The 69,570-nt window shown below is 40.6% G+C and overlaps 2 protein-coding genes across 2 annotated transcripts in view; both read right to left on the minus strand.

Moving 5' to 3' along the window:
* The window catches only part of LOC137260840 (mucin-22-like), a 17,941-nt gene extending 12,764 nt beyond the window's left edge, over positions 1-5,177 (minus strand). The window contains exons 1-4 of the mRNA XM_067798399.1: positions 5,159-5,177; positions 4,004-4,124; positions 2,011-2,144; positions 739-847 (exon numbers count right to left, since the gene is read on the minus strand). Of these exons, the coding sequence (XP_067654500.1) occupies positions 739-847; positions 2,011-2,144; positions 4,004-4,124; positions 5,159-5,177 (383 nt within the window). The remainder of the gene's footprint in view (positions 1-738; positions 848-2,010; positions 2,145-4,003; positions 4,125-5,158) is intronic.
* An 11,225-nt stretch (positions 5,178-16,402) lies between these two features.
* LOC137260609 (mucin-22-like) lies at positions 16,403-47,092 on the minus strand. Its single transcript, XM_067798202.1, has 9 exons — positions 47,024-47,092; positions 25,226-25,361; positions 24,795-24,928; positions 23,039-23,147; positions 21,903-22,036; positions 21,334-21,378; positions 18,986-19,432; positions 17,383-17,514; positions 16,403-16,473 (listed from the first exon to the last, which is right to left on the minus strand). The coding sequence occupies exons 1-9, from the start codon at positions 47,049-47,051 to the stop codon at positions 16,403-16,405; spliced, it is 1,236 nt and encodes a 411-aa protein (XP_067654303.1). The 5' UTR covers positions 47,052-47,092.
* Positions 47,093-69,570: the final 22,478 nt, after the last annotated feature.

Genomic DNA, 69,570 nt, shown 5'->3' on the forward strand with positions numbered 1-69,570 from the left:
ACTGGGTTCGAATCCGAGATCATTTGTTTTATGATCCTTCATCGTCCAGATCCGTTCCCTTTGAGTTGAGTAAGTGCAACTTGAAGTGAGAGAGTTTAGTTTTACGCTGCTTTCAGCAATATTCAAACAATTATACGATCGGGGACACCAGAAATGAGCTTCACACATTGTACCCATGTGAGTGAGTGAGTGAGTTTAGTTTTACGCCGCACTCAGCAATATTACAGCTATATGGCGGCGGTCTGTAAATAATCGAGTCTGGACCAGACAATCCAGTGATCAACAACATGAGCATCGATCTGCGCAATTGGGAACCGATGACACGCGTCAACCAAGTCAGCGAGCCTGACCACCCGATCCCGTTAGTCGCCTCTTACGACAAGCTGAGTCGCCTTTTATGGCAAGCATGGGTTGCTGAAGGCCTATTCTACCCCGGGACCTTCACGGGTCTGTACCCATGTGGGGAATCGAACCTTAGTCTTCGGAGTGACAAGCGAACGCTTCAACCACTAGGCTACCCCACTCCTCATTACTTCAAGTAGCATAATAAGGTTCGGACACGTTAGTCCAGTGGGCAGTGTGTGCACTTGTTACGCCTTAGACTTCAGTTCGATTCTCATTCAAACTAATACTTTAAGATAATAGGATTCTCGCACGTTTTGTTTCCAACTTTCAGTGTAACCGTCGCTAACTTTATTTTATGTTGCAGTAGCTGCATGTTCTCTTGCATCAACTTACTGACAAGACCCCGTTGTTGTCGGCGTGAACTGCGCTTCATAGTAGATGTTGAGGCAGTAGGAGAGGGCGTCACCACAAGGGTCATTGAAGGCGGCGTTGTTAGAGTTGGCTGAAATTGTCACATCGATTTGTGTAAGCATATTTTTTTTTTGTTGAACACCATACTATACAATACTTGTGTTATGTGACGTCTGTCTGTAAATAATACAAAGTGGTCCAGACAATCAAGTGATTGATATCATGGTCATCGGTCTACGTAATTTGAATACGATGACGGGCATCAACATCGACCAACGTGATTTGGATATGATGACATGCATGAAAACGTATTTGGAGAGTCTGACCACCCGACTGTCAGCAGCGTCGTACAACAAGCTTGGATTACTATAGATCAGTTCTAACTCGGATTCTGCATCTGCGCGTGTGTTTACTTCTACTGTTTAATGCAGATAGGGCAAAATGAATTAAAATAATCTTTACATCGATGGGTGAGTGATTATGGGTTTACACTGCTTTAAGCAGTAATCCAGCAATCCAGATTTCGGACGTTGTACCCGTGATGGGAATCGAACCCGGGTCTTCAACGCGACGAGCTGACGATTTAACCATTAGGCCACCCCGCAATCTTTTGGAGCGATTTGGGGAAACTTGAAGAAACATTCGCAGATCGTAGTCACGAAAAGTAATATGTGTATACATTTATTGTTTCGAACCACGTCGAAGACCCATGGTTCGATTCCCCACATGGGCACAATGAGTGCGGCGTAAAACTAAACTCACTCAGTCACATGCAGGATACTCTGTAACACATTATGGTTCATTACCATCAGGGGCTATGGGATACCCTAGTGGTTAACGCGTTAGCTCGTCACGGCGAAGACCCATGGTTCGATTCCAAAAAGTCCATTTGTGGTGTCTCCAGCCATGATGTTTCTGGAATATTGCTTACGACGGCGAAAACCCACACACTCACTATCGTCTCCACCAAGTCTAGTAAGTCACATCGTGAAGGTCTGGGTTAGAAAACTGATCTTCAGTAATCCATGCTTATTCTAAGTGGCGACTAACGGGATCGAGTTGTCAGGCTCACTGACTTGATTGACACATGCCGGTTCCCAGTTTCGCCGATCGATGCGCATGCTGTTGATCACCGGATTGTCTGTTCCAGATTCGATTATTTACAGATCTTCGCCATATAGCTGGAATGTTGCTGAGTGCGGCGTAAAAATAAACTCACTCATTCACTCTAGTAAGCAGCAGAACGTGACTTACATAGTGTGCAGTTATACGGGTCAGCTTTGTAGACGCCGATGATGTCGTTCATGGCAGCGACGATGTCTGCCTTTTCCAGAAGGTCGCAGTTAGCTGTTTCCGTTGCCACACAACCAAGCGCCTTGTCCACTGCCCTATCGGTAGAGAAGCGTTACCTTATCGTATGTTCACTAGAATCTAGCACGCGTCCCGTCTAGTGGCTATATCGCTGAATACCTGCCCGACGTCCCTGACATTCTGCATTCATGGGGTAATTAGAAAATGCAAACCATTTGATGGTTCCCACTTTACATTATCATAAATAGATCCTAGTTCGGATACTACTATTGAAACACATTGTCACGCCAGGTGTGAATCCAGCATTATGGCTTCACACATTACGCATACTATACCAGTCTAGCTATTCTCCAAACGTTCTTAAGCCCATTCTTAACACACTGGTTACAACCAAAGTTAAGAATTCTTAGGGATACGAACGTTTCGACAATAAAGGTCCTACTGTACACCCTACTCCACGTATACCATCTAATCAACGTAAAATGACTACACTACGAATAGAACCTACCTTACGCATACAACCTACGCTACGTATACAACCTATATTACGTACACAGCCTACGCTACCTACATTGCCAACACTACGAATACAACTTAGGTTACGCATACAACGTAAGCCACGTATCTACCTCTCGCTACTGTTTCCAACAGGAATGGTTTAGGGAGGGCTAAATCTACGAAGTGCGACATGGGGATTACCTAAGCGATTATCTGGCACTTTTACTTGTCACTGTTTCTACATATATTATATCTACATGTCTTTTTAAATCACTTTAACATATTCTGTAATCACGCTATCAATAAACCGTACTAGTTCTAATACATCGAGCAGTTCTAACTGTACATAAACCGCCGTTTCCAGAACGTTCATTGACCGAACACAGTAGCCAAAACACGACACCTACCGCCCAAACCAAACCTCTGATACCCGTCTTGAATACACATTGCCATGGATTTAGCATTTCTTGGGTGTGGTTGGTTGGTTGGTTTGTTGCTCGATTTCCCTCTCAATATGTAGGTAAAAGTATCATTATCTATTATTTATATCATGCCATAAAACAATAATTATATGGTACCAAAATGAAGATATGATAACGTATTTTTTACGTTTGATTTGGTCTGGTTTGTTATTTAACACCGCCCTCAGAAATATTCCAGCCATATGGCGGCGGTCTGTAAATAATCGAGTTTGGACCAGACAATCCAGTGATTAACATCATGAGATGGGTCTACGTAATTTGGATACGATGACACGAGTCAACCATGTCAACGAGCTTGACCATCCGATTCCGTTAGTCGCCTTTTACAACAAGCTCCGGTAGCTGAAGATCAATTCTACCCGGATCTTCATCATTGTACCACTTTAGCTATAACCTTTCTTCTACGTTCGTTTGGCCAGACGTTCACATTGCAAAAAACAGAACTGCAGATCAGAAACAGCGTACACTTGAATGTTGCATTAACCAGTTATTAAAACAGGATTTAAAACGCTACTTGGCCAAACACAATTGCCGAAAGACAAGACAGTTTCTAAGTACAAATCACAACCTTATTAAATACACGGCCATTTTATAAATATTTTTGTCTGTGTACACAACGAAAATACATACACTGAAAGAAACAGTTGAAGGGTCAGAGGAAAATCCAAGCGTTTCTTAAATATTACAAAGTTTTTATCACCAGCATTAAATATCGTTGAGGTGATGAAAACTGGAAATTAATAAAGGAACTTATGGATTTTCCTGATCTCTCAATATATTTTTAAGTACGAAATTGATGTCCTCCCCTACCTCCCGAGAACAAATTGAGAAACCCTCCCTTCAAAAAGTCATCACTCCCCTAGCCATAAATTATGACTGTCCTTTAGGTGGGTCAAGGAAAACCTCAAGACACGGCAGAAGCCAGAGAGACCTCATTCATGATGTTAAATGCTTACGCGCAGATAGCTGTATTGTCACCGGAAGCGGCGTCGATCTCGGCAAACATCGTGTTTCCACATACATTCACGGTATCTTCACACGCTCCCGACACACCCTGAGCGAGGAGAAGGAACGAGGCTAGAAAACAAAACATCATCATTGTTATTCAAACATAAATGCCGCTGACATTCGTATTCAAAGTATTTCGAGTCAAATAGTTATGGCAGAGGTATTTTGAGAAATTTCCGGGTTAGTGTTTTGTGTTTCCAAGCAGATCTCGACCACATGTCTCAACTACTCGAAGACCAATAATTTTCTTGTAACCTGGGTAGAAATGTGTGAAGTCAGTTTCTGTTGTCCTCATTTTGCTGAAATGATGCTAAAAGCGGCGTAAAACCATACTCCATCATTCACTTTCTTCTACGTAGAGACCGTTTTAACACATTATGACCAAACCCATTTTCTGGTGTCCCCCGACGTGTTGTTGCTTAAATTGCTGAGAGCGGCGTAAAACTAGACTCACTTAGAGGAGCAATAAATTTAATAGCTGTCGGTATAGTCTTCGCATTTTACGACAAATTTATTGTTATATGTTCACAAGCCTTGGTTTGTAGTTTTAGATTATACGCCCCAAGGACAGATGGACGGGTGGTGAGTGAGTGAGTGAGTGAGCTTTACGTTTAGCAGCATTCTATCAATATCACGGCGCTGACGCCAGAAATGGGCTTCACACGATAGTGTCTTTTTTTTCTTTCAGAAATAATCTTGAAGAGCGTGAACATTTCAGTTAAATATCACCCCCAGGACTTCCATTGTAACCACCCGCTACCCTTTATTAAGAAGTATTGGTAAGGACTTCTAACTTAGTCCGGAGTCTCATGTTCGATCCCCACATAGTAAATCAAATGTCGAGATTAAATACATTTGCCCAAGTGCCTAAGGATTAACAGCGGACACAAAACGTAGCCGTTTTGAATATACGTACTTTTGGATTCTACGAGACTGGATCAGTTTATTAACTTTACGTTAGGTGCCGTAGCCTAGAGCTTAACGCGCCGCACGTCACGCCGAAGTCTCGGGTTCGATTCCCCACACGGGTATAATGTGTGAAGCCACTCCTGGTGTCCATGTCATGATATTGCAAAAAGCGGCGTAAAACGAAACTCACTCACCCACGTAACTATATTTCATGGTTATTACTTCCTGAAACGCCAACGGAACAATGACAAGCCGTTGCGCGGTATAATGCTTGAAAGAGTTTCAAAATGCATGGAAACGATCGGCAGCAGTACGACAGAATTCCTGAAATTCCGCAACCGTTTAGCGGCCCGACGCCCGGAGAACAATGTACTGCATATTCTGAAAACGGAACTTTCAGCACTTGGTTGAGTTGCAAGCGATGTCAGTTGAACTTTTGAATAAGAAACAACTGACGAAATGCTATCAGCGTTAATGTTTCTTTCTATTTAAGATTGTGTCAAGATCGACTGACTGATCATCACTTCAAGCATGCATTCGGTGCTGTCACCAGTGCCTATGTTCAAGGCTTGATGAGCACCGCATGAATAGATGATATCTGTTTATGGAACGACATAGAGAGGCATGCGAGCGATGTAACTTTTGAGGATAAGATGATTAATTATAATAGTAATATGTATCATGGAAAGTCAATAACAAGATCAATAGATCAATAATAGCAATGTTCTAATAGGAATTGTTTGTATTGATTCTTATTCGGTTGCTGCAGGTAAAAATTCAGTAGTAGTTATATAATATTATGTTTTTTGGGGAAAATACGTTTATTTCGATAGTTAGGGTATTCTTTCATTTTTCAAAATTCATGTTTGGATTCTTTGTTTAGAACTATGGTTTGCCTCATGACCAAGAGGCAATTTAACGAAAATGTCCAATAAGTTAACAAATGTGAATTAGGAGAACACCAAAGCTGTGTATTCAAACAATCAAACATATAGCAGTATATGGCTTATATATAACTCCGAAACTAGAGACTAACACGAAAATAGAATCCGAAATAGAATTCTATGTCTTTCAGCGATTTGATAACAGTGTGAAACATTAAAGTTCACAGAAATAGCCTAATAAATGCAACCGTACCAAAATATAATACAAAATATGTATTTTGTTAATCACACATGCATAAATATGAAAATGCTAAAAAGAATACACGTACAGATTATTTACTTACCTTGGAAAAGAAACAAACCAACTGCCAAATTTCTTGAGGTCGGAAACATAATGAGAGAAATCAACCAACATACAATCCAGCTTTTCGCTTAAACCGTACGAGGACTCTGACAAAACTCTCGCCCACTGTTAAATATAAGCCGGCATCTGCAGCGTATCTTAGTGCCCAGTCAATATGACAACAAACACTAGAGTTCCCGCGCGACAATCAGGATCGTTTCTTCCACTATAGAGAGTGAACAGTGATGCTCCCGGGCCATGCGCTGTCTCTTTGTAAGATCATGCCCCGGCCTCCCAGTTAGCGGGACTGGTGTCACGCATTCGACCCGCGGACGCTCATGCGTGTTAAATACACTGGGCCTTCAAGTTTCATTCGCCTTCTGATGACGCATTCTGGGATATATGTAACAGCTAATCATCTCGTAGTTAGGTTTTGAACTATGATGTATATTTCGACTGATGTTTACCGACTACATCGAGAAGTTTGGTCGATGGGATATTTACAGCTACTTTTTTCACGAGTCACGCGTTTCTGGGGGAGACTGACTTGTTTAGTCTTTAGAGATGAAAGTTTATCTGAGGTTTTAATGTGAAGATATTGAGCGATTTCGAAAATATCTAAAACACCTCGGGGAACCAAGTATTCATATGTCTAAATTATAGTGTATATCTAAATGTTGAGGTCATCGATTTCCATTTCTTGACAAGGACAAATGTGTTGTCTTTTTGCAGGAGAAAAATTACATTTTCCGAACGTGAAACAAGGTGTTGATTTTAAAAAGATAAAAATAACCCCGCGAAACGTAATCACTGAAATATGTCCTAAAGATGTTATGTTACACGCTCAAGAGCTGCTTATTTTCTTGTTCACAATCGATTGGGAATTATTGATTGTAGAAACAATAGGATTTAGAACACACACACACACACACACACGCGCACGCACGCGCACGCACGCGCACACAAAACCAAAACACAAAAATAAATAACAAACAAATAAAAAACAAAACAAAAAAAACAACAACAAAAAAACAACCAACAAACAAAAAACAAACAAAAACGATGGAGCAAATGAAAGAAGGGCTAAAAAAAATTCAGAAACATAAACAGCAACAGAAATCCCCTCCTCCCCTTACACACACACACACACACACACACACACACACACACACACACACACACACACACACACACACACACACACACACTCACAAAATGAATAAGTAACAATCCAAAATCAGCAACGCAATAACGACAACAGCAGAACACAATAGGGAAACGATGGCTAAGCCCTCTCTCAACATGTAACAATTATATAATTATATATGTATATATGTAGAGACTCACTGTAACCCCGCTCTAACTCCTTGCCCCTCACTCCAGACCCCGCTCCACCCCTACCCACATGACCCCAACACCGAACTGCCGTCAGCAAACAGCTACCACTGTGTCCACCTGGCGCTACCCTAGGTAGCACTACCTGTACCAGCTTATGCAGCAATAGTCCACCTAATCACAGCGACACCAAAGTGGAGACGTACATCGCTGGAGCGTCAACATCTACGTGATCAAGCAGCGATACAGACGCCGTGGCTTTGCGCCAGCGTGGGGTTGGTCATGGTCCTTCAACAACAGTGTCGTTACTGTAACGTTGTGTGCCTCAACGTCCACGTGTTGAAGCAATTACCACCTCTGTGTTATTTACGTGGCTGGGCTGGAATTATGCGTTTGTGGTTTTTGAAGAAGTGATGTTTGAAGTTTTCGTAAAGACAACCACATTTCGTTTCTGTTACGACTGATTTGATGTATACACACATGAAAATGAAATAGAAATAAATAAATAGATAAATAAAGCAATCATGCGTACATTAAAATTTTCGTATAGCGTGAAGGCAATTCATTATTACAAACAATCCATTACTAAGTAAGAAAAAAGAGGTTAATGAAATTGAAGGTTACGGAACTTTAAATTCTGAATGGACAGACAGGGTGGATGAGTGAGTGAGTATGTAGGTAGGTGAGTGAGTGAGTGAGCAAATAAAGTGAAGATATTAGTGTATTTTTACACCAATATTTTTGTTGTTGTTTGACGACCCACCAAGCAATATTCCAGCTACATGGAACTGATGGAGTTTGGACGATACAATTCATTGACCAGCAACATGACCCTCAATCTGTGTCGATAACATGTGTCAATCAGGTCTGCGAGCCTGACCACCTGATCCCGTTAGTCGCCTTTTACTACAAGCACGGGTTACTGAAGTACAATTCTCACACAGATGTTCATGAGTCTTCACCTAGGGGTAATTCATTACCACGTGGTATTTCATTTGGGCTAATTTCTTCACCAGATATTTAGAGGGATATTGTTATAAGTTATTATTCTTTAGGTAGCCCCGGTAGGTTAGTTTACAGAGCTGTTTAAAGATAAAACTTCATTTTTGAGATAAAACTATTCTCACGATTGTTTTAATGTCGCCTTTATTTTGTGAAATTTATAAGGAAATCGACATTTGGTGGCCGTTTCTGTGTGGTGAAAAACGAAAGGCAGAATGCATTGAGAAGACATAAAAACAGTACAGTACAGTAGTTTTATAAAAGCAGAAATAGCCGATGGAATTGTTTGCTGCTCGTGAAAGATAACATGGACAAAATTCTTGATCAAACGGGTGTATATTCAGCATATTTCGATGAGATATTTGACAAGATTAGGTTTGCGCTGACATACCGGAAGAAATCTATTTCAAGGAGGTCACGCTCAACTCGCAGGTGCAAATTAAGCGTAAACCAAACTTTCTACAAAACAGTATAGATACAAACGGGCAAAGAACGTCGCCCGGGCTCAGACCAATCACGAAATCCAAACACCACTGCCTCACGAACAGGCTGATATATTCCAATGGTCAGTAATTAATAGGGAGGGGCAGGTAAACACTTTGCCGAGCTTTCCTTTATAACGAGCGCCTCATCGATGTTTGTGAGTGCCGGTCTAATTCATTGCAGTTGACTGGTCTGGATACTGGCCATCAGAGCACACACAGGAGACAAACGGTGGGGTTTGTTTTGGGACATGTCATAGATTTAAGGATGTCACGGTGATACACAGAATTCAAAACTGCTAGGTGCTCTTCAGTGCATGTCAATACAAGTCATAACAGGATTAAAAACTAGTGTAGTGAGAGCGGAAAGTGGAGGAGTGCGAAAATCATAGACGAGCGTGATTCGATCTTTTTTTCAAAATGAAACAGGGCGATATAATCGATAATTGGTTCTATGAGAGATATTACTTACATTGGTGGAGACGATCAAGTTCATACACACGAAACTGTAAACAGGAGTTGAGTATTTTTTGTAATATTTAGTGGAAATTTTTGAGATATGAACTATATCATTATGTCCAGGTCAACTTAGTGGTTTATTCATTCGCTCGTCATGCCGGGTACAATGTGAAGACCATTTTTTGCGTGTCCTTTGCGGTGATATTGCTCACCTGTTGCTACAAGCGGCGCAAAACTAAACTCACTGACTCACTTTGTTTCGTTCCTACTGTTGTAGACATACATTTTCTTCACGACTCCATCTTTTGACAAGACAGTTTCTTATAAAAAGCTATTACACTATCTTCGTTTCTAATATTATTTACACATGATCGCATGTTTCTGAATAGAAGTTCACACATGCAAGGGAAATATTTATCAAATACAAATGCTCCATGCAAATAGAGTTTTCAACGAAGGATATCTGGTTATTTCTAGGTGTTGAGAGAAAGTATGAACGAACTGACCACCCCGCCACCCTCGGGGTCCCATGATGTTATCTGTCAGGATATCTGATTACCAAACGATCATCGTATTATCGTATGCTTCTTTATCGAACTTTCTCTGGGTGAGTGATTACCCCTCGGCGTTCCTCAGGGCATCTTTAAAAGAGACTGAGCCATGTTGTGGGTGTAGCTATTGAACAGCAGGGAAGCGGTGGGTAGCATACAGGTTAAAGCGTTCGCTCGTAGGAGGCCCGCGTTCGAATTTCTATATGGATATAATGCCTGAAACCCATTTTTGGTGTCCACCGGCATGATATTGATGGCATATTGCTCGAGGTTGGGTAAAGTAGTACTTCCACACTGACCTACCGAGAGCTATGTCTTAACATTTTTTATTACTCGCCAGTGGAAGATACTGCAGTGTAATATTGTACGGCAATATTACTATAAGGGAAACGCTATTTTTCAGGGCATTATCATTTGCAGAAGCCCGAGGTCTGTCATTAACTTCTACAAATGATAATGCCCTGAAAAATAGCGTTACCGTTATTATAGCTAAAATGAATAGAAATTTTAATAAAATAAGAATAAAAACAGCGGCATCGGTTTAGAAGCATTTACTGCCAACAACAAAACGACGGAGGTCACTGACACACATTTCACAAATATAGACACGTCATAGAACACAGATGACGTCACTATTGAGAGTGACGACATTCGAACTTGACCTTTGCTCATACTACCAGCCGCCATTGTTTTCAGTGATCAACAACGTTAGACTTCAAGTCGATATTTTCGTTACTGTATGTTGTCATTTATGGTACAATTGTAATGGTTGGCACAGGCAGGAAAGTGCATAATGGCACAGGCACGACTGTGAGCCAGATATATGGTCAATAATGAACCCAAGTTCAATAGAGCCGTAGGTGATTGAACTTCAACAGCTGAGTTACTTATGACGTCACCTAACAACGGGACTGATAATGGCCCGTCGTCAAGCATTTTGCGGGCATTATCAAGTTACAGTGGCCCGCTCATTTCTGATAACGTGCGGTCGTTTTAATGATAATTCTATCCATTTTAGCTATAAACTAGTGTAATACCGCTAGATGCATGACGTCATAGGGGTCCAGCGTTATGATGTCACAATGCTAGTGCCGCTGTCGCAGTGGTACTGGGCCCTCTTTGACTCGAGGAAAACTGGCAGTCCTTACACTGTAGTCGCAGTTTCTATCAATTTTTGCTGGAAGTAATAAACAGAATACTAAACTCGCTACCCTGAAATACCATTTTCATTAAACTCGTGAAAGATTTAGTATCAAACTCGCCTGATACCAAATCATTCATTCGTTTCATAAAAATGGTATTTCACGGAAGGTCGTTTTGTATCCTCTCTTAAAGTCATATTATCAACAATAAGGAAGTTTTTTTGGGACACAACTCTGAGATAAGACACGGTTTAAAGAGATACAAGGCGAGGGTGAGACACAAAGCTAACAATATGAGGCTAAGGTAAATTACGAGGGTTGGGTGAGATACGATGATTGTGTGTGATACAGAACTTGGGTGAGATACGGTGATTGTGTGAGATACAAAGTTGGTGTGGGTTACAAGGCTTGGATGAGACTCCAAGACTGTGTGAGATACAGAACTTGGGTGAGATACAGGACTTGGGTGCGATACAATTCTTGGGTGAGATACAAAAATTGGGCGAGAATTCCGGCTAAGGGAAAATACAATGGTTTGGGTGAAAATAGTTCACTAGTTCTCACTATTGTGAGATCAAGGGTAGAGTAAGATACAAGGTAAAGATGAAATACAAGGCTTAGGCGGGATAAAAGACTTGTTCCGGATACACAGCACCAAAACAACGTGATATATGAGATCATCGCAATACCGCAGTATGTGTTAACCAGTGACTTCAACGTCAGCGTTGACGTGACCTTGCACTCATATATTATTTGACCCTGTATTTGCTTCTGCTGTGATTCTAAAGACGTTTCAACTGAAATAATTGTAAAAGAATGGAACACCACGTTTAGCAAATACTGGCAAACACGACGTGGCATTGCGTTGATACAGGCTGAAAGCGACGACGTCGGCCTGTGTCAACATCACCGTATTTATTACCTCAAGCACAGCGTGAGAAATGGCCAAAGACTCTTCTCCCCAGGTCACACGTATACGTTAAAATATTCTTAACTTAATTACCATTAGGTGACAGTATTGCATTAATAGTATGTATAACGTCCATGAGTTTCTGAATATTATTCTTTCGGTTGCTCTTTTCTCATCTTGACGCTTTGCGACAAGCCGTAAATCAACATTCTCTCGAACATTACGCAGTGTGAGTAAATATGTACATACAGATGTAAAGAAATATGACTGGTTCTGAAATAATCGATATTAATATATATTATATTGATCGGTATGTTTATGACCTATGACATATGTAACCTGGTGCTTATATATATGACACGGTGATATTACTCTTTGTTCCTGTTCAGGTTCGTGTGACCCTGTCGATTTAATGAACTACGTTATAGAAATATGTTACTACTGGCACTTCCAATTATTCCTTTAAAAGTCACAGACATCAATTTTGAATAAACATCATACAGCCATCGATTGCGTTACAATAATATATAATCTATTTGGCACAATTTTAAATATTGGAAGAGAGTATGTTTGATTGTACCGGAGGAGTTGTAGAAGTTGTGAAATATTGTCAAAAACGGAAGAAGAATTTATGGAACCCTTTTGCAATCACAAGCACTAGTGCCGGGGCTGTTCTATTTTGACGTAGATTGACGCGGACACCGTCGTCGATGTCAACGCATATATCTGTGTGTGTTTGTGTGTTCGTGGGTTGAATGACTAGGACAAGCAACTATGCACGCACGCACCCACGTGTTGGTGTACTGTTGCTATAAAAGAGCAATAATCTGGAACGCTATTTTAAATTACACCTCCAAAATCTAAAGCGACGCATGTGGAACCCAGCACGACGCAACACTTTGCTCAAAAAAAACTTCGAAGCACCAAAACTCCAATTAATTAAAATACAAAATAAAAACAAAACAAAACAAAACAAACATCCCCCAACACCCACCTCCTAAAAAAAACCCAACCAACTAAAAGAACCCCCCCCCAAAAAAATAAAAACAACAACAAAGAACACACACACACACACAAGAAAACAACAACCAAAAAAATAAAACAAAACAAAAACAAAACTAACAAACAGACAAACAAAAAATAAGGAAATAAAAAACAAAACAAAACAAAACAAACACACACAAGAAAAAGCATCTAACAAACAAAACAAACAAAAAACAAGAGAAGTTTTATGTCCGTGATGAGTGTTAAAAACCTATCATTACAAAAATACATGGGGTGCTTACTGAGGCTCTTTGTGTATATACATGTAAAGCATACCCTTCTCAAAGTCCGACACTAAAGCAAATAATTAAGCTGGTATATATTTAAATACTAATGAATAAATAAATAAACACAAGCTCGTGATAACCCCAACTTTATTTTCTTCTTAAAAGCAAATGACTCCCACACCACAAAAATACAAAACAGGTATATATAGTTTCCGATTATTTACAGTGGTGAATGTATAAACACATATGTATAAATGTACATAGTTAAGTAACGGTGCAGGCTTTTGCTTGGGATGAAGATGCACAATACTTGTAAACATAAACAATACTAAACACACATAACAGATTTCCTTCAACCAAAGCTATACAAACGTTTTTATTCTTTTAAATGTAGGCTTCGGAGCATACTATAAAAGATGAAGTAAATATGGGAATTTCGATCGCTTTCCCACTCATGTCTCACGAGAAATCGAACCTGGATCTTGTACGTCACGAATAAACACGTTAACCGTAAGGCTACCCCAATCCTTATACAAAACCGAGCGTTCCATCGGATCAACCTTAAACGTTGTTGATCTTAGTGTCGGACAATGGAAATACATGTTAAGACTGAAAATATATTTAATTCGTAAGATTTGACATTTACATACTGGAAAGACGTATCTGTGATGATGTAATAACATTCTCAGTAGTTCATGATAAAAATATATTTTGACCGAATGAAATTCTTAGGAAATACTTGAATTCAACGTGACGAAACAAACATGTCAACCTGCACTCGTGTAGTGCTAAATGATTCACAGGTATCCCTGCTTATAAACGCCCCTGGCACCTGGGAGCTCGCATGGGGAACTTCAATATTTATTGATCAAGAAGCCACGTCTGACTGAGCTTGAAAAAAGTGACAAGGAGACGTAATTTACGTATATATCACATCCGTTTGTGGCATCGATATCACTGTGAGTTTTATGATAAAACACTTTTGACTGAGTTACAAACAAGGTTTATAACTGGATTAGGTATAGGGTTGCCCTTCAAGATAAAACATTTTATTCATGTTATATACGGATATTACGAACTCTTGGGGACCCTTGAAGATTCCATACTACCTCATTCATACGAACCATAAACAGGTAACCTTGTACGGGGGATAAGGCTGGATCCACTGCAGTCGACGTTTTTCGACATCACGTTATCCGTAGCTGTATTTTTTGTGATGTTCAGTATCCAGCTGGTTAATTTGTGTGATACCCCACACAAAGCAAAAATGTTGGTATTACGATACGTTATATATCTTTGGAAGCTGAGCGGTAGCGTGATAACCATTGAAACTATATATTTATATTTTAAGCCGAAGCCGAATATTGAAAATTGAGCGTCATATATTTAGTGCTCTATTCCGGTATGTCATCGAACAGCGGGCAGCAAACTCGAGTACGATAGAACTTGTCATTGCCCTGTCCATTGTTCGAGACAAACGGTGAACACGTACAGACCACTCTGGATATTACGAAGTGCTGCCAGATCAGTTCGTGACATGTGCTATTATTCGTTACTCATCCTAATACTGACCACAGAATGTTCCCAGGAATCTTTATTTCGTTCGTTACAAATATTAATTCTTAATTTCGTTCGTTATAAGTATTTTATCCTATATTTAGACTCGCCTGAAGTTACCGTTGTGCAGTAAGAGAATGCTGCCGATTAAAGATCGGATACAGGTGGATAACTGAATGTTGTTTTACGCCGCTTCAGTGGTGTTATAGGGTTAGTGAGTGAATAGCTTATTTTTACGCCGCCATTAGCAATATTACAGCAGTATCAAGGCAGGGCACACCAGAAATGGCATTCACACATTGAGTCCATGTGGGAGGCTGAACTCGAATCTTCGACGTGGCGAGCGAACACCTTAACCACTACCCCGCCACCCTCTTACAGGAATAATACAGCGGGGCTCACCCGGCCAGGAAAGGTCTGTATGTTTTGTTCGTGACGGGAATCGAGCCTCGCCATCCGGTGTAACATGCAGACTTTTTAACCTCTGGATTAACCCCAGTCTTTCTCATCTCTCGCAGTTGGTTCCTTATTACTTGCTAGTACCTTTGATACCTGCTGAACCTGAGAGTATTCTATGCTCCTGGTCAGCCTGGTGCAACTTGGGGCAGCCAGGGACAAAGGTTAAACCGTTTGCTCAGCTCGCCAAAGGTTTGGGTTCGTTTCCTATCAAGGGTATCATTTGTGGCGATTATTGATTAAATATTAATACAAATGGCCTTAAACAATATTGACTCCTTGTGCGCTGTGTTAGTTTCAAATAAAAATGTGTTGCACACAAAGTATACTATACAAATAGTACAAATTAAAGTTACCTCATATATCTAAATCATCTATTTGTAAAAAATCGACATAGACTGACTAAACATTTCTAAACATGTCTTCAATCTATTATATATAGTTTCAGCATTATATATATTACTACAATGACATGCAAAAGAATACCATCATTTGTACATATAGTTTGTGCCTTTGTTTATTCATTAACGAAAATAATTGATTAAATGTGTTATCTTTTTCTCTCGTTTTAACAAATCATTGATTAATTCATTTTCATGACTAAATGCCTCGACCCAAATGAGTACAGTTACTAAACTATTAAGTAACTTTGTTTCGATGAGATGAGTATGGCGATTACAAGAAGACTGAAAAGTGTCAGAATTCAAACAAATCCCTCCTTTGTGACGAGTTATTGTACTACGAAAAAGGTTTTTATATGCAGATCGTAATGACTTCGGGACATGCAATGTTTGTGATAACGGTTATACATATATAATGCTGTAACAGTTGTTCGACAGACGTCATGGTCAAATTCGAACATGATAAACTATTGTGTCATTAGATAATATGTATGACAAATATCACAGTTATACATTACAAATGTTCAAAACGTAAATTATAACATATTTTCGTCTCTTAAAAATACATGACGTCAAACAGTCATAGGAGAATACAACGGTGTGGCGTCACTTATGACGCTAGTGACTCCGGACAGCTCCTGCAGTTTATGACATCATTGCAAGGACCAGGGACGTCAGGACGGTGATGGCTGACATTTGCTGAACCACAGCTGCGTCTGGTGAAACAGTTAATAACAATAACAACATATATGTGTACATAGTATCATTTTATCTTATGGTAAAGATCGCCACAGACTACATGACATGCAAACAAAATGTCTTCTGTCTCTCGACTTGATGTTTAAATTCTGTGAAACGTATTCTGACAAACATATAAATGCTATAAGAAAATTTTATTTGTCTCGAAGCTGAGTGTGCAAACCACTCAGTGTAAAAAATAAACTAGGCAGTGAAAGTCCTTAAAATGAATCTGTTCAACGTGAACACAAATACAGTTGATCGAACGGTTGTCGAACTCCGGGCACGGCATGCGTCATATTATGACGTAATACTATTGTTAGTGCTTGAGCTTCTCTGTGGAGAGCTTGGCGATTACCGTGGCAGCGGGTAATGCTTTTTCCAGTTGTCACACTCCAAACGTGTAATGATACCTTATGCTCAATATATAATACTCTATGCTCTGTGCATGTACCGTGGAGGTTCGCAGAGGGATTGTTTTTAGTAATCTATCACTCAAGCTGTCTGTTAACTTATTACAGATGTCCCTGTCATATGAGAACAGAGGATTCGATATTCAAATATAAGACGCTGGTATGACAACTTACATCTGGTATGACAACTTACATCTGGTATGACAACATACATCTGGTATGACAACTTACATCTGGTATGACAACTTACATCTGATCGAACTTAGAACAACCTCTGTATGACTTATTATACCATGGGGAGCATGTTTCGTCCACTTTTCTGGATGGGAGGGTTCTGATGGTTAAATCGTGTCAACAAAGTCAATGAGCCTGACCACTCCGGGTAGTTGCCTCTTACGACAAGCATAGGTTACTGAAGATCAATTCTAACCCAGATCTTCACGGGTGATATACGGATGTAAAGTGGTGACTTACTGTCGTAGTTCGGTGGGGGGAAATCAGTCGTTGTTTTGGCAACAGTACCCTCCGTTGTCGACGTCTTTTGTTGCTCTGTTGTCTTCGATGTTGTCGGTTTAACAGTCGTTGTGGTAGATGATGTGGTCGTTGCTACAAGATGTGTTATCAGAGGGAATATAATACTCATTTATAATCTTCGTGTATCCAGGGTGTAATATCTCATGATAAAGACCAAGAATTCATTCGTCACCATGGGAACGTGACATCATCTCCAGCTCTTAAAGTAAGTTGGCAAAGAATTTCTTTCGCAAAGTAGTGTAATTTCATTGGATGCCTAATTTAAGATTTATGTCTTTCGAACCTTGTCTCACATCGGAATTTCACAGCAACTCGGTTGAAACTTAATGTAATATAGTTTTGAGATACCACACTGGATAAACGAGGGTGAGGCCATGGATTCTGAGAGCAGTTAGAAAGATTATAGATTATTATCAATTATTTTTCTTCTCAACTAAAAGGAAACATTTTCTTTCATTTAAACAAACTTCAGACAAAGAGTGCATGAAACCAAATACCATTATGTTAAATTGCACGCAACGCTAGTGGGCATTATTACACGTTACAAATGGCAACAGTACTGAATAGTGGAATTATACATATATCCTTACAGGATGATGATTATTATTATCATTATTTAAGTTTAAGGGCTATAGAAGGAAATATAAAATCATGCCAAAGATACAGAAATATCTACCCCATGCATATAGATATAGCATATATTTATATTCATGCTAAGCTTATACCCCTTGCACCGCTTGTGTGTATTGTGTAGAGAAATGCATCAAAACTAAGTCAATTAAACGCATATATATTACACATTTTACAGACTCTGGTACTGTGGTTAGTTTATCTCGGAACGTTCCTGACAAAAGACACAACAAAACCTGAGTGGATGAAGTGAGTGAGTGAGTGAGTATGGTTTTACGCCGCCTTTAGCAATATTCCAGCAACATCACGACGGGGTATACCACAAACTGGCATCACATGTTTACCGCATGGAGAATCGAACCCGGACCTTTGGAGTGACGAGCGAACGCTTTAGCCACCCTACCACCCCAGGTGAACAGTGTTTCAGTCATGGAAGATTGTTTCTGGTGTTCTCGGGAGGTAAGCATCAAAGCGACTTTGAAGTCGACCAGGGATCATGATCAGGATGAATCGGGATTCGAACCCAAGAAGGACCCAGGCACGGCTGACACACCTGTTCACTACATCTCGTAGCGGCAGTGAGCAACTCCAGCAATGTCACGCTGAGGAACACTCCATGTACAGAACTGAACCCCGCTTTTTAGCGTGACGAGCAAACACGTGAACCACTTAGCTCCCCATCCTCCCTCAGAGACTTACTGGACCACACACTGTACAAAGATTCGTACATATATAGAATACCGATCGCTGTTTCTGACAATTGAATACATAAACACGATTTCAATTTTCACCATACCATATTTCACCATATTAAGACCGGTAACCAGATAACGTATGAGATGAGTTATAGAACCTGACCCATCACAGCAACCTGACCTTGACCTCTGCAGGTACACAGGGTCTGGTCATTTACCTGAAGATGTTTTGTCCGAATTATTTGTCTTTGCGGTTGTTGGTTTGGCGGTCGTAGAAGACGTTGACGGTGACGGTGTGGTCGTTGTGCCCTCAGGACTGTTTGAAGTTGCCGGTGACGTTGTGCGAGTTGTTAACGTCGTTTGAGAAGATGTTGATGACTGGTCTGTTGACAGTTGCGATGACGTCATTGAATTCGTCATTGTTTCTGTAGCAACCACTGCCGGATCAGATTCGGATGGAAATTGGGATTCCAAGATGGCGTCAGAAGGGTCAAGGTTGTAGAACTCCGACAAATCAGCCGTGTACATTGAGAGGCCATCGGAAGGGTTGTAGAAGACTTCAGAAGGCGTGATGGTGTACTCGTAATACTCGGACAAGTCCATGTCCGAAAGAACCACACTAGACAAAACTGGAGTTGCCAGGATGCTTACGTCAAAAACAGCTGAAAAGTGAGTTAGTGAATAATTTACGCCGCTTTCAACGAATCAGCCTGGTGACCACTTGTTCCACACATTGATACCATATCAGGAATCAAATCCGGATGACCAGTGTGCCTGACCATCGCCTACACCTCCAGGCTACCAAATACAGTTGTTACGGTCATACAGTTTGACCAAAGGTATAGTTTTGTCTAAGTTGTTTTAGTTGAAATTGAACGGCGTGACAAAAACATTATCCTACAACTTATTTAGGTTAATAGTTTTATAAACCATGCTATAATATGCTGTACCGATGTTAGTATTGTATCTGACTGTTTCGTGTGTTAGTTCATGTTGAGTACCGAGTTAGATCAATAATTGTTATAAATGCAAACTTGACGGATCATACATATTATTGATATATTTTTTCATATGCTTTTTTACACACCTGTAATAGACATTTTACGAATATGCAGTACGGGGTTTATAATGGTTTAACATATGTCATACACACAGGTTAGATATAATATGTTCATATGTTTATACTCGAAGTATAAACCTTCAAACATAACAAAAGGGCCTTTTACAAAACATCTTGGCACCGAATCGACATTTCGATTCAAATATCGTGCCGTGTGATCGATTGTAGAATTTCTCAACCTCCACGTTGGCGACGACAGTATCAGCAATATTGCAGCTACATCACGACAACCGCCCCTGGGCTGAGCAAACGAATGGTAGATATTATGAGCACTTGCTATGACGTTCGGGCGAAAAATGTACCCAACCAAGTCGCCTCGCTACTGTAGAGGCAAAAAAGCGATTGTTTTTCATTGGCAAGCCACCCAATCCTCATTCACACGATTTCCCCCTAACTTTGTTGCATCAGATTTTCGAAATACGAAACATATTTTCTGTGAGCGCTATCTGTGTTTTGCGTCATACGAGTGTATACATGTAAACAGAAGTTGCACTAGTTGACAGAAATACAACGGTCATGCATGATAGTGGCTTCTGAAGCAGAGAGGCTATGCTAATTCAGACTCGGCGTCATTACTAACGCTAAAAGAGTACTACAGTCTAGATGCTACAGAACATATCTACATCATCAAGAGTGCATGCCACAATGCTAGTGTCCCGAGTGAACGCAATACCTGAGGTTGTCGCTGTAATAAAAACACGTTCTTAATATTTTATTTGATAACAATCCGCACGTGTTTACATTTAGATCGTATTCAAACCACTTCGAACAGCACAGTGCACATGCATGAAAGAAAACTATTAAATTTAAAAAAAATAATTGAATGGTTTTAATCGTGAGTTCTAGGTATATCAACTTAAATTATTCTATTTTAAAATATTCATTTAAATACAAATAGATTAAAAGATATTTTTTTCAAAACATAAAATATAAATTATCATTACTGATAGCATTTTTTGGTTGTTAAATTTTGTTATGGGAACACAAACTTTCGGAGTATATGCTTATTAAGTCAAAAGGTGAATGAAGTTGTAGAAAGCAAATGCATGTCCATATAAAATATGTACCTTCATTGCATCCTCGACTCAGTTCTCCTGATGACGAAATAAACATATACATGTACTCCTAAACGACGTGTCATAACGTCTGTTTTTAAGGCCACAATCAGCAATATTCCAGCTATATGATGGTGTGTAAATAATCGAGTCCGGTCCAGACAACCCAGTGATTAACAGCATGTTTATCGATCATCGAAACTGGAAACGATGACATGTGTCAACCGATGACATGAGTCTGACCACCCGATCCTGTTAGTCGCCGCTTACGACAAGCATGGGCTGCTACAGACCAGTTCTTTACGAATAAAGAAACGGACATGCTTACAATCAATGTCTAATGTGTATCAAATCTGTATGTCATAACGAGTAAACATTGTCTCGAAATTGAGCTTACTTGTGGTTGTGGCTGGTTCCGTGACGCACACTAAGTCAGCTGTAAAACGTAAAGAGGCAGTTTAATATGACGTCGTTCTCGAGATTTTACTAACCTCGTATACATTCTGCATGCTGCTATTCACAAGCTATATAACACGTACTGTAAGTTGGATTACAGAATTACTCGCGTCTGTTACGACACTACTCACGTCTATTACAACACTACTCTCTCCTGTTACAACACTACTCACATCTGTTACAACACTACTCTCCTGTTACAACACTACTCACGTCTGTTACAACACCACTCACGTCTACTCTCGTCTGTTTCAACGGTACTCACGTCTGTTACAACACTACTCTCTCCTGTTACAACACTACTCACGTCTGTACCAACACTACTCTCTCCTGTTACAACACGACTCTCCTGTTACAACACTACTCACGTCTGTTACAACACCACTCACGTCTACTCTCGCCTGTTTCAACAGTACTCACGTCTGTTACAACACTACTCTCTCCTGTTACAACACTACTCACGTCTGTTACAACACTACTCTCTCCTGTTACAACACTACTCACGTCTGTTACAGGCAAACGGGCACTGGCTAAAGGTGGTGGTAGTGTTCTGGATGGACTGAAGGATTTCGGTCTGTTCCGCTCCCTTACACGCTGTCGTGTTCTCCTGCATGCACGCCACGAAGCCGTCAAACTCTCTGGAAGTAGCAGTAAAATCACACACGTGAACTCGCAAACCAATTGCTTTGGTCGTAGTTCGTTGTCTCTTCCCAAGAAAGGGAGTTAACTGACCATATACGTCCAGTATTCATTGCCCGTTCCTTGTCTTTTCCCAAGCAAGAGAGTTAACTGACATGTTGGACCACTTGGAAAGGAAAAAGGTGATATTTTGGCAAGTGCTGCATTAGACTTTGATGAATCAGAACAGGATGAGACAATATTACCTTCTCCTGCAGAATTATGCTCCGCCTGTGAGATCCATGCTCAAATGGCAACAGAGACGTGCCTCATCCTTGAAAGGGCGCCATGTCTATTGTGTCGTACCTTTTGCTACTAAACAATATATCTCGAAACAATCGGAGACTGGAGGTTCTTCTAACCAGACTTCGTCTTGGGTATTGTGGTTTTGGTACGTGTCACAGTATCATAACTGCGGCGTTAGACAATAAGCCATATTGGCCTCTAATTGTCTGGGTTGTGGCGTTCAAGGTGTATCGTTCTCCATACAGGTCAGAATGTAATTTATGCTTATATTAAAGCGTTGCTACTATATAAAATTTTAAAAATTGGAAAACCTTATGATGGGCAAGGTGAAAGTGGGCCTACGTGCCCGAACACCCATATAACTTATAATATTCATTCATATCAGCCAGTCTCCATTTCTACGCAAAGCTTATTCGTGACTCACACGTGTTATTTTGGACACTTCCCAGACCTATTCTTAGAGGTAACAGAAAGGGTAAACTGTGATTTGGGATTGGGAACATACATTTGAAGTACTATCACGAGGTGACAGTCCATTCAGCGTCGTCTGTCTGCTTAGACAGAACCCAGTCATAAGAATGGCAGACGGTTTTCTTCGCCATTAGACTGGTGCCAGAGTTGGTCACGAATGTGTATGATGGTGCAAGGAGTATAAGTGCAAAATCAGAAGTAATCACAAGCACCCATTAAATATCCAAGTTTTACTATAAGCTCACTTGCAGGCCTCTGTTGCGTTGTTCCTCAGATCCTCAGCTGCATATTTGAAAAAGGCACATTGCGTGACCTGTTGACTGCAATTGCCGTACTCGAAATCCTGGGCGAAATCTGAAAATAAAAAAAGGAAAAAATAGAATAAATAAATAAGAAAAAATAGATAAAATAATTGAAAATGTTATTGACCCACCTTAAGCAATACAAGACACGATATCACAGCCAAGGCACGAACCTTTGAAAATGTCAAGACTGAATGTGAGGTAAATGAGTGTTGTTTGATAGGGTCTAATGCAATGTAAAGGATTTGTGTTTTAGTGAAAACTTTTGGTTTTTATATTGCATAATGTCGAGAATCACAGGGCTATGCAGATACAGAATGTCAATACGAAAGAACACCCAGTCTTGACTAGCCTAAGAAGCAAATTCATTCAGGCATAAACGGAGAAAAGAAAATGATATCAGTGGATTACTGAAAATCGGTGATGACATCGGTGCTCTCCAAAATGGTAAATGTATCCTGCCTATAGATAGCACCAGTATTTACAACATGTGCATAAAAGCGGATGTTTTTCCTTGCTTGGCGCCGCACAGTTTTAGTCCTGCCATGCGGCGCCACCCTGTGAACCAGTCCAAAGGTGGTTTAGTGAATTGGAAAAAAATCCTCACTAGCTACCATGCACTGTTTCTATTTGAACTTTGACCTTTGATGATGACAATAGCAGTAATCATGGTAATAAGACGTCTTTGGTGCATCTTTATCGGACTGAGATGTAGGACGTATACTAGCTACGTTAAAACGAAGAAGACAGGTACATCATCTTTAACTTGGAGGTTGCCCTAATCAAAAGGAGTGAGCGAGTTTAGTTTTACGTCGCACTCTGCATAATTCCAACTATATGGTTTCGGTCTGTAAATAATCGAGTCTGGACCAGACAATCCAGTGATTAACAGCATGGGCATCGATCTGCGCAACTGGGAAACGATGACATGTGTCAACCAAGTCAGCGAGCCTGACCACCCGTTCCCGTTAGTCGCCTCTTACGACAAGCATAGTGGCCTTTTAGTATAGTTAGTATATTCTCACTCTCGCTGTCACAATCACTGAACCATTTGAGTTTCTGGAGGCGAACCACAAGGCCATGGGAGCGTCCACAAAATCCCAAAGAAATCCTCAAATGCGTCTGCCTCAACACAAATCTCCAGGGATCGCGGGATGGTTTAATTTGTTGTCTAAAGCCGAACACCTCAATACTCCAGATACATGGGGCGGTTAGTAAGTAATCGAGTCTGGACAAACCAGTGATCAACAGCATGTTCATCGATAAAGTGGGATACGATGACACGTGTGAGCCAAATCAGCGAGTCTGACCACCCGATCTCGTTAGTCGCCTCTTACGACAAGCATACTTGCCTTTTGTGGCAAGCATGGGTTGCTGAAGGCCTATTCTACCCCGGGACCTTCACGGGTCAGTTCACGAAGAGAGGTGTTACTGAAGCGACAGAAGGCCAGTGTTCTTATTGTAACAGGGATCTTCACGGAACAAATCTTCAGTGAATCTTACAACTATAACTAATTTTTTTTCTCGATAAACCGAAAACGATAATATTGCATAAAGTATCTGACTATGTGACTATACATAATTATCTGGTACAGTATTCAGAGTAACTGTTGATCTAAAGCTGTTCTGATAGTTCTGGTATTCTGGTATTGGCAGTACCATGGTTGATCATTGTGAGACAAGCTATGGTTGTACCTACCTAGAACGCAGTTATAGGGGAAATCCGAATAGATTCCGATCAACTGGTCAATGGCGCTTCTCAACGTGTTCTTCGTTACGACGTCACATGGGGCTAGGGCAGTGTTGACGCATACCATAAAGTCGTCAACGATGCTGTTGAAAAGAAAATCATACATACATAACTTCTGTTACCTTTGTATTACAGTTTAAATCGAATACTTCGAGTTCTAAGTGATTGTACTCGACGTATTATTTAGAGACTGACATGCAGAGTGTCTAAACGCGATTGACTGAGTTTAGTTTTATACCCCTTTCAGCAATATTCAGTAATATCACCAGAAATGGGCTCCACAAATTGTTTCAATTTTTGAAATCGAACCCGGGTCTTCAGTGTGACGAGCGGATGCTTTAACCGTCAAGCTACTCCAGATGTCTAAGAATGGACTGTACCTGCATATAGCAGTGGCGTTGAAGCCGGAAGTAAGCTGTGCATCTTGTTCGACTGAAAACTGCACTGTGCAGACGTTGACATACTGTTCACATTCCTGCGCAGTCTGTTGGCCGGTTATCATAAAGGGGAATAATCCTGTAACGGAGATAATAAAAATTGTCTCCCTTCATTGAACATATCAATCGATCCTGTATATAAAACAGATTTAAGATTGTTGTGCTTAGTCAAATCACAAAATAAAGACTTATATATATAACCTTTATGAATTTACTTTGTGTATTTTAAACAAACGTAACATACACTTTGTGTATTTTAAACAAACGTAACATACACTTTGTGTATTTTAAACAAACGTAACATACACTTTGTGTATTTTAAACAAACGTAACATACACTTTGTGTATTTTAAACAAACGTAACATACACTTTGTGTATTTTAAACAAACGTAACATACACTTTGTGTATTTTAAACAAACGTAACATACACTTTGTGTATTTTAAACAAACGTAGCATACACTTTGTGTATTTTAATAGAAATTGATATACATTTTGTGCATTTTAATAAAAATAAATAGCTGAACTCTTTCTGTGTATTGGAATTCTAGCTTCATATCAATCAAGGAATCCCCATCGATCAATCTTTTGTTTTACTCATTAATCCCTGTTAATCCTATATATGCATGTTCTAATATTCATGTTCTGTAGATCTATATCTTCAATCATCTCTCTATTAATGTCTGTTAATGCTATGTATTCATGACTGTTTATCCTTCATGTGGATGTTCAGTTTATCGATTCTTGTCCTGTTAATCTTTACATTAATGCCTACTAATCTTTATAGTAGTGTATGTTTAACCTTTGTCTTCATGTTTGTTAATCCTATAAATTCACGCAGTGTTAATACTTTATATTCAAGTTTTATCAATCTTTGTGAGGCATGCCATGTTAATCTTTAAATCAATGCCCTATTAATCTTTTAAATTAATGCCTGTTAATCTTTATATGAATGCCTATAAAACCTCTGTATCTATGCATGTTAATCATTTATAGGCATGCCCTTTAATACTCTTTTTATGCTTGATCTTATAGACTATGATGCCACAAAAATCATCTAAGAAAACTCTATCCTTTCGGGGTTTTTTTAAAAAAAAATAGTTTAAGCAGAGTATAAGTTGTGTGCATTCTCAGTGTGGCGTCAGACGTCAGACGTTACCCTTGCCCTAAAGGTCGTCTTAAACATGCCCCGATCACCAGTTGTGTCCCCTCCCCCGATCCCCGCTCTGCCTTCCCCCAAGCGGACCAGCCTCTGCCCCGCGTGCCGCGAGGACCTCGCGTCCCACCGCCCGACACGTGTACTTGGAGATTAAGGTGCAGACGTCACAGCGACTGCGCATACAGTGTCGGCGTGTCAATATGCCCATGACGGCAGTTGGAACGCATGCGTTAAGAGGAGTCAGGAAGTTTGATGGAACTATAAATACATGGTTTGCTTTTCTTGTCTCTGTAAACGACGCCATTGCTTTCATAACTTTGTTTCGGCCTGTGGTATATAATTCTCAACGTGTGATAGGCATGATCGTACATGTCATTTTAATTAAATATACCCTTGACATATTTTGCTTCTGCTTAATATTTTTAAGTTTCTGCAATATGGAATAAAATATGTCCCTTTAAAAGAACGCATAGTGTGTACCATGTCATTACTTTGCCAGAAGAAAGAAAAAAAAATACATTAATCGAGACTCCCGTGTGTCCGGAGCACCTTCATAGCGGACACTTCCTTACCAGACCGTCTAAATATAGGCTATACATCTCTAGCCTGCTCAGAAGGAATGGAAGAAAGGCTCAGTTTTCACAATGTGTTTAGTAAGTACATGTGAATATGGTTTATCCCTTTTGGTTATATTTTTGCAAGATAACGTTGGGGACAGCAGAAGTGGGTGTCACACGATACATCCAAGTGGGAATCGAACCAGGGCAGTTCGGGACGAACGAACAGCACCACCTACAATGAACATGATGGAAACAACGAACTTATATACCAATGAACTAGGCTACAATACTCTCGTCTGAACAATTGGCATCTGGGTGGAGAGTGGTACGCGAGGGTCTTATACACATTTAACCCTAAACACGTTTAGCTGTGAAACACAACCTTAAACATGTTTATCACTTCAAAATTTGAGAAATGCAGTGAGCACAGGTTTGTGTTTATGATCTATAGTCTTTTTACGTGGTTCTGACGCTTTTATTTACAATGAGCCATGACATATTGTCTGTGGAAAAGTGTAGGTAAACCAAGAGCGGAAAAGCATGTTTTGTACAGGATGTAGATAAAGTCGGTGCAAATATGGTGAAAACTTCAGGTTGAGTCACAAGCCAGGTTATGTGCAGATTTTTCCGTGGCGTTTGAAAATCGATTGTTGGATGCTTTTCAGCGAGTGAGCATGGCTTTGCATGACTTTGAGAATTATTCAAGCAAAAAGCATGGATGAGACACCAGAAAGGCGTTAAATCTGTTCAGCCATGTTATTAAGGGAAGGGGTGCCGCATGACAAATAACCACTGGGCTACCCTATCGCCCTTAATTCATTATACACATCTTTAACGGTTTATCTGTTGACTGCAATAGTATAATTAAATACACTACCCATAAAATTAGACTCACTAGTGAAAATGTAACCACTTACTTCAGTCAACTGTTCTAAACTAGATTTTGCAAAATATTCATATTGTTTAAAGGTACTGTTTACACATGAACTCATATACTACCGACAGAAAATAAGGGAACCAAGAAATTGAATGTAGATGACTTTGACTGTGACAGGGTCCGTTATCGTGGCGTATCTCCCAAACGCAACTTCCAATGACAATGGAATTTCGCATAATGCATCCCCAGCACGTGCTACACGTGCATACAGTAGTTAACTGCTGTAAATATACTGGAGAAGTCGCAATCACTAATGCAATAGAGATTGAAACTTACTGACAGAAATGCCTCCGAGGCAGTATCTCGGTGAAGCAACAAAATGGTGAATTGTGGGGATGATAGGGGGGGGGGGGGGGGGGGGGGGGGGGTGAGGGGGGACATCATTATGTGAAGTTGCCTGGCAGATGGGTAAATCAAAAAGTGTAATTTCGCGCCTGTGGGATAAGTACCGTCAAACGGGGGTTGCAACGAGACCTGGGCGTGGTAGACCAAAATCAACGACACCACGACAGGATCGTATCATTACGTTAATTGCTCTACGCGATAGGTTTAAATCGGCCCCTGCCATCAATAGAGAATTCCGCACACTCACTGGAAGACGCATTTCAACCTCAACCGTTAAAAACCGACTCTATCAAGCTCGTCTGAAAGCAAGACGGCCTTTTAAGGGTGTCACCCTTTCAGCTCACCATAAGCGCCAAAGATTGGCATGGGCTAGGCAGCATCAGGGACGGGCTATGCGCCACTGGCGTTACACCATGTTCTCTGAGGAGTCAAGGTTTTGCCTACGATTCACAGATGGCAGAAAACATTGTTGGCGTCAGAGCGGGGAGCGATATGCCAGAGCAGCAATTCTTGACCATGATCGATATGGAGGTAGTAGTGTCATGGTGTGGGGTGGGATTACACATGACAGACGATCAGATTTGGTCATCATTAACGGAGCCATGACTGGTCAGCGATACGTTGACCAAATATTGCGTCCTGTTGTGGCTCCATTGGCTAGAGTTATCGGCTGAAATTTTGTATTCCAAGATGATAATGCCAGACCACATCGGGCCCGAATTGTCTCCTCTTATCTCCGACAAGAAGGTATCCAGACATTGGACTGGCCCTCTAAGTCCCCAGACCTGTCCCCAACTGAACATCTCTGGGACGTTCTTGGTCGAAGGGTGTACGCCAGGGACCCAGGACCCGCCAACCTGGCCCAGCTTGGTGCAGCTCTCCAATGGCGGGCGGGCAATACCACGGGCAACCATCCGGAAATTGATTAACAGCATGCCATCAAGGTGCCGTGAATGTGTTGCCAAACATGGTGGACACACCAGATATTGAACTTGACTTCATTAGTTCCCTTATTTCTTGTCGGTAGTATATAATGTTAAACAAAGTGGTAATGTTTAAAGGTTCATTGTTATGAGGTCAATAAATGATGAAACTCGGTAACAGTTGGCGTTTTCTTTAAATTGGCAAACGCAGCTGTTCATCAGGCATAGGCGCGTCTCTTTTCTTTGTCCGCGTAACATTTTTTTATTGCCGCACTCAGCAGTATTCCGGCTAAAAGGGGGAGCTCTGTAAATAATCGAGTCTGCTCCAGACAACCCAGTGATCACCTGGAACATCTGTCTGCTCAAATTGGATTACGATAACATATTTCAACCAGCCTGACCACATGACCCCGTTAGTCGTCTTTCATGACAAACATGGGTTACTAATGATCAGTTTTAATCCGTCCTATATCACAAGTATATGTTTGCGAACCAGTACCATCTAGTGTCGATAATCACCTTCAGTCGTGTAAGAAAAACAACAACACATGAACCTTGTCATACTGATGTCTTGTTACACACTAAAACCCCCAGTCAAACCCCCACTGGCCATGCTGGACGGGACCGTCAAGCATCACGAAAACGTTATACCACGTAGATATCGATTGGCTTGTTGTTTAACGTCGCCCTCAGATATATTCCCTCTATATCATGGTGAGTGAGTATGGTTTTACGCCGCTTTTAGCAATATTCCAGCAATATCACGGAGGGGACATCAGAAATGGGCTTCACACATTGTACCCAAGTGACGAATTGAACCACGGGTGACGGCGTGACGAACGAACCCTTTAACCCCAAGGATAGGTGATCTAAACCCTATATTATTGTGGTCTGTAAATCAAAGATTATGGACTAGACAAGCTAATGATCAACGGCATAAGAATAGATCTTCGCATTTTAGATACAAGAACACGTGTCAGCCAAATCAGCGAGCCTGACAATCCGATCTCGCCAGTCGCCTCTTACGACAAGCCTGGGTTGATGAAGACCCGGATCTTCACGGGTAACTTCCATGTCGGAAGAATGTAACAATATCAGCTCCCGCTGCTAACATGCCATTAGATATTCACTAATAAATGTTCCCAGCTGTTACGTCAATACTTATTTTTATACCCTATCAATATTATCAGTATCTCATTGCTGCAGCGCTACTTGCGGATTGCATAATTCGTATTTAGTGGTGAATGGACTCAGGCACATGATTGCTTAGCCGAATTCAAATATGCGTGGGTCACCCGTGAAGATCCCTTTTAGACCTGGTCTTGTGTAACCCATGCATGTCGTAAGAGGCAACTAACGGGACCGGGTGGTCAGGCTCACTGACTTGGTTGACACATGTCATCGTGTCCCAATTGCGCAGATGGATGCTCATGCTGTTGATCATTGGATTACCTGGACCAGGCTCTATTATTTCCCCACAACAGCCAAAGAGCTGGAATAGTGCTGAGTTGAAATGACGAATGGGTATTATTTACGCTTAGTCAAATACGTCATTCTTAGTTTTATACCCCCTTCGAACTTGAGGTGGAGATTGCTGGAAATGCGAAGTGAATTCTAAAACTTCTTACTGCATCCCGAATGCATTGCAACTGTTTGGATCAAATCTTCTAACATGTCCGAATGTTTGAACAGGGATGCATTCGAACTGCATTCTATGTATTCTTACTGCATCCTAAATGCATTGTAAATATTTTTACTGCATTCTAACTGCATTCTAAGTATTTTGAACATATTCGAGGGAGAAAGAAAAAACAGACTACTCCAAAACCTGTCAGGATGTCTGGAATGTGATTCGAATGAGTGGGAATGTACATGGATTGCTGCTTGAATATTCTTAAAATGAATCGGAATATTTCAACTGAAGTTGGAATACAGCTTGAATGTACCTCAAATACACCCCGAATACAGTCAGAACGTCCCTAATGCTCCACCTGTTACTGAAACGACAGACAGCATTTGGGAGTCGGATTCTTTCTTACAAAGCTTGAAAAAAAATGTTAAACTTTATTTTGACATTCTCTCCCGAATTTGAATTTTGGAAATATTTTTTCTGGCTGATATTCCTTGATTACTGTCATTTCGAAATAAGTGTGAAGAAACCTTTAAGGTATTCTAATGTTTTAAGATTTAAGATATTTCAACTTTCCCTTACTGCTAAATATAATTTATGCAGTAGAATTAAACTTTATGTCATTATCTCTTCTGGGGCTGATATATACTGACAAAAAAAATGTAACCCCCCTCCGCTTGCCACCTCACCCCCACCCCCTACCCCACAAGTGATCTGATGTACAAAAGAACGTACACAATTGGTGTTTTCGTAAAAATAAAACAAACAAACAACCCTCCCAAAAAACCAAAACAAAACAAAACAAAAAAACAAACAAAACAAAACAACAAAAAAACACAAAAAACCCAACGTTTTTCCAACATGTGCACAATGTGAGTGAGGGAGTGAAAGAGTGAGTTGGGTTTAAGTTCGATAGTACTTAATTTTCAGCTTTTAGCTTAATTATGGTAGCAAAATGAAAATAAGTTCTTTGCATGAGTTTTCACGAGAGCTCACAATACCAAGGACAAGATATGCGCATGGTACTGTGATGGGTTTAGGTGGAACTCCTCTCCGAGCAGAAATATATCACGGCGAGTAACTAAAACACGAAGAAAGCACGAAGGTATAAGACGTGTACCAGTTTGCTGAATTGCAAGAGCTGGGGTAGGTTGTGACAAACCAAGGATCATAATTACAGATTCAAACCTAGGACCATCGGATCTTGGCACGGCTAGGGGATGTAACTCTGTATATTGAATTTCGGCACGTTAGGCAGTCATCATCTTTGAACGGCATATCACGATTTGTCTAGCTGCTGAGGTAAAGGTCGGAAGAGATGAAGATGTAGAAACCTTAATCCCTTGGCTCACCCGAGAGTCACCATCTTTAGATAATTTGAAAATTGTTTTAAGACACTTTTTTATGAAAGCAGTAACCGGCCAAATGTTATATTTTGTTACAATTTGGAAATTCAGAAAATGACGGATTTTTAAACTGTCGCAAAATTTAAATCTTTCACTATTTTCTTGGACAAGTTTCTTTAGCATAACACCTATACTGCAAAAGAAATGCAAGTTTTCGAAACAATGAATTATCGAATCATTCATGCTTATGTCTTCTATTTAAAAACTGTTACAACCTCGACGACTTTTTTTCTTGTTTTCTGTTTAGTTACCAGTAACCCATATACAACCTACCCTTACCTCCAAACTAGCAATAATCGGTCCCTAATCCGCAGGGGTATACCACATACAGATGTGTCGACATGTGAATAATTCCAGATCACAGACCACTACTGATGTAAGAAATACATCGTCCTGTATTTATCTTTACAGAACTGTGGACACTCCGCTCGGTGCTGTTCTTCATGTACAGCTGTAAAAGCAGAAATCATGCATAGACGCTACCTTATCTCGGGTGACTATTCTCTTGGCTCCAATACATTCTTTGTTGCTATTGAATTCCCAAGAAGATCCATGAGAGGCGACTAACGCTGACTTAGTTGACGCATGTCATCGTCTCCCAATTTAGACCGATGCTCATGCTGTTGATCACTGGATGTAAATAAATAATGCTCTCGCTTGCCATTTTGACGTATTTTGTTGGTTACGGGATCGGGTGGTCAGACTAACCGACTTGGTTGAAACATGGCATCGGGTCCCAGTTGGGCAGATCGATGCTCATGCTGTTGATCACTGAGCTGTCTGGCCCAGACTCGATTACTTACAGACCGCCATCACGTAGCTTGAATATTGCCAAGTGAGGCGCTAAACAACAAATAAACAAACAAGTGTAAGCAATATCCAGCATTAGCGCTCAAGTCGTGACTTTGGGTCCAAATGACCTCCACCGGACACCTACTGAACGGCCATTGAAGCACACCCTCTATAGGTCAGTGATGTGTGGGCAAGAGATTCGGTCAAGACACGTTACCGCAATGATACCACAGTCTACGTTCACAGAAGTGTCATTAAATCTAGATCTATTCTGAAAACTATCTTAATCTGTATACCATATTACTAATAAGGCCTTTGGCACACAATGACACCATCTTGGGGAAAGCACTTCACCTGAACGCATGCCGTTGTCATGACTGGCTTTGTAAACAGCGGACACTGTCAATACTGAGACGCGTGCGGGAAGATGAAAGATCGGGGGGTTGTTACCTGTTGTGTATGTTGGAATCTAATACCAACATTGGAGGTGTATGTTGGAATCTAATACCAACATTGGAGGTGTATTTTGTAGTAAATGTAGGAGGTAAAAGTAATAATTATGTTGTCCTCTTGTGTAATATGTAGGTTTACACGACGTGATTCACTATTCGCACTTAGTTGTGATGTCTGTGTTGTTTACTCTATGGATTAAGCAATAAGTTCGTGATCACAGCCATACCCGATACTGCCCTGAACAATGAACAATGAATTATTGATATGCATGTGGTTGTATAGGAACATTATATTGGTGATATGCACGTGATTGTACCATAACGTTATATGGATGATATGCATGTGATTGTACAGGAACATTATATTGGTGACATGTATGTGATTGTACCATAACATTATATGGATGATATGCATGTGATTGTACAGGAACATTATATGGATGATATGCATGTGATTGTACCATAACATTATATTAATCATATGTTTGTGAATGTATCAGGATCATTACATAAGTGATATGCATGTAACTGCGTTAGGAGCATTATATTAATTGTAGATACATGATAGCGCCAGGAATATTATATCAATGCTATGTACATAATTGTACCAGGAACATCATATTGATGATATGCATGTGGTTTGTTAGGAACAATACATTAATGATATACCTGCGATTGTATCAGGAACTTTATATTGATGACATGTATGTGATAGCACCTGGAACTTTATATTGATGACATGTATGTGATAGCACCGGGAACAGTATAGTGGTGACATGTATGTGATAGCACCAGGAACATTATATTGATGACATGTATGTGATAGTACCAGGAACATTATATTGATGACATGTATTAAGTTTTAGCACCAGGAACAGTATAGTGATGACATGTATGTGATAGCACCAGGAACATTATATCGATGATATATACTAACAGGATAACGCTATACCACGATAAGCCACCGCAACACATTCTAATATTAATCTGTTATTGTTTTATGAACGTAGGGGATTCACTGGTTAGAATTACAGCGTAATTTCCTGTAATGCACAAATATGTACAAAAGGTCGGTGCGTAATAATAACTTGTCTTGACGATCCTAAGAAACAGAATCCCTTTGGTGTAGAGGGCAAAATAGCTGCATGAATGGAAAACTAAAAACGGCCTCACCACCAGGTGTTCGGGGAATTGTCAGCGTGCCAGTCAACCATACACTCCTCAGAATGTCACTCTCAAACTGTCGCCAAGAACAAACATTTTCAGTTATATCACTGAGTTTCAGTTTGATGTGGAAGGAAAAAAAAATAAGATGCTGTTTGGCCACACCCACCAATCGAATATGATTCTGACAAGTACGGATAAATGATCAGGGCCAATTCTGGGATTCGAACCCGTTATTTCGACCAAAGCTGTAGAATACACTCTACACAGCTGCCCCGTCTTGTTCCCGCGTGCCATTAACACGATCGAGTAATGGGAGAAAAATTTCCAGAAAAAAAATATACCAACAGATGGCAGCCGATACTTCAAAAAGCAGATTTACCAAAGTGATTTAAAATAAACACGGTAATCAGAAGTCCATTAAAACAAGTGTTGTCGACCCTTGTAGCTAGATATTGACCGCTAGGCCAGGCGACCAACAACGCCTGTCACGATCTGGTGTAGGGGCTACCGGTCATCACAAATGACGCTCCTCATTTCTTTCAACTCTTCGTGTCTCATCCTCTGAGTTGATGATCGCCACTTGGTAATTTCCAACAACAATGGCGGGCGGTTGATGTGGGGTCCAACTGCGCATTTCAAAGCCTCGTTCTGAAAGCCATGTAAACAGTCCCAAGGAACGGTCTACACCCCTACTTGCAATTAATGACAAATTCTGGCGTAGGTTGTTAGATTTCTACCACACACCCCTATACGACATCAGTAATTGTAAGAGAGAATGCGGAAACGAGGTGATGAATGGGTGGGAAATGGAAAAGGGGTGTTGTGCGACATGAGGTGAGTCTGTCGAAAGTGGTAAATAATTTTTTACAAGAGAAACTTTGCACGAGGTTTTATTCGGTCACGCTCATGGTTAGAATTTAACTCTCAGTTACGACATGACTGTTTCCACGGCAACAGGACCTGCACGATTACATGTATTTCCCAACAATGTAAATACTGTTATACATACTTATTCCCCTTGCATAAGTAATATAAGTATCCAGAAATATTACTGACATTTCCCTTACTTCATGGTCATAAAGTTAGAAATTTGAATTTTGTTCTCCTTGCCTTGATTACATTTGATTTTTATAAGTTATTTTTTTCTTTTTGCAGTTTTATTTCCGAAACTCGTTACTTCTATGACTTAAACGTTATTATATTTATTTTTCACTTCAGGGTTCTTTAATAAACATATGAAAGTCATTGACGTACTTGTTACGCAACGGTAAGAGCGTAACTGAACCAAAAGTCAACTGAAATGTGAAAATATACCCTGAACGATGTAATATTCGTGAACCTCTTTATCTGTTTTGTGTTCCTTAATTTTCCGGACACGAACCGACTTCAGAACGTCACCCAATTAAAATGGAAGCAGGATAACGGGAGAGCAAACCAAACGTTGCTGACTTCAAAGAAATTCAACTACAAAGCTATTGTGAGACATGACACTATTAGGCCTGGTGAAACAGTTGTTTCTGTGAGATGCACACCTGCAGGACCCACTGACCCCGTTGACGAATCCTTAACTAGAGTGCTCCACATGAAAGTAGTGTGGAGGAGGACGTAGAGTAACATCCCTTCTGTAACAACGGGTTCCAGATAAAATACAGATTCAACGAGGACCGCACACTTACTTAAAGTTACCCAACAAGTAGCAGAAGCAGCCGGAGTTGTAGTAATTCTAGTGAAGTAACAGTTTTAGAAGTAGAAATGGCCGCAGAAGTAGCAGTAGTAGCAGAGTAGTAGTAGCAGTGGTAGTGGTGGTAGTAGTAGTAGTAGTAGTAGTAGTAGCAGTGGTAGTGGTGGTAGTAGTAGCAGAAATGGTAGTAGTAGTAGTGGTGGTGGTAGTAGTAGTAGTAGTAGTAGTAATAGTAGTAGTAGTAGTAGTGGTGGTAGTGGTGGTAGTAGTAGCAGAAATGGTAGTAGTAGTAGTGGTGGTGGTGGTGGTGGTAGTAGTAGTAGTAGTAGTAGTAGTAGTAATAGTAGTAGTAGTGGTGGTAGTGGTGGTAGTAGTAGCAGAAATGGTAGTAGTAGTAGTAGTAGTGGTGGTGGTGGTGGTAGTAGTAGTAGTAGTAGTAATAATAGTAGTAGTAGTAGTAGTAGCAGTGGTAGTGGTGGTAGTAGTAGCAGAAATGGTAGTAGTAGTGGTGGTGGTGGTGGTGGTGGTGGTAGTAGTAGTAGTAGTAGTAGTAGTAGTAATAGTAGTAGTGGCAGTAGTAGTAGTGGTGGTAGTGGTGGTAGTTGTAGAAGAGGTAGTAGTGGAAGCAGGTTAGCAGTAGTGGAAGTGGTAATGGCAGCGGTAGTAGCGGTAGCAGCAGTAGTAGCAGTAGTAGTAGTAGCAGCAGTAGTAGCAGTAGTAGTAGTAGCAGCAGCAGCACCAGTAGTAGTAGTAGTAGCAGTAGTAGTAGTAGCAGCAGTAGTAGCAGTAGTAGTAGTAGTAGTAGTAGTAGTAGTAGTAGTAGTAGTAGCAGTAGTAGTAGTAGCAGCAGCAGCACCAGTAGTAGTAGTAGTAGCAGTAGTAGTAGTAGCAGCAGTAGTAGCAGTAGTAGTAGTAGCAGCAGCACCAGTAGTAGTAGTAGTAGTAGTAGTAGTAGTAGTAGTAGTAGTAGTAGTAGTAGTAGTAGTAGTAGTAGGGGCAGTAGTAGTGGTAGTTGTAGAAGAGGTAGTAGTGGATGCAGGTAAGCAGTAGTGGAAGTGGTAATGGTAGCGGTAGTAGCGGTAGTAGCGGTTGAAGTAATAACAGTGGTAGTAGCAGAAGTATCTGTAAATGTAGTCGCAGAAACAGAAGTAGTAAAAGTAGTGGTTGCAGAAGTAGACGTAGCACTTGTAATGAAAACAATAGCGTAGTGGTATTAGTAGAGTATAGTGAACCAGTGAGTTTAGGATATAGTAACACCACTTCTAGTGGTAGAAGTAGCAGCAGTAGTAGTAGTAGAGGCAGAAGTAATAGTAGTAGCCTCAACAGTAGTAGTAGGAGTAGTGATAACACTTGTAGTAGCAGCAGTAGTTGTAGTAGTAGCAGTAACAGTAGTGGTGACAACACTAATATTAGTAGTAGTAGTAGCAGCAGCAGCAGCAGTAGTTGTAGTAGTAGCAGTAACAGTAGTGTTGACAACACTAACAGTAGTAGTAGTAGTAGTAGTAGCAGCAGCAGCAGCAGCAGCAGCAGCAGCAGCAGCAGCAGCAGCAGTAGTAGTAGTAGTAAAAGCAGTTGCAATAGCAGCAGCAACAATACTATTAGGCAAGCTATTCGAACAGTTTGATGTATTACCCGAGCGCAGAGTGATGTCGTCTTGCGTTATAAAGAACCTCGCAACAATTACAGACATAAGGTCCGAACTAACGGAAATTCTCTGTAATCAAATTCAGTGTTAAGCAAAACGTCACCAGACAAAAATGATGAGCGTTTTGGTATTCACAGACATCAACGTGAACTTGAATACAAGCTGATATTCCAGCCATATTTTTGTGATGATGTATAACGGTTTCTGTAACACTTTCGGGGCTGTATTCCAAACATGTTGCGGGAACACTTGTTTCACCCGAGCCTCTGTGTGCCAACGACGTCGCCGACACGTGGCAACGTTTACACAAACCGCATCCAGTGTGTATTCCTTAAGGACAACAGAGGCTTGTTTATGGACACGGAATTTGGCGTTAATGTGATACACCTGGCGGTCAACATGACATCCGCGGTGCGTGCATTGTAGCCGTTCCCTTGTATCGTTTATGCGTCTAATTGTATCAACATTTATCAATAAAAGACGCGTTATAAGGAATACATCATCATCATTAACGACTGAGCAGATGTGACGTTAGCTCTATACAATACAGCCACTAGTCCGTTAGACTAGTGAAAATCTAAAGTTGTTTTATCCTAAATCTAGTTATCGTACAGAATTGGCGATGTGAAATGTGCTTCTGACTTGTTGGTGCAGCCAGTGGCATGTCATTGTAGTGTTACAAAAAGAAATGCTCCAAGTCTTACATTAATATAGAAGGAGAATCAGTATTTGATATCATAAAATAGAACTGAACCTAAGGCCTTTCAACAAAACTCAGATGCAGTCTTTATTCACCCATAATTAAAAGATTTACAACATTTGGTTAATGACCTTCATCCTGTTTTTGCAAGCAAAACGTCAGTGAAAACGACAAAACCATTTTCATAAATATAATGATTAGCTCCATCGCGTGGTGATATCCCAACTGCATAGTGACGATATCCCAGCGATGTGGCGGTAATAAAACAGTGTAGATGTCAAGTGTTTGCGAAAAGGTGAGCGTATCCTGGTGGCAAGCGTCACAAACACATTCAGAGGCAAGTCAATGGCTCAGCCGAGGAAAACGTGAAAATATCAGGTACAGTTCAAGTAGGGAATTGACACGGACATACGTTTTGTGGCGCATGTCTCAAATTTCCTCAAACCATGGACTCATGAGTTTCATGATTTACATTCAGATAAATATCTGAGATACGATATCGATCATGGTTGCTTGGGATGAAGAAATCGTGTGGTCCGGGATAGTGATATGGGTTGTTTGCCATGACGCTACTCGTTTTACCATCCGATCAGCAGAACGCGGGTTATAATCCGACCGCAGTTTGGTGACAATCACTTAAACGCCACACGCACGCATGCACGCATGCATGCACGCACGCATGCATGCATGCACGCACGCATAATGCTATTATCTAGATTGCATTAGTACACCAACCATGCATTTGCTTGGCACTTACTATGCACGGTTAATATTTTAAATATAATAAGTCTTTCAAGTAAAGATAATGACTCCGAGTGGTGTTTAGTGAGTGAGTTTAGTTTTACGCCGCACTGAGCAATATTCCAGCTATATGGCGGGGGTCTGTAAGTTATCGAGTCCGGACCAGACAATCCAGTGATCAACAGCATGAGCATCGGTCTGCAGAAGTAGGGAACCGAGGACATGTGTCAACTAAGTCAGCGAGCCTGACTACCCAATGCCATTAGTTGCCTCTTAAGAGAAGCATAGTCACCTTTTGTGGTAAGCATGGGTTGCTGAAGACCTATTCTACCCCGGAGCTGCACGGGTCGTGGCGCCTTATGATTAAATCAAGTCATGATAGCCTACACAGGTACATGTTTCCTTCCTTTTGCTCATACAAACCTATTAATAGTCACGCCGCTATACACCCAGTTGTACAACATTACTGGGAAGCTATTTTCATGTCATTTAGAGTGAGTGTGTGAGCGAGTAAGTAACATTTTACGCCGCTTTTAGCTATATTCCAGCAAAATCACAATGGGGAACATCCGAAATGGGCTCCACATATTGTACCCACGTGGGGAATCGAACCCGGGTCTTCGGTTTGACGAGCGAACGCTTTAACCACTAGGCTACCCCACCTCTCCACGTGTCATTTAGATCAAAACATTATTTGACAACACATGACCATGGTTTCCATGGTGAAACGTGCCATGAGGCAGAATCAGGCAATATTCTTGGCAACCTCATTGTATGACGATCTACCAGGACATGCATGTGCTCGCGTCACCTGAAACACCTTTAAAATTAATCATATACAAATATATCGACAGGTGTTTGGAAACCCCTCTTGACGTAAAGGCGCACCTTTTTAACGCCTGCTACAGAGGCGACCACCGACGTCAACGTGAGTAAATAATTTACTCAGATGCAGCGTGAATGTCCTGCTAATTGGTGATTCACTCCATGTTACCAGGGAGACATGTTTAAAAGGAAATGACCCTCTTGTCTGCGAGTAGCCGGACCTGCTCTGGAGTAGTCCAAATGACAAATACACGCCGTTCACTAGAAACATCCCCGCGTGTTTGCGTATCGTTGTGCTAGATAAGAAAACCCAACTGTTTCATCAAATATCACACTCACAGTAGACAGTGTATCCTTTCCTTAATGTATTTTTTATCCAATGATATTTTAAACAATTTCAGTTATGCAAAGATACGATATATCGCAGTCGAACTCCTTTAATATAACCCTGTGCAAAGATATCCCACTAAAGACAACTTACCTAAGATCTTAAATGTTCATGACATAGCATACACAGTCCTAGACAATCATTTCCTTCATGTATAATGTCCTTCACGTATAACCATCACAATCTTAATAACACAAATATCATATTGTTTCGTAAAGGCGGTATTCTGAGATATTCTGAAAAATGGACTTTTCGTACAAATCCTCTTAAGGTGGTTACACACTACAAATATCTCGGAATAATATTTTCATCTAGGATAGTGCGGACAAAAGCCTGTGAAACACTTGCTCAACAAACAAGCAAAGCTTGCCTCTCTGTTTTCAGACTCTTTGACAAGTATCAAGAACTAAGCTGTTCAAGTGCAAGAGCTATATTTGATAGAAAGTGGCACCTAAACTACTGTATACGATCATAAATATTCTGATCTAATCGAGAAGTCACATACTATGCATCTCAAACGGTTTCTGAAAATTTGAAAATGTGCTTCAAAAGAAAGTCCCAAATGACGAACTTGGACGTCATCCCATCTGCGTATTAAAACAGATTCAAGCTAATCAAGGTTTGGTTCGAGATGTCATCAATGTCATCCACTACGGTGCTACATAATATTAAAACATTTCATGACATGTCCAGAACGAACTGGACATCCAATGTTAGACCATTACTATTCAGAAACGAATATTCAGTATTTCGAATAGCAAGATTAAAGTGAACATGTACAGGCCTAAGGAGGATGCCCCAAGTGTTCATTCTTTTATGCCACAGAGGCAGAAACTGAGAATCATGTTATCTTCCGATACGACAAATATCAGCGATACAGGGGCAGTTACTTTAACCAATTACAAAATGTCTGACTACAAAGGACCTTCCACTCTGCCGTCAAGTTTGCAATCCAAAATTATGTACTGTACAACACTATTTTCACATTTTGTTTTTAAAGTAAAATCCCAACACAAATTATGACCACTGTTTCACGAAACTGCCAAAACCTGTATGTATGTGTGTATGGATGGATGGATGCATGGATGGATGCATGGATGGATGGATGCATGCATGCATTTATATAACCATCACAAAAGACAATCCATATTGTTAAAACCTTAGGACATAGCACAGAACGTCTTATTCCTTAACAACCATATCCTGTTCAACGCTGTCATCTATACAATCAATACAACCAAATCCCACTGACAACCTTATCCTATTGCAAACAACCATATCAAATAACATAATACACACAGAGTACAGTCACGTGCAATTATATCTAATACTTTACTGACCCAACATTTGCACCTGACAGAATACTGCCTTGTATACTGCATCATGTACAATTACCGTCACGTACAATAAATTGTCATGCTGTCAAAGAACATTAAGTTCCATGCAAAACTAACTGACACAGGCATACCATGCAATTCATTCCAACTTTCATCTCGTGGGAGATTTCCAAACGCTGTTCCGATGTGATGTTGTCACAGTTCCAAGTCCCTTCGTCAAATAGAACTTTTCAGCAGAGCAATCAATGTTAAACAATGTCATTTCGACTATTGGCACATCCCAAATATTGACCCAATGTCGTTCTAAAGCCCCGAACATAGCATTAGAATACATGCATATTGGAGTATGATTCATGTACAACCCCTTCAAGGTCCTTACACGTGTAGTCCAAATAACTAGAGGGTCTTAAAGGAATGAAAACGGACTTGCTGGCTCGGAATCAGTATACTGTGTCTGAGCGGGTAGTCACGTTAACGGCGGTCTGGTATCTCAGTGGTCCGGCGTGACAAAACCAGTATTAGGTTAACTACTGCATGCAGCGACACAACTAAAATAAACGTCGTTTCAGTCACGGACGCGACATATACCAACCACAGATTCAGTTCATGCAGTGTTAATACTGCATGGTCAACAAATAGGAAAAAGACATAATCCCAGTGGCTGGCGTCAATATTCTGGTTAGAATTGGTCTTAAGCAACCCATGCTTGTCAGAGGAATCTATCGGGTGGTCAGGCTCCCGGACTAACATATGTTATGTGGGTGCTCATGATCTCAGTCACTAGGATCTCTGGGCCTGACTGATTATTTACAGTGAAGCCAAACACCATTCAAAGCAAAAGGAAACCCCCTAACAAAAGAAAAAAGTAAAAGAAAAAGAAACAAACACGGAAAAGGGCAGACACAAAAATGAAAATGAAATACATACAATACAAATAGAATGAAACCAAATTACCAAATATATACGAGGGACCGTTCGAGCACAATTCGAATTTGGAGTAATTACCGTGAATGACAACGAAGAGAATGAAACATAAACAAAACGAAGACGAAGTGAATTATTTTCATTCCCGTCACTTACACCATGGCCGATGTAGTCATGCAATTAAATGACGTTTCAAATACAAATAATATAAAAACCACACCATTAACGTCAGGAACTACACAGTCTCGATTTTTAGCAGCCAAAACAGACTCGTCTGTCCGCCAAAGGCAAAGTATGTGAATAGCATACCATTATGAAAAGCAGGGGATATTGGATTTACAAAATTGATAAAATGCAAACGATGAAGCCAAGGAGGAAACAGACGATTGAACTGAAATTAAAGGGAAATGTGATAATTAATTCCATTCTTTGGAAATGTTCCATCTGTACGGATACATATTACTTTTTCTCATATGCAACATCCCCTACTTTTTTTAATGCTTAATTTTTATGTTTTTTAATGAACGGGTCGCTGAAAATCACTGAAAACACGAGGGGGTCACATCCGTTAAGCTGGGATTACACATGTACCCGCACTCTACCTGTGACATCCATTTCTACCTAGGTTTACACCTGAACGTAGTTATTTCCACACCTGAAGATCCGGATTAGAATTGATCTTCAGCAACCCCTGTTTGTCGTAAGGGAACGGGGTCATTAGGCTCGCTGATTTGGTTAAAATATATTATCGTGTTATAGTTGCATAGATCGATGCTCACGCTGTTGATCACTGGATTGTCAGGTCAGGACTCGATTATTTACTAACGTTTACTGGAATATTGCTGAGTAAAATAAACTCACTCATCACATGTATCCGGCCACGCCTGTATTGTAAACAATCAAAATAGTATCCATTAAGGCATTCGAAAATATAGATATGGAGTAAATATTGAGGTTGTTTCAGTATTATTGTTTGTTAATTTATTTGTTGTTTAATAAGTCAAGACAATAGAGAGATCAATATCATGAGCATCGATGAACGAATTTTTATGTACCATGATCAAATTTTAGCGTTGTCAGAACAAGGAGAATCAAGATAGGACACGATGGTGGCAATACGGCATTTTGAAGAAAATTACTAGGGTGAATATCATCAGCTCGAAGTCCATCGTCAACGGTTGTATGGCTATGTTCCCATGTCAGATGCATAGTTCAAATATCTGCTTGTTTATTTTGAACTAACCGGGCAAACCCTTTCTACAGAGTAGAATTAGCATACATCGGATGTACATGACATTAAATCATTATACTGTAGGTATCGCCATGATGTGTCACGTGAAAAGGGAATTCCACGAGTAAGCAAGAAAATATGACGTCATACGGTGATTATTCCAACCCCAAGTGTATTGTTACACATATGTGAAATCGAAACATACTGATTGCAGCACACGTATTCAAAATGTACAGATGCTGATGTGGAAAAATATGTTGATGCCTAATGTATTTTGTACAAAAGCATTACATGGATACGGATAAGTTTTGGGTAATAAAACGATTATGTGTAAAAGGCTCATCACCCGGAATGCGGAATGTCAATATTAGACAAAATCGTTGAGATTCTAATGGGCCAGACAAAGTTTTTAAGAGCGTTATCGCGAATTACTGGAAAGCGATATATTCAACGTGATAGTCACGAACAAAAGAACAACACCAAAATACCCCCTTCCCCACACATTCACTTAAAATATATAAATAAAAAAACACACAGCTTTGATCTAAGGTAAAGCTTTTGATGGTGAAACAATTTCAAACTCAGTGACCGTTTGTTTCCAAAAAGATGACGAGAATTTCTAAGAATGGTTGTAAGCAAATTCTAGACAGCGTTACTCCCTTCATGGCCGTCCGTTAAACACAATCCCAAGTTTACAGGTTCAGCAGCAATGTCTTACGTAGTAAATAGAAATGTCGATTCGATAATAGATTATTCGTGAACCACGTTCTGCAATCGGTTTAATGTCTACCGGTTCCTGCTTAAGGAATGTGTCGTGACTGGGTGACAATGTGCACGGGAAACGTCTGGGGAGGTAGAAGAGGGATCAGTATCAACATCCACCTCCAAAATAAACATCATCCTCGACGCTGCCCCGACACCCTTGCAACGAACATTAATGAGACGTAATGAGACTACCCTGTTCAGAAACGTAAGGAATGTGGAACATTCGCACGAACACACCACTCATCAAACATCGACGTGCGTTTTTCTGTAAGCTTTGGGATCAAGAGTCATCTGTCATGACTAAAATCGTGACGTTTTAATTAGACACAATCGTGTACTACTTATCATTGGTTGTCATGGTGACGTGAAATAAAATATGGTAAAATACAGTAACAATGCCACTAATTAATACATAACGATGACGTGGCAACAATGTGATAACAAGACGAACAATGTGATAACAAGCACAATAACATACAAGCGTAGATAGACAGACAGACAAACTGACGAAGCAGATGCATTCATTGTAAAAGTATATAAACAGGCAAATAGACGAATCACACAAATTCATTGTAGATTGCAGAGACACAGGCAAATAGACAAAGCTCAGACATCAAATATACAAGTATATGAAGTACAAAAATTCATCGTAGACAGGTAAATAAATACATATAGATGAAACACACAATCACACAACAATATGGATAGATGGATTAGTAAATAAAAGAAGTAGACACATGTATTGCAGGTACATGCAGATAGGTAGTTCAATAGATAAATCGACAAACATATAGATCGACACAAATTCATTGTGGATAGAAAGGTGAATAGATAGATAAAAAATAAGCAGATAGATGAAGCACAATCTTTGTGAAAGATAGATGGATGGGTGGATGGATGGATAGACGGATAGACTGAACACATATCAGTCGTAACAAGCAGACAGAGAGTGCACACACATCTTTTTAGGGGCAAAATATATTCAGCGTATTAGTAATATCATTATTTATTTCAAACCAGTTATGCAACAAGCTTGAATGAAACAAAATAAAGTTACCTTACAGTCCACGGATTTTTCTCTTATGTTCGAAACGTAGTAAATAATCTTGAATGCATATATGAGAAATATATGAAAACTTTCAACCTGGAATTTGCGATGTTTAAAATCTAAGTAACAGGGACGAATAAGGGTTACATATTGGCCAATCAAATCGAAGTTTTATAACTAGCTACAAGAAACTGGGATGTAAAACGACACAACATTGCTACCAATCCAGACATTTTGAAACTTGTCTATTTTTAGACGCGGACACGTGACACGGGCGTTGCCACATGAATCATGCTTCAAAATTTGGTATACTATTCTTTTTGGAAAGCTTTAGCAGATTTGTTTTTACACAATATTTAATTTGTATAAAATACATGTATAGCTTCAGTAACTGTATTCAGTTCTCTTTTGTTTTTATTTTCTTAAGGTTTCGGAGAACTGTTAATTTCTGTTAAGGTTAAATCATTTTGAACGTGTTTTTTAAACATTGGGATTAAATTAGCCTATACACATTTAAACATATATTAATATATTATATGAATACTTTCTGTGACTGCTTTCGTTAATGTTGTTTTTGTAATGATCTAGTTGTACTGAATTGATAATTGTTTCAATGATTTTTTTTCTGTTTAGGTTAAATTGTTTTAAATAATGTAACGTGATTCCACAAAATGAAGTGACTTTAAGATTACTGAAAACAGCAAAACACAAAAATATTAATATTAATGTATGTTTGAGCATGATATCCTTTGTGCACAGGAACATAATGTAATCTGTAATAACTTAATGTAATGTGTTACGACAGCAATAAATTACAGTAAGAATGAAAAAGTATTTTCACGAATCTGCCGAAAGATACACCGCCCAAGAATGCGATATTTGAAGTTTCACTTTTGCAAAAAGTTTAAAATTCCAACAGACAGTGATCTTGCTTTCAATAAATACCGATCTTAATAGGACTTTAAACAAAAGCCCGGCGAAGATCAGGGAGCGCAGACAATCAAACAGACGACAGAGAGAAAATCGTTTAACAATGATAAACATAAGATCTTGAGAAACAAGAGAAATGAAACTGTAAAACTCACCCAAAAGGAGAATAATGACACGCTGCATAATTATATTGCTGCGAAATATAATAACCAATTGTCCAGAGAATATTAACTTGTCTTGAGGTTCTCCCTGCTGATGGTGAATGAAGTCGCCCGGTCCAGAGCGTGAGTGATGTTACTCCCGGCACAAACACTGACTAACTCGCCGAAACAAGTGCGTGACGTTATTTCGTCGGCGACCGCGTGACACTTTTTCACGTCGAGAAGGAGGTATCTGCTGCGACCGATGACGTTCCTGGCGGGGAGGAGACTTTCACATATGGCCGTATTTGTTTTTGATCGCTTCGTTGTATTTGCATCTCGTTTTGATACGATTAACCTCAATTCGTGTCATTTCGATAGCACTATCGGTTTCAGTCATTCGATCATCAATAAATACAGATTATGTATTGGCGAGAGGTGAGAGCGACAGGTGATTCATTTGTACACAGGGTTGTCTTAAAAATGTAGGTATGTACACATTGAAGAAATCTGAGCCATATCTGGCAAGTCATCGTTTCCAACAGTTCATTGTGTCCGCAACCCTGGATTAATGTGCTCAGGAAAATAAAGATACGTACTCTTGATCCATAGAGTTCTATACCTGAATACAATTTACCGTCCTGTGGTGATGTTATTGTAGAATGACAAGCGAACCACTGATTAGAGTTGTACACCAGAATACAATGGTGAGCTCTGTAGGGATGCTATTGTACGATGACAAGGAACCCACTCATCAGAGTTGCATACCAGAATACAATGGTCCGCTGTGTAAGGGATGCGAGAATAAAATGGCAAATAACTGATACAACCAAAGTGATCAGTGTTGTATATCACAATGCAACAGATGCACAATTTCGCAATGCAATACAGCCAGAATCATTTTAAACCGTACTGTGCACTGTACAGTGTACACTGTACTGTACGAGTACACTGTACCGTGGGGCTGAATGCTATGATATGATCACACTCACTGTGTTTACTCTCCCAGCAAATATCAGCACTATCAGGATGAACATGCTCTCAAACCCTCTCACTAAGATCTTCGTCTAGCGAATGAAGCTAAACGATGGGGCAGTGTAAAGGAAACATATTTAATTATCTTTGCACATGCACGACATTGTCACTGCAATTCAAACACTGAAGCTGAAAATGTTAAACAATTCTATATCAACATTCACCTTTGCGAAAATGTCTGACATTTCTCTGAATTGCCACCCAATCAAGCGCGGTATCCAACCACGTGACCAACACTCAGCGTTCTCACCTGTAAATTAGGTTTCTACTTAAATCAAATACACCTGACCTCCCGAGGGTTTTGCTTGTGTGCAACAGGGACGGCGAGTTAAACATGGACAGTCTTGAGCAAATATATACATGTTTGTAAGTCTTGGAATCCTTATAACAACAAAAGAATTTGTTCTTTTGACAAATCAATCCCAATACTTGGAAATGAGCAGACTGGAATCGTGGACCGTTGTAAAAATATCTCCAGTTCAAATTTTTGAGGCCTCATTTGTAATCAAAGAAATGGGATTAAAATACTTTTTCGAATGTTATACGTCGTGTTTTTTAGAGAACAGCGTTGATGGTATTCGAACTATGTCACAAGTGATGTGCTTTATGGGGCTCTTTGACGTTAAGACACTTTTGAAGATGAAACGAGATTATGCTTTTGTCATGGAAAGCTGTCTTTCGTAAATGACACCGTAGGCTTTGTCACTGCTAACTCACTAACACACTGGTGGCGGGTTCGAATCCGATTTCGAATCCTTTGTATGATGCGTGTGTACATTGTTTTCCATATGGTCAAAAGTTTGTGGCCAACGACAGTGCTGTTGTTCCTCCAACACGTCCTAGGATAGGGAAATGCTGTTCAACTCAATAGGGGGTGGTGGGGTAGCCTTGTAGGTAGAGCGTTCACTCATCCCACCAAATGACCCGGTTTCGATTTCCCATATGGGTACAGTGTGTGAAGCCCATTTCTGGTGTCCCCTGCCTTGATATTGCTGGAATATTGCTAAAAGCGGCGTAAAAACAAACTCACTCACCTCAATAGAAATAGCGGCAAAAATCGTTTCCACATCCATAAGAAATCTCTTCTAATACAGCGTTAATTGTACAATTCAGTCTGCATTATGAACATGTATTTTTTTACAGCTGTAAGATATTGTATGTAAACAATAGAATCAGGACCAAACAATTCAATGATTATCACATGAGATACGCCGACAGTGCATATTATTCGATTCCCAGTGAATTGCAAGATTATTCGCTGCGTATTGACATGTAGAAATATCGGAAAAACCATTGTATTTTTGCGTCATTAGCAGGGGTGACGTCGTTCAGATCATACTGTGACGTAAAGTCGTAATGACGTCACAAAAGAGCAGTTCCAGATGATACCATGGGAAGCAGCTGAAACGGCGAGCTGACGACACTTCCCTATTACGTCATACTCGACGTAAATGAGTGTAAACAGTAAAACCCGTGATGGCCTTTTGGTTTACTTTTGTGTTTACAATGTCGATATACATCACGTGTTGGCCAATTTCCGGGTGTTATTGAGTATTTGAAGTACGGGAATATTTCATTTGAAACCTTTAGCCTACGCCGTCTGATACAAATAAAATATTTCCGTGTTTTGAATACTCTATAACACCCGAAAATTGGCCAGCACATGATATTTATCTCCTAATAAAACCAAAACTCCGACTCGCTCACCCTCTTGACCATTGATTCCGTCAATAATATCAACACCAAATTCATAATTAATAATAAATTAAATTTAATTTGAATTAATTCTAATGTTTCAAGACGTAATGGTTTTATGAGGGCCCTGGAAACTATCCTTACACCCATTCTTGCATCATCTTCAGATGACGAAACAAGACCAAATGTTGCTAGGGTACCAAATGAAGTGATCTCTTCTCTTCAAATCCTGGCAGCTTGATTTCACCATCGTTCTTGGCTGGGCCAATGTTGTTAGTCCGGTTCCCGATGTAACAGCAATCTTAGCTTTATGGCTAGGTCACAGCCACAAGATAACGCTTATTTTGTGAAACTGGGATGGGATGGGTGAAGTGAGGTTCATGTTTGTTGATTAAACAGGGCTGTTGTACCTGAGCAAGATGACAAACTGGATGCTTTATGTTGCTGATGACAAGAGGGATGGAAAGGAGACGATAGATACTTTGGGAACCCCATGAATAACGTTTGGAAACGACGCTGTTGTTGATGATGATGATGACGGTGATGATGACAATGTTGACGACGACGGCGACGACGATGATGAAACGATATATTGTTTGAGAACTTCACAGGTAACACATACAATTGTGATGTTGACATTGTTTTTGTTGTTGATGATGTTGTTCTTGATGATGAAAATATAGCTAATTATAGATATAGATAGTTTGAGAACTATACAAGCAACCTATGGAATTGTCATGTCGACGGTGTTCTTGAAGATGATAACGGCGATGATGATGACGACGATGATGGTGAGGGGATAGTGGCTGAAGAACTTCACAAGTAACGTATGAAATTGCAATGTCGACGCTGTTGTTGATGATGCTGATGATGATGAAGAAGGGGGAGATGATGGTGATGGTGATGGTGATGACAACCAAGGTATATTATATGACATGTATGATATATATAATATATATCATGAGACCATGTTAACATTCACAAAATACAGAGTATATAATTACTCAGGAAGCAAAAGAAACTCCAATCGACAAAATTGTTATGCTGCAAAAATGAATTCCTTGGAAGAATTTCTAAGAAAGGGTATTTTTTAACTCTTCAAAGCCTTGTCCTGCAAATAACACGACTTGTGTATACCATATGACACATACTTTCACCGGCAGCTTAAGAAAAAGACGCAGCAATTACCAAAGACCTTTAAAACGCCTTGAGATACGTGCACCAGCACAGCGAGCTTAATACCCGGTATTTGCACTTCACCCAGTCGACAGTCGACATCATTAAGGTGCACACTTTCAGAGAAGGCTATGTAAAGGTCGTCTCTCCCGCGTTCTCTCAATTTGCACCACAGTGTGGTTCCTTGTAGGTCAAATGGCAACTTACAAAGTCAACGTTTTGGAAAACAAATAATTTAAACCATTTTTGTTAAGGTCTGTGCATGAACGCACAGTGCCAGTTAGGTCAAATGTAAAATATGTTATATTTGGGATTACACTTTCTTAGTTAAGTACAAAATTCAGTACTTTTGTTGGGTTGAGTTCATTCCTGGGTTCGAACCCACATCCTCAGGCACCTAATCGCACTCACCCAAAGTCAGATGCCTACGGGGGTTTCACACTACGTATTAAGTTATTTTATCACATGTCATTCACATTACGCCCGAATTGTGAATGCGCTGTGAATGCGCTGTGATGCGATGCGATACGATGAGGTGCGATGAAATTAGGTCCTGCACCTGTTTTTAGTCGGATTACAGTGTACCGAAGACCCAGTCGTCTAAGGTTGACTAGTTCACTTCAGTTTTCGGGCGACGTGGGCCAATAAAAGGCCTATTTGCGCCCAACACATTGTAGTCGTCTAATTCACTGTGGAGAGTTGCCTCCCTTGGGCTGACCAGAAACCAGTGATCTCTCCCACAGTTCGGATCCAAGTCCGCTTCGATTAGGTTTATCAGCAGCATACTTGTGCTTCTGAGTTTTCTGAAAGAAATCAACACTTTCGGTTTCCACTGCATTTTGAGCTTAAACGTCGATATATTACTGGAATACTGTGCAAAGACACGTCATACTTATTCACTCACTCGAATTTATTTCCCCTTTACATTTGCCACATAAGAAAAACAGTTAACGATACGGGCAGGTATACTTGGAATGCTTTATTCTGTGAAGGTGAAATATTTTTATAGTCACATCGTTACAAAATGGCATAACAACTACCTGAGGGTCGGTAGGGTAGCCTAGTGGTTACAGCGTTCGCTCGTCACGCCGAAGACCTGGGTTCGATTCCCCACATGGATACAACGTTAGAAGCCCATTTCTGGTGTCCCCAGCCGTGATATTGCAGGAATATTGCTAAAAGCGGCGTAAAATCAAACTCACTCACTATAGGGTAGTGCTTACAATAAGCAATACACGAAACCTGTTTAGCTTGTCAAAGACAATGGAAATAAGCTTAGCTAAGATACACAGCGTTCATGAACGGTGTTCATGTTAGAGAACTCTGTGTATCTTAGCTAAAAATTGGACATTTGCTAAAACTAACGCTAAAAGTGATACAACATACGCACAAATTGATGAGATACATTTCACAACGTAATTAAACTTTGAAAGACTTTTAAAGGCATATGGTATCTACAGGCAATTCTCTGATGACGAATGTGTGTTGGTGACAGAAGTTTGAGCTTGTTGGTTCAGGTCTGGGCATTAGAAATTCTGAATGTAAAATCAGTCTTACCGTTTTGTGTGACATTGGATGTCACTATAAAATCGTCTGTGTGTCTAACTGTTTGACATGGTCGGTCGGTGACCCTCCTGTTTGTCCGACGTGATTGACCAAACTGAATGCCCCGTCTGTGTAGCCAACATTTTTTTTTCAGTTTGTGTGATACATTTGTGTCTGGATGATCCGTCTCTGGGACCATGTGGTTGTCCCGTCTCTTTGCCCCATGTGCTTGTCCCGTCTGAATGGCCCATCTGGTTGTCCCGTCTCCGTGATCCGTCTGATTGTCCCGTATGGTTGTCCCGTCTCTGTGACCCGTCTGGTAGGCCCATCTGGTTGTGACATCTCTGTGATCCGAGTGGTTGTCCCGTCTCTGTGTCCCGTCTGGCTGTCGCGTTTCTGTGACTCGTACGAATGCCCCTTCTGGTTGTCCCGTCTCTGTGACCCGTCCAAATGACCCGCTTGGTTGTCCCCCCTGAACGTCCCGTCTGCATGACCCGTCTGAATGACCTGTCTGGGTGATTCGTCTGTGTTACCTACATGTTTGACCCGTCTCTGTGACCCGTCGGAATGGTCAGAGTGTTTGAATTGTCTGGTTTACCAGTCTGTGTGAAAGGTGTGTTTGATACGTCTGAATGACCTCTGTGTCTGACCCGTCTGTGTGACCCCCATGTGTGACCCGTCCTGTTTACCCGTCCTCATGACACGTCTGTATAAACGGGTCTGTATGACCCCTCAGTGTAGGGCTTTTTGAAGATCCACGAGTGACGTCTAGCATGACCTGATCTTCTTTGAAGGTGACACCATATCTTCAAACACAGATTTGATCTTATTCTTTATAAAGTGCTCCCATTCTCAACCACATGTTCACCTGGGTCAGTTACGTTAACTTACAGTTAGGCACAGTTGCGATTCAGAAAGACCCATCCCTGATCGCCAGGATCTCGATTCACTGGTTCTGTTTCAGACCATGGCGTGTCGCACAAGTGACAAACACGTGACGAAGGATTGATTTCTGCGTTTGCACAGACGATCGCAGTTTCATTTAAGCATCTCTCCCAGCATGAGGTGATTGTCTGGTTCCGATACACCTTCTTGTTGCAACCGTTGATTCCGGTATCGCTGAACAGAGTGTATGTATCGTTGAAGCCATCACTAGAGCATGCTGGAACAGAGAATATTTGTTCAGAGCAAAGATATAATTGGACCTCTAAGTCTCGCGGCCCTTTACTTCCGGTACCAGAATACCGACGGCAAGGGTACGGTAGTTGGCCATGAGTCAGTCATCATTAGTGAAATTCCCATAGATTTGGACGTTAATTAACTCCTTCAAACATAATTTTCAATAAATTTAGTTTAGGTCGAATTGCTTTTAATGCTTATCTACCACCTGGGAAATCATCTCTGCGACAAACAAATAATTTGATAATTCCGAAAATGATATAACTATATAAACAACATATATTATATATACCAATCAGGATATTATCGGTATCTATGGCACAAATGAACGTTAAGTTGTATTGATGGCGATGAATCAGGTGCCATTCGATAACTAACCCACGGAGAGAAAATTATGTACACGTAGTTGAAGATGATTTCCAAGATGTTTGCAAAATATCAAAATATAATTATTCTTGCAACAGTTAATTAACACCTAAATCTATGGAAATTTCTCTAATGAAGAATCAACTACTAAAATATTAACAAACTAGTACTTTCTCAATAATGATTGACCGCCAGAAGACTATATTTGAAGGGAATGATAAGATCGCAAATAATGATAGTGAGTTGTACTATAGCAATATCACCATGGGGGACACCGGATATGGTCTTCGCACTCTGTACCCATGTGGGGAAACGAACAAAACCTTCGGCGATACGAGCGAACGCTATAGCCACAAGGCTACCCAAATAATGATAACATTGCACATGGTAACAACATAAAATATAATATGTGTAATTATATTGCACTAACCAACACACTTTTGCTTACAACGTAACATTTATGAAGTCTTATCAGTATGGTCATCTAATCCCACCGGGTACTCGCTGACTGCTGAGTGAACAGAGGAACTTTACCTGAGACCATATGCGTCGGTGTGGGCCTGGACAGAGACGTAGAACTCTTAGGAGTCAAACTGTCAAACATACACAAGGTCGCCGATCCACCCATACCAGGACTAGGGTGGTTAAAGCGGTCGCTCGTCACGGGGAGACTAGGGTTCGATTCCCCACATTGGTACAATGTGTGAAGCCCATTTATGGTGTCCACTGCTGCGATATTGCTGGAATATAGCTAAAATCTTACTATCTTACCCATACGAGGACTTTCCGCAGGCGTTTCTTCAATTGATTTGGTATCTGTGTCCTTTGCAAGTGTATAGACACCGCCACATAATGTTAGCAGTCGATGTAGGGATATAAAGGCTAACATTCTTACCCATCTCGAGTTTGAATCCCAGAGACTTCCTCTTTTATGAACTTCGATGCTTAACATTGAACCTTTGGCATTTCTCTTATACACATTCACATTGATGAAAAGCGTTGTGCACGCGCATTACCTGCACCCAGGCCCTATAACAGCACAAGGAATTCTGAAACTGAATCACGTTGAGAAAATGCCACGCTTGACACAAGACGGCAAGAACCAGATTCTCGCTATGGTTCTTGCGTTTCTTCAGATGTGATGATTGTCAGGCACTGTAATGTGCGCCTATACACCGTTAGGCGTTGGTCAACGTAGACTACATTTTCGGGCCACCGGAAGTGATGCATTTGTACATTACCTTTGACGACAGCTCGACAGGACCGCAATATCCGGGTCTTACACTTCCGAAATCGGTTCATAACAACTGCTGATACTGCAAGAGGACAACTGGGACAAGACAGAGTTATGTCTACGCCAAACGGTGCGAAGATGCCTTAACGCAGGTTTAACGGACCCTTTGCAGATGGACGTCAACGGATTTATCGACGTCGAGAAAAACTGTGTTTTTGCAACATGGTCGTTTTGGAAGGGGTGGTGCCCCATGACCAAGGACAAGTGCTGAATTGACACCGACCCCTCAACATCACTGGCAGACCATGTTTCTGAGAAATCTGTGTCTTCCAATGTCCCGGAGACTGTCTTGCACATGCCACACTGTTTCAACACACACACTACTTGAACACACGCTGCACACTATTTGGACTTACCACCACACTATATCTCTGAACACACTCTGCACACTTATTTGAACTTACCACCACACTTATATTTGAACGCACTCTGCACACTTATTTGAACATACACTCCATACAATTTGAACACGCACTACACTATTTCATATCGACCAGGTGGCCTCGCGTCGACCGCATGTTTCCTGTGCAATGTCCTGCACGTATCACCCACCTAGAAAACATTACCTGGGCTAAACGTTTCGAGAGTGGTGTAGGAAAAAAAGTTTAGCCATTTTTAAGGTGACCTAAAATTCCGGTTCAGATGGTTTGTTTGTTAACGCCGTACAAAAGAAATTACCGGCTATATGACATCGATCTGTAAATAATCGAGTGTGAATCAGACAATCCAGTGATCGACAGCATGAGCACCGATCTAAACAACTGGGATGCTATGGCTTGTGTCAACCGAACCTGGCCACCCGATTCTGCCACCCGCATCTCACGTCGACAAACTTGGGTCGACAAGTCTAGACTAGGCATAAACATGTTCAAAATATATCTTTTATGCTTGTACGAATGCATTCGCCGTAGGAATGTTAAAGACGAGTCCAACCAGAAGTAAATTCTAAAAAACAAAACAAACAAGAAATAACTATATTCTATGTATGAAATACGGGTACAGCGGTGTTTATGACCGTAATATTCCATTGAGTGTTATATCCCTAGTAACGTGTGCAATGGTTTGGTCAACATCCGTTTCATTCAGCAGAAAATGGGTACCCGGTGGGTGACTATTAACCTTCTAGCGCCTCGGATGCAGTTTGGGCCATCCGGTGTGATAATAATAGCGCTTTGAGGGAGATAGTGTATGATCTCCAATAAGTTGAGAGTGTTGTGCCGTTTGTTATCGACATCCAGTGTTCCAGAAGAAACATAGTGCCTTTGAGCAGCGGAGCTGGATATCCGCTCTGTACAAACATTAGTATACAGTGGAAGCTGTCAAAACCGGCATCTGTCCAATCCGGCAAGGTGTCAACACCGGCATAAAATCTCAGTCCTGTGTGTGGCTTGAACATTTATCATCAGCTCTATAAACCGGCACCTTGTCTAAAAAGGATTATTTCTTTAGTTCCGATGAGTGCCGGTGTAGACAGCTTCCACTGTAATATTAGTAATACAACAATATTCGTCCTTACTTGGCGCATTAAAGAAGGACTATTACTATTAACATAAGGCTGCATAAAAAAATAGATGTTTCTTGGGCACATTTTTTCCAAAGTTACTACAAAAGGACTTTTTATTTAAATTTTGATAGAAAAATGTGACGAAGAAGGCACGTAAATGTATTTTTTTCTCAGAAATACAGCTTGGGAGTTTAGCTCGTGCTAATGAGTTGTAGATTCAGTCATACTCGTTCTTAAAGACACTCATGTTTATAGTGGACAGATAGATGATCGGGACGCAGCCAAGTCAAATATATTTTTTAATGGCATAGAAAAAGTAAAGAAGTAAAATGTTATGCGCACAAATAAGAGTGACGCGCAGATTCCCGAGAAACATTTCACTTTTATGTAGCCTATCTTTACCTTTGACACATGCTGTCCCACCATCATCGCTTTTCAGGATATATCCGGCAGCACATGCGCATACACCAGTCATACAAGAAGCCCCCATGATGTTGCAGTCGGTGTCCACGTCACAGGTGTCACCATCGTTTCCATCTGTGGAAAATACACGGTAGATTTGTAGATTGTCGTTTCATATTAATATTCCCCCTTTCAAGTGAGTGAGGAGGTTGTTTTACGGCGCACTCAGCAATATTCCATGTATATAACGGCGATCTGCAAATGATCGAGTCTGGACCAGACAGCCCACTGATAAACAGCAGGAGCAACCATCTGCGTAATTGGGAAGCGATGACATGTGCCAACCAAGTCAGTGAGTCTGACCTCCCGATCCCATAACCAACTAAAGACGATGCCAAATTGGCAAGCGAGACCATTATGTATTTAAGAATTAAAAGTGGATGTTTATTTGACACGTGTTAAAAGGTGACTGTGTTTAGCTGTAAGCCACCTTTGGCGGTATTGCGGCAAAATCACGGCGGGGGAACACAAGAAATAGGCTTCACATATTGCACCATGTAGGAAATGGAACCCACGTCGGCGTGACGATGAGACGGTTAAACCACTAGTCCACCGCACTACCCCTTAAGCCAGAAAACACGAAAGAGATACGTCTTGTATGTATATTTATTATTCAGACTGTTCATATCTAAGGGCTGTTAAACTCACACTTCTGTCTGTTGCGAAAATGTATGCTATCTTGTAAGCTGATAAGCATTGTTCTGAATCCACTGACAATGGCGCTGGAAACCCCACCATCCATGGATCCATGGATTTAGTTTTAAATGATTATTACATGTATTACTTATGAGCTGATTGATTACATTTCATGTTTGTGCTGTCACTGATGGGCTTCCGAGTTCTTAATTGTGGGTAATGTCAGGTCTGTGTATTTACGAACTGTCAAGGTGCAGAAAAGTGAGTGGGTAGGGTTTTACGCCGCTTGTAGTAATATTCCAGCAATATCACGGCGAGGGACACCAGAACTGAGATTCACACATTCTGCCCATGTGGGGAATCGAACCCGGGCCTTCGGCGTGACGAGCGAACGCTTTAACCACTAAGCTTCCCCATCGCCGTAGGTGCTGGCGAAGGGAAATTAACGATGCATTTGTATGCAGGGTTGGATTCATTTGATAATTGTTTTGCAACACGCTGCACAGAGAGTTTGAGAGAGGGATCGTCTGCATTAACGTACACATTGTGACTAGAAGATAGGAAAATCCAACGCTAAGCTTTAGACCTTGATTGTTGACAGGATCAAGTAGTTTGAGGATGCTTTTGCAGTCTGCACCCTGGACGATGGAGTGGTACACAGGTATAACAGGGATCAGTGCCCGCAGGTTTTTCTGACCCCCTCCCCATTTGAGTTTAAAACAATTAATATGCCAAGAGCCTTCATGCATTTGTTTTCTATACATGCGATAAAATTGTCATGTGTATCTGGGGCGTTCGCTTTATCACCCATGACGGGTTCGATTTCTCACATGGGTACAATTTTGAAGCCCATTTCTTTTGTACTCCCCCGGTCATATTGTTGGAATATTGCAAAAAGAGGGTTAAAACCAACCTCCCTCGCTCCAGTGGGTATGTATAGGTTAATCACCCTAACTGCCGCAGTTAGGGTGATTAAACGACTTACACCACAAGGGCATACCTATGAATTACGCATGTAGCCCAAAAACATATCGCTAAAATGGAAAACACAGATAAATTCTTATTTCTAAAATTAAAATAATTGCCCTAGGTCAGTTATTGTTCCCATCATTTCATACAATGCGCCCGAACGCACTAACAGGCAATCACATGACTTGAGCTGGAGACAGCGCATGTAATGCTCGTGCTAGGCATGAAATGCTCGTGCAAATTGTCTCTCCACATCTATATGCCGATACCATTGCGAGTTCAGAGTGGCAAAAATGGATTCCGATTCAGACGAGGAAATTGCGAGAGCTTCTCAAGAAACTGAAGCCGAGCAGCTACTGAAAAATGTAGTCTTTGATGACGACGACGACGACGACGACGACGACGACGACGACGACGACGACGACGACGACAATCCCCGTTTTCACACTGCGTCGGTTACTGAAATCAACGACAGAGCAGCGTATGCAAAGCCAGAAAACACCCGTAAAAGAGACAAGTGGGCTTACAACGTGTTCACTGCTTGGGCAACGGCCAACAAGAACTGTCGAGATACCGCCAAGGTGAGTACCGCTCAAAATTATTTAATCAACTATGCGTGATATTAATATAATATTACATTCCGAAATTAAAAATGATTCATGCTCATGAAAAAATAGAGCAAATAGATTTCGTACATCCCTTCTGAAAATAATCAGTCTGAAAATATTTCAGCAAACACCTTACGCATTGGCTATCATTTTTATTCTGTCGTTAATGACTGAAATACTACGTAAATGACATCAACAAAAATTAACTTTATTTGTACGAAATAGAAATTGCGACGTTGGTCGTGTTTTGTAAACATTTTCCTGTTTTAAGAACGTCGTCGTTAATGCTGAAATACTGCCCACACGGCGCCAAACCATAACTCTGTGCAGATACATCTTGGTTTCATTTTGATGACGGCAACTTGTGCATGTACAATACTTAACTATAATTATGCAATTAAAATTCGGATCCATTTCTTCGCTCCAGGTGTGCGCACATATTACAGGACGAATGACGAGGAACAGAAGGCGGTCAGTGCTACGGAACGGAGACAACAGGGCCTGTAGAGTCCAACAGGATCGCGACTGAGTCTGATGACAATGTCCAAATGTCGAGACACATGTACTTTGAAAACTGTGTGGTTCATTTCAATTAAAATGTTTGAAATGTTTGTGTTCATATCTATTTAAAAAAGATACAGAGGTAAGTTTCAAATATCGGTCGAGGCGAAGCCGGGAAGCGATATTTGAAAATTACCGATGTATTAATATCTTAAGGGAAGAAACATCAAATTATCGATGTATTAATATCCTAAGGGAAGATACATCAAAATACCGAGGCGAAACCGAGGTATTTTGATGTATCTGCCAGCAGTGAAACATTCTTATTAACCCTTTGACTCTTGAAAGTTTAGAACACAGAACATTAATGGTTATGAAATTTGAAAACCACATTCAAGGGGTTGAATTGCGTACAAACGTGATCTCAACTAACTTCCTAGGGAGATATTAGGATGCGTCCCTGATCAGAGGTGAATGTTGAAAGTTATGCTAAGTACCCACTTGCAAAAACAACTGACATGACTTGCCCTAGTGGTCTAACATTAATACAGAAAGGGTTTGGCTTCATTAACAAATTTAATAGGCGTACCATCATGGTCTTTGTTGGTTTATATTGTCTTCGAAAGGGTTTGCAATTAGTTTATATCTTGAACACTTCAATTCTTCGTTAAAACACCATTTTCGAATGGTATTTACACATTTCTAATTGCCGTCTGATAGTATGCATGTTTTTACCAGGACAAAAAAATCATATAAATCTTGTTGCATCAATCTGTTCACTTTTTATAATTAGCAAAGAAACATTTTTCAGGCTGTATGTCAATGAGGGAACTTCAGTTTCTAAACGCGTAAATAATACATAGTTCGTGTTGCTGCAACGATATTGTTTAGCAATACTTGTATAGATTGTTGGTTTCTGTGTACAAGACTAATCGATTGTTCATCAGTTTCATGGTTTTGAAAACACAGCTTGTTAGTGATATTGGTCGATAAAAAAATACGATCGGTATCAGGTTTCGGAGGGTTACACCACCACATCATCAACACTGGAGATTTGACATTCAGATGTCCAAATATTTGAAACGGTCTCTAAACTTTATTCTGGTAAGGGCTTCAGGAGTAATTATCGTATATTATCATATCCTGTAGTGGTATCGTGAGCTTGCTCTACACGGAGTCCATGAATGTAAATAATGCAATGTAGTCATCTCCATTCTCTCAACTGAAATTGTTTTGATTTCTTTTATTGATGTTTTTGATAGTTTTGGGATTGAAGTACATAATTAGTTGAAGAATAATGTTTGGCCAACGTTTCACCAAGAATATTAGCTATACTGAATGTGTCGGTTAAAACTGGTCTCCGTCTTTAAAATGGATCATACTAGATTCAGAACCTTCTACCGGAGCATGCACCAGATGTGTGATCAAAACCCTTTCCTGGAGCATGCACCAGACGCATGATCAAAACATTCTCCTGGAGCATGCACCAGACGCATGATCAAAACCTTCTCCTGGAGCATTCACCAGACACATGATCAAAACCTTCTCCTGGAGCATGCACCTGACGCATGAACAAAACCTTCTCCTGGAGCATTCACCAGACGCATGATCAAAACCTTCTCCTGGAGCATTCACCAGACGCATAATCAAAACCTTCTCCTGGAGCATGCACCTGACGCATGAACAAAACCTTCTCCTGGAGCATTCACCAGACACATAATCAAAACCTTCTCCTGGAGCATGCACCTGACGCATGAACAAAACCTTCTCCTGGAGCATTCACCTGACGCATGAACAAAACCTTCTCCTGGAGCATGCACCTGACGCATGATCAAAATCTTCTCCTGGAGCATGCACCAGACGCATAATCAAAACCTTCTCCTGGAGCATTTACCAGACGCATGATCAAAACCTTCTCCGGCTGGTATTTCCGCACGTAAATTGATTTTTGATCGGTGTTTACTTTTTTAAAATTGAATTTTTCAAATTGTGGATCATAAGATGAGAGCGGAAATAGTGTTCAACGAATTCACTTGCCTTCCAAACAATAGTTGTAGTCATCGTTGGACCATTGCTTTCATATGTCTACAGTTTCAGTGGGCTGTGGGGTGTTTTCATCTATGGTTTTTAGTTCATCAGTAAAAACATTTTATAACAGTAAAAAAGTATACTGAACAGCAAAAGAAACGCAAGATTCGAAAAAAATGAAATCTTATAAAGTAAGCGTTCATGTTTAAAAATTTGACAGAAATCAGCTTTGCGTTTATTCTGCTGTCCGTGTAGATAAGGAGTTAAGGATCCGACATTTTAGAACATGGCGTTTCATATAAAGACCAGCGAACGTTTTAAAAATACCATCACGAGGATGAGAGAACATGAGCAGGTTCTGGTATTGTAGAAAATGGTCGCGTCCATAGATGTTGTGGATGGACCAATGAAATTCAACCAGCAGATTTAAATCTGTAACTGACCAATTGAGAACTGAATAAGAACCTTTGCCATGAAATAAATACGAACCAACATTGTATGTGTATAAATCATCAGGGTAGAGTAGCTTTGTGAAAAGGTTCCAGGACCTCTGCAGGTTCTCTCTCGTACTCAGCAGAATAGCATCTGGAGCTTAGAAGGAGACTGGGTAGAAGTGGAAATGTGAGACTCTTCTTACCTCCACACAGCACATAGGTCTCCATATCGCTGTCATATGTAAAATTTGTCAGCAGTAAGTTGCCAAGGAGAACATGGAAACCTATACAGCTACTGTCCCTTCGGTTGTACTGAAAACTGGAACATCTCGGATCCTGAGCACACAGGAGCAAACAGGCATGGCGTTTTTGTAGGTCTTCGATCTGCCATAGGCGCCACCGAGGAAAATACACACCCTTTAGGCTGTCAACAGCTTTAGATGTGCATTTACTGCACGTTTCTGCGGCCACTGTAGAACTGCAGATAATCAATAAGCAACTTATAATGTTTTTCATAGTTTGAGATATAACGACGACAAATTTGTCATCTGGTTCTTTAGTGTCTTCTTTAAACTGGCGTACCTAATGGTTGTCGTCAGTAGAATGAAGGAACTAGCCAATATGATCGATATGTTTGCAGCTGTTTGAGTACACAGTTATTAATTAACAGTGTGACTTGACTCCTCTGTGACCTTCAAGGGGACTGAAACTGAATTGTATGTTTATCTGTATTTCATTTTTCTGACACTGCAAATAGTTTGGTATTTCATATCAGTGTTTACTGTTTGTTTGGTTACAGCGTCCAGTGAGCAAGTAGTCAGATGTATAATAGACGCTATATAAATTAATTACTATCATGATCATACGACAAACCTTTAGAAATAGTGGTGTGGTGGGGTAGCCTTGTGGTTAAAGCCTTCGCTCGTCACGCCGAAGACCCGGGTTCGAATCCCCACATGCAAACAATATGTGAAGCCAATTTCTGGTGCATCCTGCCGTGATATTGCTGGAATATTGCTGCAGGCGCGTAAAACAACACTCACTCAATGTCACACGCGATAATGTCACAGGTAGGTACTTCTGCGGTCCGTATGACTGGTGATATCATTGGGACAATGCTGAAAGGCAGCGCGAAAACAACTACGTTAATGCCCAAAAGTTAATTCCCCTTGAACTCGTTGAGAAAGCGTCTAACATGAATGTAACATGGGTGTGCAACGGGTGTGCATCGCGTGCGAGTCACGTGTCACACGGGTGTGCCATGCGTGTAACACGAGGCCACGTTTCAGTTGAATTTGATGAAAAGCGTTAGGGTTGCATGTTTAAAATTCTATAAATTGTGAATTCGGAACTTTCCCAGTAGCTGTCAGGGAGGAACTATGTGATGGTTAGTTGGTAATTGTTTTGTTTATTTCTATGTATTGTGTTTGTATTTTGAAAATTAGTACTTGCTAATAGTTGTCATGAATTTTCATATTATGTTTTTGCATATTAAGTCAACACTAGTTTATTATATGGAAATGTATGCGAACCAGAAGGCCAGATTTGAGAAGATATGTGTAAGTTAGTGGGAAGTGTACACAGTTTAGTAGGCCGTGTTCGAGCCTTTCCGTTTCGTTGTTGTATGTGAATTTTCTATTGTATGTCCTGGTTGGAATTTGGTTATTGTATGATAATACTTCAATTAGAAAATATTATCTAAAACCGAAATATAAAGCGTTGGCGTTGAACGCTTATGGCGGACCCCAGAACTAAATGCCTAACCACACATATTATGACGTTCACAACCATCCGACTGTCTGCATTTAGGCATTCAACATTAGCAAGGGGTGAGAGTTGATACCACTAACTGCGCCACAAAATAATGTACTGATGACAAAGGACCGAGAGACAACCACACGTGTTGTTGGAAAACCGCATAGAAAATTACATAATGAATTGTTGCAAGACGTGTAAATATGACAAATGACAAAGATGGGTGGAGTGCTTCAGCAACCCGTGCTTGCAAAAAAAAGAAAAAGAAAAAGGCGACTAACGGGATGGTTGACATGTCATCTGTTCCCAGTTGTGCAGATGGATATACATGCAATACTCCATCTATACATATGGAAATTAATTAAGCAACACCAAATTCAAAGACACATAAAAACTTAACAAAGTTTAACGAAGTAATTTTGATGATTGATTATTCAATTTTGATGTATTGACATACAGCATGAGCTTTTCATGGGTTGATATGACGCGCGTGAAGCTTGCACAGCGCACGTGCATTGCTTTAACCTCAACTTTCGAAAAATGCACTTTTTCCCTGGGGTGTTTACAAGCGCAGGTTGTCGATTGCATTCGGTTTTTCATTCATTTCAATGTCATGGCACGTAGGAAATTATCAGAGGCCACTCGTTGGCAAATAATCGGCATGAGGAATGATGGTATGTCTCTAAGACAAATCGGGACTCAAATCGGACGACATCATTCCATAATTTCAAAACTTTTGAAAAAATACCGGGCCACTAATGAAGTTAAAGACCTGCCTAGACCAGGAAGACCCAGGAAGACCACAGTCCGGGAGGACAGAGCTTTACTGAGACTTGTACGGCGCAGGTCCTTCGACTCGAGCTCTCGGTTGAGACAGGAGTGGCTTCCAGGGAGACCCATCTCGAACAGGACTGTTCGGAATCGTCTGAAAGCTGCAGGATACCGGGCAAGGAGGCCAATCAAGCGACCCAGACTGTCTCCAGCCCATAAGGCAGCCCGACTGGCCTGGTGTAATGACCGTTTGCACTGGAACATTGCCTCTTGGAGGAAGGTCCATTTCTCAGATGAGAGCCGGTTCTTGCTGCACATGGTGGACGGTCGTACTCGGGTCTGGAGGCAGAGGAACACAGCAATGGCTCCACGGAACATCCAGGAGACTGTGGCCTTTGGGGGAGGTTCCGTTATGGTATGGGGGTGCATTTCCATGAACTGCAAGTTGGATATCATTACCATCCGTGGCAACCTTAACGGTGTTCGTTACCAACAGGAGGTTCTTGACAGGGCTGTGGTACCTCATTTTGAGAACCATCCTCTGGCAACGAGACCCATATTTATGGACGACAATGCTAGACCTCACAGGGCGCATGCTGTAAATGATTTTTTGCGGCAAAATGCAATTGACAGAATTCCATGGCCTGCCATGAGCCCTGACCTCAACCCCATTGAACATTTGTGGGACTTTATTGGCCGTCGTGTGAGGCAGAGAGACCCACCAGTCCATAATCTCAACGAATTGACGGCTGCCCTGCATGAGGAGTGGAACAGGATCCCCCAGAATCAGATCCGGAGACTCATCCAAGGAATGAGGAGGCGTCTGGAATCGGTGGTGCGTGCGCAGGGAGGACACACTAGATATTGATGAAAGTCGGTGTGCAGACTCTCAGATGACTGTTCTTTCTTTCCATGTGACATTTGTGTTAATACACCTGACAACAACGTCTGTGGATGAATAGTAAATTGTGTCCATTTTTTCATGAATTTAAGACAGTTTTAAGAATTTGGATTTCGTTGCAATAAAGCAAAGTCTTGATACTTTTTCCCTTTAAGTTGTTTGTCAGAGATCGTCTGTTGAATAAAAAAGTGTCAAACTATATCAACCCGGCATATTTTGATTGTCAGAACACTTCAAAGTTGCTCCAATAGAAAAAATTGGGGTGTTGCTTGATTAATTTCCAGGTGTATATATATAGTGGCGAACCAGAATATCCGATTCAGGAGTGGGACTATTTGAAAACCAGAAATGTTCGTGAGTAGCCTGTCTTTCCACCTGAGTAGCCGATGCAGTCTTACAAACTAATTCCAGTCAGATGGTCCTGCTGAACTGCAATATTGACGTACTGGAATATCGACTTGATCTTACTTAACCAAAGCAACTCAACCCTTTATTCCACAGTATTTCATCAAAGAATCGTTATACGTACAAACCGCTACATAATTTAAGGTCATGTGCAATCAATATAATAGTAAAAGAAATTGACATTTTTCTTTTGGCTAATATAGATGTACCCAAAGCCAACCAGTTCATCGAGTCCTCAGCAACGGTTACTGATGTAGAACAAGATACCCCTTCATACAAGGTAGCTTTCATTTGGATTTCATGTTTCGAGCCCTAGGACGGCGGTCTGTAAATTCACTAGCCCGAACATTTGAATGAAGAAACTAAGCAAAAGGTTACAAAAAGTCGAGAATCAGATATTGTCGGCATGACACGGATTTCATCACTGGGCTGCTATTATGATGAACATGTATACCCGGTGATAATCTTGCATAATTTAAGAGTGTATCACAATGGTCTGAAATACTGATATATTTAGAAAATGGCTCCATGAAAATTCAATAGTCAGTCGAGGCGGTCACTGTGGAGATTTACTGGTCCGACTGGATTTTTACTAGCCACGGGCCAGCGGGCCAGTTGGCCAGTGGCTGTTTCGCGCACTGAGTAATAACACTGTCGAAATAGGAACCAGAGTCTAAAGCGATCTCCACAAAGCTGTTAGTCTTAGCTTGTATATGAAATGTAATGTAAGATAAAAGAAAGGCGCCCACTATATACCTGAGTGAATGAGGTGTGAGTTTAGTTTTACGCCGCACTCAACAATATTCCAGCTATATGGCGGCAGTCCCTATATATCTACAGACCAAAAGGTTCCAGAAATCTTTTGGGTTAGGGACTAGATTTAGCCTTAATTTCCAGACCACTTGAACCCCAGTCTGAATATACTAACCAGCACACCAAGGTCCTCATATAATACAATGCTACACAGGTACAACGCAGTTCCAAGTCAAATAGCACCGCTCCATTAGGGACCGTACATGTACTACGAACATAAAATATGGCAATGCCCAAATACTTGATAGGCATATGTGAACTTCATTGTGGCGAGGTGATATATGGTCTAAGGTCTGTTGTGGTTAATGGTCACTTTAAACATGTTAGAACATAGTCGCGGTGGCTGAGCGGGCTAGGCGGCTGACTTTGTGTGCTGGCGATTAGGTGCCCGACTCTGAGGGTGCGGGTTCGAATCCCGGATGGGACTCAACCGAAAAAAGTACTAGAATTTGTACTTTACTAAGAAAGTGAAATCCCAAATATGACATATGTTGCATTTGACCACTTTCTAAATGGCATCGTGTAATCATGTTAGAACATACAGTGAAGCAATCGATTCCATATTTGTTGCGTTTGAGTGAAGTGAACCATTGTCGAAAACAGCGAAAACATATTATGTTGAAACACACCAGCACCATGTTTGATTCAAACTCCCAAACACATTAGCCAGATGCCTAGGCAGTATGTAATATATTCCGCAGCGAGCTTATCGATCTTAAAAACATGCCGCATCAGATTCGAGAAAAGCATACAACCTATAAAAGATGTGATTATAAGGATTTAAAAAAAATAAAAATTCAACTCTCTACTCTACATTTTCTTCGAAGTCGCCATGACAACAATTCGGACTCAGATCCTCTTGGACAAAATCTGTAGAAGTCGTTTTTAACGAAACTAGGTATAGATTCTACTGGCAAAGTTTACACACTGTCTTTCCAAGTGAAATTAAAAGTATTCATTTTATCTCCTTACGGGCACATGACATAGCAACTCAAACATATGGCGTGCAGAGGATTCTTTTAAGAGCGCCACTGGAAAATGAAAAAATGTTTCACATCAACTTATATCCCTTTCTCCTTGGCTCTTATTTTCCCTCTCTTTAGAACATTCTGCCAGTGTTTGCCTATCTATATAAACCTAAAGTGTGCTCCTCACTATATATTACGTCATCTCTTGTTTTCCCACAATAACCGCATTTGGGATTTTTGTTTTGGAGGGACAGGTTTTACTTTTCGTTAGTAGGACCGACCAGGGTTACTTTTTCTAACTTTATATAAACATCAACACTGAAATGATACATCAGTGTATCCGGGCCGACGAAAGTGTAGAGGTTAAATTATGTACTTCTAGTTACTGTCATTAAACTGATTTTACGCGCGCTTCAGTTATTGTTAAGTATCATCATTAAATGATCATCCACATTGTAATTGTCTATCACTGACGGTGTATATGATAGAGAAAACACTTCTCCTCGGTTTTGGTAGACAATGTAAAACCATCGGGGTCGGGAAATCCCTCCTCCTCCGGTTTTACATCGTCTACCAAACCCTCGGAGTCGTGTTTCCTCTTATACATGGAAGTAGGCAGATGGCACACTGAGTGAGGGAGTTAGTTTAGTTTTACTCCCTAGCAATATTCCAGCTATATGGCGGCGGTCTGTAAATAACCGAGTCTGGACCAGACAATCCAGTGACCAACAACAGGAGCATCGATCTGAGCAACTGGGAACCGATGACATGTTCAACCAAGTCAGCGAGCCTGACCATCCGATCCCGTTAGTCGCCTCTACATAGTCGCCTTTTATGGCAAGCATGGGATGCTGAAGACCTGTTCTACCCCGGGACCTTCACGGGTACGTGGCACAAAATGCCACCCGAAGAAAGAATGTGTAACCTCTGCGACATGTGTGACGTTGGCAATGAATTTAGTTATGATGATAAATTATATCCCAAGCCATTTAAAAACCCAATGTGTTAAAATGTAACGAACTGTTTAGCTGTGAACGAATTTGTGTGTTAAAAAAACTTGCGTTTATTTTGTAATACCGTTTGAAAAAAAAACCCCGTACATTTTGTCACGTGAACCAACTCGCCATCAAATGTATTCTCAACTGTATATTTGAACCTCTTATGTCGAATATCCAGGCTTCGACTTAATAAAGGTTCTGTTCCAAAAAGGAAATTGACGTTGCATTATATTGTTGGCATGCATTCACAGATGTGCCCAGCGTGGGATTCTTAAAAACTCAGATGGCTACATATAAACAAAACAAACAAATGAATAAAAAATGAAACGAACAAAAAAGAACAACAGATAACGAAACGCACCGAAAAGATAGTACAGCAACGATACGAAATTATATGCACATTGTCCAATACACATGTCGATGTATACTAAGTACATTTAGAAATTGATGAATCAAAACAGACACACGGCATGCAGACCCGTGAAGGTCCCGGGGTAGAATAGACCTTCAGCAACCCAT

Source organism: Haliotis asinina, chromosome 14 (assembly GCF_037392515.1).
Source record: "Haliotis asinina isolate JCU_RB_2024 chromosome 14, JCU_Hal_asi_v2, whole genome shotgun sequence".
NCBI classification, from domain to species: domain Eukaryota; kingdom Metazoa; phylum Mollusca; class Gastropoda; order Lepetellida; family Haliotidae; genus Haliotis; species Haliotis asinina.

Bases quoted from the DNA above. Each gene is read 5' to 3' on its own strand.
- LOC137260609 (XM_067798202.1), bottom strand. From the start codon at position 47,051: ATGCAGCGTGTCATTATTCTCCTTTTGG. The intron at 23,148-24,794 runs GTAGGTACAACC...TTTTATTTTCAG, and splicing joins CCCCTATAACTGCGTTCTAG to ATTTCGCCCAGGATTTCGAG. The intron at 21,379-21,902 runs GTGAGTAGTGTT...TACGTTTTACAG, and splicing joins CCCGTTTGCCTGTAACAGAC to CTGACTTAGTGTGCGTCACG.